The 51,608-nt window shown below is 42.0% G+C and overlaps 1 protein-coding gene across 1 annotated transcript; it reads left to right on the top strand.

Annotated features, from left to right (window-relative positions):
* Positions 1 to 3,827: 3,827 nt before the first annotated feature.
* LOC309546283 (transmembrane 4 L6 family member 1-like) lies at positions 3,828 to 41,907 on the top strand. The gene is made up of 6 exons (XM_082245874.1): positions 3,828 to 3,949; positions 17,139 to 17,321; positions 21,855 to 21,920; positions 29,586 to 29,731; positions 36,291 to 36,483; positions 41,834 to 41,907. Exons 2-6 carry the CDS (start codon positions 17,151 to 17,153, stop codon positions 41,846 to 41,848), a joined length of 591 nt encoding a protein of 196 aa, XP_082102000.1. The 5' UTR covers positions 3,828 to 3,949; positions 17,139 to 17,150; the 3' UTR covers positions 41,849 to 41,907.
* The last annotated feature ends 9,701 nt before the right edge of the window (positions 41,908 to 51,608 follow it).

Raw genomic sequence — 51,608 nt, forward strand, 5'->3', positions numbered from 1 at the left:
ACTCGAGGACCAAAATCTAGCAACAACAATATGACAGACAATGAATAGATATTAAAATATCTAGTTAAGTGTAGATATGAATATATTATGTAACTTACTCAAAAGACTTGTGAGAGTGACTATCAGACAAATCTGTCTACACAAACTGTTTGTAGAATAGATGGATCTATGCATATACAGTATATATATATATATATATATATATATATGTGTGTGTGTGTGTGTATTTGATCAAAATGCCTTTTAACCTTTAATCTAGCAACTAAAAGAATGCACTCTAACACCTGTAGGGGGCCCCCTTTAGCAGTGAATTACAAGAGTCTCTTTCCTAGCAAGGCCTTGCAATTCTTCACCGGCAGCTGGAGCTCTGGTCATTTAAATAAATGACATTTGTAATCCATATGGAAGGGGGTATTAGTAAATCCAGGTTCTGCTTGAAATATGATCAGTGTGTGTCACTTTAAATATACTTGCGGTTCTCCAGTTCACCATGCACTGCAGAGTTCCAGGAGTGTCCAATGACAACCGTCTCAGCTATTCAGGACTCTTTCCTTTTCTGTGATGCGTCACAGACTCTCCCTCTATCTTCCACTCAGAATAGTTAGGCCTCTCTCACCCAGCTCTCTGCCACTTCTGTGCAACAGGCCTCCGCACAGAACTAGTCACCTCATTGGAACCTCCAGGGCCTCTTCGATGCACTCTCTTAGCTCAGGCCTCAGTTTCCGATCACTCCGCTCACAGCAGCGGCTCTGCTCCCCTCTCTGACCCTCCGCTCTCTTCGAGGTCCCTGAAGCCAGAGAGCGTACATCTGACTCCGCCCCCTATTTATCTTCTCTCCCACAATCCTCCGCGGATCCCTCGGCTACCTGGGAGTGTCGTCCAGTAAAGTCCATCCTACACAGTCTTTATCCTTCCTCAAACTACATTTCCCATAATCCAACTCACCGTTCTTGCAGAAGAACCCACACTGATCACCAGTCTTATAGGAACAATACTTCAGCCTAAATTATACCGTATACCATTTCTTCACCTGGCTACATATGTCTTGTGAGTAGACACTGCTGTGTCACACATTTTGCAGAGCCTGCTTTCTGAACTGTAGAAGTGCTGAGAGGAGGAGTTTCAGAAGGCGGAGTCAGTACAGGAATCACTGCTTGCGGTCAGCAAGGTACCATGGGATACATAGTCCTTAGAAATGGAAAGTAAACAGCGGAAGAGAAGCTGCAAAGCATGCAGGGAATCCAGGGAGTTGTGGAAAGAGGGGACCAGCAGACAGACAGAACTCACAACATGAAAGGAGATTTCTCAAGTAAACTTATTTTGGAATTTTAAAATATAACTATTGCTTGTATTGTTATTATTACAATGCTGATGTTACAAAATGAAAGTGTATAGATGGAATGCATTCGCTCTTTATCTTGCTATTTAGATCCTGATGAGCGATTATACACTCTATAGACAGGATGGTTTTCTGTTTAGTCTGTTTTGTCATATTGCTTTTGAAATGGATTATGTTGAACTCTGTATACGTTCTTTCGGCATTCTTATCTGTATGTAAAATTCTTGTTAAAAAAAATGAAAGTGCACAGAACGTGATTTTCCGGCACCGCGTTCAGTTGTGAATGGGCCATTAAAGATGAAGAAATATTCTGACTAATTGGATGTAACAGGTCAAAAACCAGACTGGCATAACAAGTCGTACTGGCATCACTAGAAGACCCAGCGTGGTTTTCTGCTGTTGTAGCCCATACTGAGATTATTTTTCTGCTCACAGTTGTAAAGAGCAATTATCTTAATTCCCGTAGTCTTTCTATCAGCTTAAACCAGTCAGGCCATTCTCTTCTGACCTCTCTCATCAACAAGTTCTATCCACAGAATATAGATTGTTGTACAGTAACATGGATTATCTCATTGCAATGGCATCTGAAAGTCAGTAGGATATATGAGGCAGCAAATAAACATGTTGTCCCTAAAGTTGATGTGCTGAAAGCAGAAAAAATGGGTATCAGAGTTTGTTGTGTATGGGGCTGCAGAGCGGTCAGAGTACCCATGCTGACCCGTGTCCACAGCCAAAAGTGCCTACAATGGGCACGTGAGCATATGAACTGGACCACAGAGCAATGGAGGAAGGTGGCCTAGTCTGATGAATCATGCTTGCTTTTACATCATGTTGATTACTGGGTGCATATGCATTGTTTACCTGGGGAAGAGATGGCACCAGGATGCACTATGGGAAGTCCAATCCATGAAGGCCTCACCCCGCAACTTACAGAACATCACCGTGGCCACCAATGCTTGAGAAAGGAAGACACTGGTTGCAGAAAAAAGTGTTGGAGAAGACAGCAGGGATGGGAAGTACTAAGCTGTCTGCACTTGAGGAGGGCAGACTAATGCCTCGTACACACGTACCGATCGTCGGCCGACCGATCGGCCGTCTTTTGTCCAGGGATGTCCTGTCCGCTGAAAAGTGCAAAAGACTGCACACGAATTTTGTAGGCCAACAACAGCCGACTGCAGAAGTGATGTCATGTGATGGTTCACTTTCCTTGTCTTTTTTCTTTTCTGAGCATGCCCAGTCTTGCAAATCTGCTGTCTGTCGGCCGAAATCTGTACTGACTGGCGAACAATCGGCCGTTCTGGTGTTGGCCAACAAAAATTTTAATGCCTGCACGACAGATTCTGTTCGGCCGAAAATGCGCTGTCGGCTGTCGGAAGCATCATACTAACAAGCCTACAATCGGCCGATCGGTCGTGTGTACGGGGCTTAAGATAAAAGTGCTCACTTTTGTGACAGGAGCTGCAGCAATTCCCTGTGCTACAGTTCAAAGGGACCAAAAAGCATACCTAAAAACCAGTACAAAACCAAGTAGAGCTTTCTTAAGCAAGCCATATATTATGCAATATTCTTTACATCAACCATGGCTTGAAGGAAGGAAATCACTCGAACACTGACTGTGTTGATGGGGGATCCCTTCCCGCTAAGCTATTGTATTCTGACAGCAAGATACAATGATATTGCTGGCAGCCATAGCCACTGGCAGCGATCGCATGAAATTTAGATTCATCTATGGCCAGCCTTAGACTAGAAGGTGTCTGCAAATCTTAGGTCAGCCTATAATTGGATGAAATTCAGTTGGTTCAGCAGGAACCAGCCAAATTTTGATCCATCAATTGGCAGGCTGGTTTTATTGAAGTTGATCTATCGATCGACTTCAGTACAACCAGCCTGTCGGATTTTTCTCTTGCAATCACTGCCGATAGCCATAGCCACCAGCAGTGATCTTTGTATTCCGACGGCAGGGAAACCTCCCGCTGTCAGAATACAATAGCGTAGTGGGAAGGTTTTCCTCCATTAACACTGACTGTGTTGATGGGGAAATTGAGCGATTTCCTTTCAAGAAAATTGCATAATCTGTCTTGTTTTACTCCCATCACTCAACATTAATCCAAAAAATTAGGGAGTTTTCTCCTTATTTTTCCTTATTTTAGGTGAATCGATGGGACCATGCTGATTTTCTCTTTTTAGCTATATATTGGGAAAGTATTTTGTTACATACAGTAGATCTACAGTATGTTGTACATGTGGATGAGAGGACAATGGGCTCAGAAAAACATCTTTGCATTATGCCCATATTTGCCTTTAGTATTTCCTCTCATCCTTATTAATAAATTATGACATCAGCACAGTGGGTTAATCAATAAGAAAAGGGAACACTGACCCAGAGAACAGTGCTACATTCACCACTAGGAAAATCAATATCTGGCTATTTGTCAAACCAGCACCCTGCAGAGGGAGTTCAGGGTCCTTTCGAATTCTTTTCAGACAGATAAGTGTTTGCTGACAGTTGGTGACAAAGCTTCATTCTACATCGAACCAAGTACCAGTCTGACCAGTCACCCTCGTCAACTGGATCTTCTGTGCCCTAGTTCATCTCTCCTGATTTAACAGGTAGGTAATTACAAATTGAGTCTAATGCAGAATGTATAGCTTATGGAAATGTATAGCACCTTGAAATTAAACTTCTCACTATGTATGCATGCCATGTGAAGTATAAATTACATATCTGGATGCAGGTAGACTCCATCACCTGGGTTCTTCCATCACTTGTGGATGAAGTCCGAGAGCCAGTAACTGTGGGCTACCCTGGGATGGGTGAGATGGTTAGATTTGGCAGGCCTAACGACATATGTGATCACATGCACTACAGACATATGGAACCCTCAATTTGGCCACTTTTTGTAATTTTAGCTGATCATTAAACCGTGAACAGCAAACAACAACTTTTACATTACTCTATTTTTCGTTATACTTTATAGTTAACTAAGTGACTTTTTTTGATTCACACACATTCGAACAGACAGATGTCCATTTGGTTGGTCAATGAGGCTTATTAACTAAGTTGAGAATTTCCACTCGAAAAATTGGGTGAAGATTTTTGTAACTTATACAACTATTTGGGAAGCAAATTCCTGTTTAAAATTATTTATTTCATCCACACATGACTGGGTATTCAAAGAGAATACAGCTACAATTTATTGAGTGAAGATTCTAAGCTTCTTCTTTTAATCAACCTCATTATCTAGTGCAATTGATAGGATCACACTTTGTGAACATTTGATGTTCTTACAGATGTTGCAGCCATAGATGGTCCTGGTCTCAATTTTTGAATATACTTTCACTTTATGGAAATTTCAGCAGGTAGAGTGGCAAAGGATACAGATGGAGGATCTCACTGTTGAAGTCCCCCAAAACCATATAAAGCCATGCAAATGACTCAGTGTCCATCTGTAAATAATGTTGGTATCGTTAAATTATTTCACACAATGTTTTTAACCTGTGGTTACTGCAATAATGTATTTTACATAATGTACAGTAGCCAGGGTTCCCCAAGAGGTTGTTAGACGTAGAGGATTCATATTCTGCTTAAGGGTGCCCGCAGAGTTACGGGGGCCATTGCCTCTTGTAAAAGGGGCATTCTTTCCTACTGACGATTGATGTAAGAAAGCCACCACCCAATATAAAGGGACCCTTTTTACTAACTACTAATGTGTGGCGGTTAAAATGATTTGCCCTCTGTGTCAACTAATCTAGGTAAGTCAAATTCTTTGTTGTTTTCTTTATTATGTGTACAACTTACTGCTCACTTTAAATGTGAGTTGTAACTATACTGAGGGTTCTTCAAAAAGTTTCTGCTCTTTTTTTAACTATTTTAATTAAGAATTTCAAAATTAAATGACATCACTTGTACTAAACTGCAAGGTCAGCCGGCTTGCCGGACAGACTAGTCACATGACACGACGAATTACTACTCCTCCTGCCCCCACCCAGTTCCAACAAAAATATGAAAGTGCAGAAATGTTTCGAAGACCCCTTGTAACTATATTTAGCAGGGAATCCCTGAACCCTAAAGATAACCTCAATGCTACCTCCAGAGATCAAAAAGACCGATGTATATACAATTCTGTCCAATTTACCATATTCACTAATCACACTAATAACAAAATTGGAATATTGTACAGTAGTAAGGTGGAGGGGGATGAGTAAGTGCCGACTAATATATTCTGTATAATTTTGATTTCATTGGTTGAATGGAGGACTGGTCCAGATCCGAGGGTCTGCTTTAATACATTTAACATATAACTAAGAAGTGATGATAGATAGATAGATAGATAGATAGATAGATAGATAGATAGATAGATAGATAGATAGATAGATAGATAGATAGATAGATAGATAGATAGATAGATAGATAGATAGATAGATAGATAGATAGATAGATAGATAGATAGATAGATAGATAGATAGATAGATAGATAGATAGATAGATAGATGAAAAGACTTCCCTAGAGTTTATCTCTTGAATAAGCATTTATTTAATCTTGATCACAGTGTGGAAGTATAACAACCCCTGCCTGGTTCCTGTTGGTGTCAATGTCCCGCTTTTTCCACTCTGTTTGTCATAGTGACCATTGTCTCTTGTAGAGAAAATGATGGTAATCCAAAATTTGATGGATATCACAGAAGTAGAGGGGGAATCTTCCAACGGGGAAACTTGTACCAGTGACAACTGTCTGGGGGGACTTCCCCTTACATTGGAGAGATTTCATCTCACTTCCTGTTGTGTCTCAGGGACAATAAGTGAATGAAAATCTCCTTAATAGGTCTCTATGACATTGGCTCTAATCAGTCCTTGCTCTAGTCAAAGCTAGCAATCTTTAAGCCTAATTGCTAATTGCTTTATCTGTGTTGATGAATGTCTGTCTTTTTATATTTATGATGTCTAATAGAATTGATGACACATACAAATACAGAAAATATTAGTATAATGTTGGTGATATTAATACAGTATAACTCTCATAACGTAATTTAAAGAATTAGTACTCGTATTCTCTATTTTTAGCTTGTTTTAGCTACTAGCAGACTCTTTTTCTAAACTACATCTGCCAGCTTCCTTGTAACCTTTGCAACATTTCCCACAATTACGGGACTATGAGATATTTGGAGAATGTAAAGTGGCCAATTTTAATTTGTAAATATTGTACATATAGGGTTTCTAAGAAGTTGAACATTTCTGTGTACAATAAGACACATGAAAAAGGCTTGTTATGCCTCGTTTCCACTGAGCGGAACGGTTCGGATCGGTTCGGTACGGTACGCTATTTTGGGTGTTTGCATTATGAAAGTGGCCCATACAACCGAACCAAACCGCACCATTCCTGGTCCTGCTGCAGATGTAGGGCCATAGGAAATGGTACGGTACGGTTAGGGCGGAGCTACTGGCGTCACACAATAGATTCCACTGATTGGCGGACAGGAAAACTTCAATGCTCACGTCAAATGAAAGAGCAAAACAAACACCTCATTTGGTGTAAACCCCGCATGGTCCCTGGTGGCCCGACTTGCAGTGGAAACGCTCACCTGAATAGACCGGACCATTCTAACCCTCCCAAACTGTACCGACCCGAACCGTTCTGTTCAGTGGAAACGAGGCATAACTGGTCCTCCACCCAGAAAAGTCAGATATTACTGTACCACTTCAATCAAGCACATCACTTACAGAGCATGAGACTCTCCAGCAAATATAAATGAAGGCTATGCGTACATTACTTTTATTATTATATGTATTAATCGCTGTTTAGAAGAGGTTAGCAACGCAGATATTAAATGTCAGGTTTGGTCTTGGGGTAGTGTAGGGTCTTTAAGATGACTCAGAATGGGACATGGCCTTCTATTTTCTGGCCTCAACAGCTTGTACCACCTCCTTGCCCCCCAAGCTCTGAGTTTACACAAGCACAGTAAGCTCCATACTGGCAGCTCATAACCCCCCCCCCCCCCGCCTAACTTCTGCTGGTGGTTGAAATGTTTTCATCTGGATTTACAGCTGACAAATCCTTGAAGAAGCACCACTCATCACTGTAACTGTAACCCCTTTCATTACCTTGCCTAAAGCCTCACCACCACTACATCTTCACACCAACCCCCCCCCCCCCCCCATAATCTCACCACTGCACCTGACCCCCGTCCTTCCCCCTGCTCTCGCATGCCCCATTTCATTGGCCTTTGCACTCCCAAACCCAATGCACATCCCGCACCCGCACCCAATGCGTTTACCCCCACTGTACCAATACACACTTCCATACCCTCCATTCAACAAACAGACACGCGTTTGCTAGCATCCTAAAAAAAAGCAGTTTTACTTATTACAGGTACTTTTATAGCGTCGTCAATATATGCAGCGCTTTACACATACATTATACATTCACATCAGTCCCTGCCCTCAAGGAGCTTACAATCTAAGTTACTAAACTCACAATCATACATACACATAATAGGTCCAATTTAGACAGGAGCCAATTAACCTACCAGCATGTCTTTTGGGGTGTGGTAGGGAACCAGAGTACCTGGAGGAAACCCACACAGGCACAGGGAGAACATGCAATTTCCAGGCAAGTAGTGCTGCAGTTGGGATTAAAACCAATGACTCTAGTGCTACTAGGGTAAGTGCTAACCACTTAGCCACTGTGCTAAGTGGACAATCTAAAATTTCTAAAATCTGGGAGTTCCAAATAATAATTAATCCCAACAGGGGTATTTAACCTTACCCACGCTACCAAAAAATAAAAATAGTTTTAACTATACACTTTAAAGTTTAGGCAAGACTATATGATTGGGTTTAGAGCTACAAACTTTAACATAACCTAAAATAAATGAATGAATGTATGAATGCATTAATCATAGACATAAAACAAATGAATAAATGTATCAGTGCATAAACTATAGAAATATATCAACTTTATAGACTATAAACAGACTATAGTTTCTATAAACATAAAGCGCATAACACATTGTACACATTAATTATGATATACAGTGTTTGAGGAGTCCAGGTCTAAACTACTTTATCTTTTTGAAAGCATGACCGCTCCTTCATAAACTTTCTCCACTGATTAATTGTAAAGTTCAGAAATAAAAAATGGGAAACTTGCTTTATTTTATATGCCGTACATATCTAGACAGCAGAACCATTTTAAACACTTAAAACGATGTACTAACTATCGGTTGCAATAAACACAATTTTGTCTGTATTTTGTTTAGACAGCTAAAGTATTTATATAATTTATACCTTGAAAGTGAATCTTTTCCAGACTTTGCAGCTGCAGCGAGGCCCAGGAGGATGTGGCCCCACGAAGTTCTGCATAGAATTTACACATTTTAAACAGTGAATGTATTAATCTATTTTCACTCAAAATATAGTGACATAAACAGACAAGAACCAAAGTAAATGTAGAAAATGGGAAGTAGGAATGGAAATCAGAAACCAAGCTATTTTTTTTTTTTTTTTGTGAATTGGGCCTCTTATTTATAGGTTCTGATGGAAACTTCTAAGAAATATAAAACATTTCCTAATCATATGATAGTTAGCTACCTAGTTTTTCATTATTTTTGGATATACTGTTTGGAAGAAAAGCAGCACTACTACATAAAGTTTAAAACAGTGGTTCTCAACCCCCAGGGCTCCATCCTGTCAGGCTGGGGTTCGCTGCCCAATGACATTAATGATTTGGGGGGCTACTCTCTCTTGGTGGTCACTATACCACTGACAACAATCTTTAGGGGACTACTCTTTCCTAGCGGCCTCTGTTTCACTGTTATCATTGAATTAGGGAGCTATTTTCCCCAGGGGGTCACTATGCCACTGACACCCATTAATTGAAGTGCTATTTTCCCCTGGGGGCCACTATCTCACTAACACCAGTGAATCGAGGGACTATTCTTCCTTGGTGGCCAAGATCCCATTTATACCAAAGACCTGAGGTACTATTCTCCTCTTGGGGCCAAGATCCCACTGACACCAATGAATTAAGGGGCTTTTCTCCTTTGGGGGCCAAGATCCCACTGACGCCAATTAATTGAAGGGGCTATTCTCCCTTGAGTGCCAAGATGGCACTGACACCAATGAATTGAGGGGCTTTTCTCCCCTGGGGGCCAAGATCCCACAGAAATCAATAATTCAGGGTCTTTTCTCCCATGGGTGCCAAAATTTCACTGACACCACTGATTTGAGTGTTTTTTTCTCCTTTGGGGACCAAGGTCTCACTGTCACCAATAAATTGAGGGGCTGTTTTCCCCAGGGGAGCAAGATCCCACTGACATCAATGAATTGAGGGTCTGTTCTCCACTGGAGGCCATGATCCCACTAACACTAATGATATGTGGGCTATTCCCTTGCATTCATTACCTTTTATGTTTTTATTTTTTATTTTTACTGTTGAGGCATAGAAAGTTTTAGAAGAAATTCGGTAGCCCTGGTCTCACAAATTATTATGATACAGGATTTCCTATATATAGCGCCAACAGTTTGTGCAGCATTTTAAACTATGAGGGCAGACGGTATAGTTTCAATACAATTCAATACAGGAGGAATCAGAGAGCCCTGCTTGTTAGAGCTTACAATCTAAAAAGGAGGGTCAAGTGATACAAAAGGTAATATTTGTAGGGGATGAGCTGATGGAGAAAACAAAAGTACAGTTGTCAGCGGGAGGCATGATAGGCTTCTGTTAAGAGAAAAGATTTCAGGGATCTTTCAAATAGGAGATATTGGGACAGATTGGGGTAGGAAATTCCATAGGATGGTAGAGGTTTGGGAGAAGTCCTGGAGGTAAGCATGGGAAGAGGTGACAAGGGAACTAGAAAAAAAGAGGTCTTGGGAGATATGAAGAGAATGATTAGGTTGGTTTTTTGAGACTAGTTTAGTGATGTAGCTGGGGGCCGAGTTGTGGATGGCTTTGTAAGTTATTGTTAGTATTTTAAATCCAATTTGCGGGGTGAGTGGCAGCCAATGGAGGGATTGGCAGAGAGGGGTAGCAGACACTGAGGGATTGGTAAGGTGGATGAGCCTGGCAGCAACATTCATGATGGACTGAAGGGGGAGTAGCCTATGTAAAGGTAAGCCAATGAGGGGGGAGTCGCAGTAGTCGAGGTGAGAGATAAACAAGGAGTGGTTTAGGAGCTTTGTGGTTCACTAATGTTGAGAACCACTGGTTTAGGACATGTAAAAGGGAGGCTGATCTCACAGAATGCCCTTCATTTTTAGACAACAATAGCCCCAGGTAGCACCGCAGCTCACAAAGAAAGGGGAAAAAAGAAATTACATCAGAGAGATATGTACAGTTCACCAAAACAAGCGCAGATGATTTTCACTTCTGGGAACCTCTAGAGCTCCTTGAGCCTGAAATTCCTGGAGAAGGGTTTGGGGTCAGTCCTAGTGGACAATGATAGTAATGGTATATAGGGTGCCATAGTACAGTATGGGGATAATAGTGGCATAGTTTCATAGTGACAGGTCTGCAAGGGATTCAATTATAGTACTATGGTGATTTAAATACACAGCACTTACAGTATCTCACAAAAGTGAGTACACCCCTCACATTATTGTAAATATTTTATTATATCTTTCTATGTGACAACACCGAAGAAATTACACTTTGCTACAATGTAAAGTAGTGAGTGTACAGCTTGTATAACAGTGTAAGTTTGCTGTCCCCTCAAAATAACTCAACACACAACCATTAATGTCTAAACCGCTGGCAACAAAAGTGAGTGACAATATCCAAATTGGCCCAATTAGCCATTTTTCCCTCCCCGGTGTCATGTGTCTCGTTAGTGTTTCAAGGTCTCAGGTGTGAATGGGGAGCAGGTGTGTTAAATTTGGTGTTATCACTCTCACTCTCTCATACTGGTCATTGGAAGTTCAACATGGTATCTCATGGCAAAGAACTCTCTGAGGATCTGAAAAAAAGAACCGTTGCTTTACATAAAGATGGCCTAGGCTATAAGAAGATAGCCAAGACCCTGAAACTGAGCTGCAGCACAGTGGCAACACCATACAGCGGTTTAACAGGACAGGTTCCCCTCAGAACAGGCCTCGCCATGGTTGACCAAAAAGTTGAGTGCAAGTGCACAGCGTCATATCCAGAGGTTGTCTTTGGGAAATAGACGTATGAGTGCTGCCAGCAATGCTGCAAAGGTTGAAGGGGTGGGGGGTCAGCCTGTCAGTGCTCAGACCATATGCCGCACACTGCATCATATTGGTCTGCATGGCTGTGGTCCCAGAAGGAAGCCTCTTCTAAAGATGATGCACAAGAAAGCCTGAAAATAGTTTGCTGAAGACAAGCAGTCTAAGGACATGGATTACTGGAACCATGTTCTGTGGTCTGATGAGACCAAGATAAACTTATTTGGTTTAGATGGTGTCAACCGTGTGTGGCAGCAACCAGGTGAGGAGTACAAAGACAAGTGTGTCTTGCCTACTGTCAAGCATGGTGGTGGGAGTGTCATGAGTGCTGCCAGCACTTGGGAGCTACAGTTCATTGAGGGAACCAGGAATATCAACATGTACTGTGACATACTGAAGCAGTGCACGATCCCCTCCCTTCAGAGACTGGGCTACAGGGCAGTATTCCAACATGATAATGACCCCAAAAACATCTCCAAGACGACCACCGCCTTGCTAATGAAGCTGAGGGTAAGGGTGATGGACTGGCCAAGCATGTCTCCAGACCTAAACCCTATTGAGAATCTGTGGAGTATCCTCAAACGGAAGGTGGAGGAGTGCAAGGTCTCTAACATTCACCAGCTCCGTGATATCATCATGGAGAAGTGGAAGAGGACTTCAGTGGCAACCTGTAAAGCTCTGGTGAACTCCATGCCCAATAGGATTAAGGCAGTGCTGGAAAATAATGGTGACCCCGCAACATTTTGACACTTTGGGCCCAATTTGGACATTGTCACTTAGGGGTGTACTCACTTTTGTTGCCAGCGGGTTAGATATTATTGGCTGTGTGTTGAGTAATTTTGAGGGGACAGCAAATTTACACTGTTATACAAGCTGTACACTCACTATTTTACATAGTAGCAAACAAACATTTCTTCAGTGTTGTCACATGAAAAGATATAATAAAATATTTACAAAAATGGGAGGGATGTACTTACTTTTGCGAGATACTGTACTTGACAATACATAGCCAAAAAAGATGACAATAGGCAATTGTTACAATGTGTTCAAAACAGCTAATTATCACAATACATGTGCAACAAAGAAGCAATCATCACAATATATAAGCATCGACACCACCCCTTAAATCCAAAAGCATTTAGCACTATCCTAATCCCTCTCTCTGCCACATGTGTCCTCAGTGGTCAGAGGAGTTGGCGGAGATGACAACGCAGCTTGCTTCATCTTCTGGGTCTTTTATTCTTCCCAGTGCCTGCACACCTCTCTGAACTCAGCAGTGCGAAACATGTCGTCACAGCAACCCTGATGCTTTCCAAGCCGGGTCCCGACACTTGCTGACGCCGCTTACGAGTAGCGGCCTCCGCTGTGGATACCTCTGGTTGGTGGCTCCGCGGCACGTCTACGCTGCTTCGGTGCGAGCAACCACACTATCGGGTGGGAGGAAGCCACGCCACCCTACCGGCTGGTCCGGTCTGCTTTTGGCACATAAGATCCTTCTCCCTTATGCCTGGTTCCCTGTTGTGATCCTCTACACAGTTCCGGCTCACCCAGCGGCTCGGTCATCCTGTGACCCTCAGCAATGCCACAGATCTGGTTTGGAACACATTCTATTATGTTTTAATCATCACTATATATATTTTTTATGAATAAACTTTTCAAGGTTTTCCATCAAGCCTGCTGCCCCCCCTCTCTGACCACTGGCTGGAAGGAGTAAGGACACAGATGCCACTACTGCTGTCCTACGATCAATGGCTAAAATATTAAAAACACCCAATTTTCTGAAGACTTCCTGCTTTGTCCTTGGAAAAAGTTTCCAGTATTGATGATCAAAAAGTAGCTCTTTTTTAGGACTTTCATCTCAATGTATTATTCAGCATGATAACATGTATCCTACATTTTTGAGATTGAAAACATATCATATTTCCTTAAGGAAAAACTTCACATAAAACTTTTTTGGGTTTTTGGGGAGGGGGTCTGCTTGTCTAAGCCATTGTGGGGAGGATTTCCCTTACTTACTCTCCCAGTGATAAGTTCACCATCAAGGAAGTAAAAAAACATTTTTCCCTCAACAGGCAGCAATAAAAACAGCTGTTTTTTTTAAATAAAGTGAGGAAGCATTATTGTTAGCATATCTGTAGTCATCAGGACAGGAAATGAGGAGAAATCTCTCCAAAAGACACAGGAGACAGATAGGTGGGGCTGCCTCAGGGTCTTATCGTAAATGGGGCTGCCCTAAGATCCTATCTTAGGTCGATCTGCCCAAGGGTCTTAGGCAAGATGGATCTGTCCCAGGGTCTTATCCTAGGTGAGTCTGATCCAGGATCTTATACAAGGTGTGCCGGCCCAAGGATCTTATGTCGGATGGACCTGCCCTGGTCTCTTATCCTAGGTGGGTCTGACCCAGAGTCCTATCCTAGATGGGTTTAACCAAGGGTCTTAGTCTGGATGGGTCAACCCCAACATCTTATGCTAAGTGGGTCTGCCCTGGAGTTTTATCCTAGGTGGGTCTGACCCAGAGTCCTATCCTAGATGGGTTTAACCAAGGGTCTGCGTCTAGATGGGTCTATCCCAACATCTTATGCTAAGTGGGTCTGCCCTGGAGTTTTATCCTAGGTGGGTCTGACCCAGAGTCCTATCCTAGATGGGTTTAACCAAGGGTCTGCGTCTAGATGGGTCTATCCCAACATCTTATGCTAAGTGGGTCTGCCCTGGAGTTTTATCCTATGTGGGTCTGACCCAGAGTCCTATCCTAGATGGGTTTAACCAAGGGTCTGCGTCTAGATGGGTCTATCCCAACATCTTATGCTAAGTGGGTCTGTCCTGGAGTTTTATCCTAGGTGGGTCTGACCCAGAGTCCTATCCTAGATGGGTTTAACCAAGGGTCTTAGTCTAGATGGGTCTACCCCAACATCTTATGCTAAGTGGGTCTGTCCTGGAGTTTTATCCTAGGTGGGTCTGACCCAGAGTCCTATCCTAGATGGGTTTAACCAAGGGTCTTAGTCTAGATGGGTCTACCCCAACATCTTATGCTAAGTGGGTCTGCCCTGGAGTTTTATCCTAGGTGGGTCTGATTCCAAGACTTATCCTTGATGGGTTTTACCCAGGGCCTTTTTAGATGCATCTGCCCCATGATCTTATGCTAAGTAGGTCTGTCCTGGAGTCTTTTTCTTTGTGGCTTTGATCCACGGTCTTGCACTAGGTGGGTGTGCCCTAGGACCTTTTGCTGTAAGGGTTTGCTTTGGGGTTTTATACTAAGTGGGGCTGCCCTAGGATCTTTTGCTAGATAGCTTTGCCTTGGGGTCTTATTCTAGGTAAATCTGACTCAGAGTCTTATGTTTAATTGCTGAATGGTTGAGATGGATTATTGGTTCTTGATTATCATCTCTGCATGTTGCCAAGTAAATGAATCCCTCTTTGCTTTGAGATGGGTAGTTATCTGCTTAACACGACTACACATACAATAAGGATTTCATATTATATTATGGTTTGTTTGACAAGTGAAGAGATCAATATAAAATAATTATTGCTCAAGACTCACAAAGAAAGGCTGTACTGAAAAGCAAACATTAGGCAGAATTTCCACTCACTATGCCGTTATGTGTTAAATAATTATTTCCTGAACCTGTCACTTTTTAACAATCTTTTTATTAAGTTTTAGATAAAATACATGAAAGCTGAAAATGACTCATGCAGAATCAAAAACATCAATTTCACTAACTGCTTACAGTTAATTAATTTAAAAAAAAAGGAAATTGGCTGTTTCTCACTTAAGTGCACTGTGTATTATGTAAACAATAATGTTAAAAATTAATAGCTATGCAAACATTCAGATTCAGAGCAAAAAAAAAAAAAAAAAAAGAGCAATTAAATGCAGCTCTGCATTCATTAGTACACCATTTAATGAAAGAAGTGTAAACTGGATTTAACTTGGTATCTGCCTCTTGCAGTCCCCTGTACAAAAGAGCTCAGGGAAGGGGTGAGAAACACAATACAAGGAGCCAATCAGGTGTGCTGTAGTACAAGGAGCATACGGATTGGAAGACCAAGCATAGTGACCAAGAGACGATCTCATCAGTTTACTGTTGCTCATTTCTCTGTCCAGTCACAAGGTGCAGGTAGGGAGGAGACCTGTAGGTGAAAGTGAAACTGCAGAAAACATCAGTTATTCTACCTTGCCAGACAGGACCTTGGTGAGTGGCAGAGCTGTACAAATCTCAGGACTGCAAGGCCAGGTTTACAAATCCTGGGGTTGTTTGCTCTTGAGCCGTACTTCTACTTTTTAAAGTTAAAAATGGATAACAGGTTCACAAGCAGAAGTCCACCCCTAAAATGTAATTTATGTTTGGGTTGAAACTAGCCAAATTTCCAACTGAGCTATCATTTTAAATCAGCAAAACACATTCCAATTGCATCAAGGCGTGCAGCAGGGACCAGTCGAATTTAGTTCCAGGTGTGGGCTGCGCCCGCTTAACAGAAGATGATCTACCGATCAACTTCTGTTGAATGGGAGGCTTACAGTGCAGCCCGGCCCCGCCCCCCACTCCCTAATCACTGGATTTGATTGACAGCAGTGGGAGCCTTTGGGAGGGGGGAGAGTGAGAACAGCACCGCTGCTCTTGTGCTCAGTGCTGGATCCAAATACTTTTAACCACTTTAAATTTAAAGTGGAACTAAATGCTGAAAAAAAAAAATTGTGAACAATTCGGTACACTGACTGTGTGACGGCCAGGTTGACCGCGCTTCCGCACATGCATGGGAGTGATGGCATCCCACACCAGCCAATCCAGATGGCCGAAGACCAGCACATGGAGGAAGCCAGGGAGAGGATGCCAATGCCGGAAAATAGGTGAGTTTCCCTGACTTCGCTATAGAGTTAATTTGGGCTTTAACCACTTCATGACAGGGTAATGCATATATCGAGCACCAAAGAGGGTGTGCTTTAAAGCCCAGCCACCGCACATATTCTTTCACAATGGTCAGGGATTACATAATGAGAGTACCCTCAATGCGCACACCCATCACCCTGACTGAGCAGTCGCCAACAGCACTCGGTCACGGCTCCTGTTTGGAAATCTGCAGGACTCCCGATTATGTGATCACTGTGAGAGCCAATAACAGCAGTTACATGATATGGGAGCCGTGCCACATCTAAGGCATTAAAACCCATTTAAAGGGACAACAAGAGATCAATGGCCATTGAAGAACTCCTGCCTGGCACAATGATTCTCCAGCTTCAATCCCTTCTGAGTCACTGACCATTGCTTCTCTTAGACTGCAACAGTGCTTGCATGCACCTCATTTATTTATCCGACCAGTTTAAAATTAAGATGATTCTTCTAATAACTCATTCCACTTGTATTTTTTTACTAAGTAATTGAATGTTGCAAGGGGTGGAGCTTGCACAAAAAGGACTCATCTTTTAAATGTGCCCAGGGCAGTGGGATATGTAAATACGGTCCTATATGTTCATATATCAGTGTCTCCAGCTTGCTAGCTCCCACAAGTGAACTATGCGAATGTTGAGGATTATTTGGAGCAAGCCTTGAGGATAAATGAGATGGTATGACCACTATGATTTCAGAATAATGAACTAATGGATTCTCATCAAAATTATTGTTTCAGGCTTGCCAGAAAATGTGCACGGGGAAATGTGCAAAGTTTATTGGGAAACTCCTCTTCCCATTGGGAATTCTTGCCATTGCCGCTAACCTTCTCCAGTTCTTCCCAAATGGAAAGATCATAGAGGTAGAGCAGATAACAGACTTTGTATGGTATTTCCATGGAATCGTTGGAGCTGGATTACTGGTAAGAACAAAATCATATTTTACTGGGAAGGAAAATATTGTATATGATAACCTATATGATAACCTTCCCTTTGATTACATTATAGCCTCATGCACACTGGGTGATTGCCCAGCTCTTCTAAACGCCTTTTCTACTGGCAGGAGAAAAGCAGCATAAAAAAATGCCCTGAAAGCCACGTTTTGCAAAGCGTTTAGCAAATATCAAGCGCATGGACGTCCGCAGAACTTTTTTCGGGGGGGGGGGGGCATCATTTTAAGGTCACCCATGCTCCGCCCCTTTTCAACAATGTCATGGAGGGGAGGGCTTAGTCATTATACTTATTTTGAGTATTTCTTTTTAAAGAGCAAACAGCAGCATTTATTTTTAAAGCATTTGTTAACCTAAAAAAAAAAAATTGATCCGGTTCCCTTAACCACTTATGGACCGGAAGATTTTCCCCTTAATGACCAGGCCATATTTTGCGATTCGGCACTGAGTTATTTTAACGGACAATTGCGCGGTCATGCGATGCTGTACCCAAATAAAAATGATGTCCTTTTTTTCCCCACAAATAGAGCTTTCTTTTGGTGTTATTTGATCACCTGTGCGATTTTTTTTTTTTGTGCTATAAACAAAAAATCGTGATAATTCTAAAAAAAAAAAAAAAATTTTCACATTCTGCTATATAACATTCCCAAAAAAATTTTTTAAAAAATCAACATTTTTTAACACTTTAGGCCAATTTATTTATTGCTACATATTTTTGGTTAAAAAAAAAATTAGCAATAAGCATATTTTTATTGGTTTGTTCAAAAGTTATCACTTCTACTAACTACGGGAAAGATTTGTGTCATTTTTATTGTTTTTTTTTTTTTACTAGTAATGGCGGCGATCTGCTTTTTTTTTAGCGGGACTGCAAAATTGCGGCGTACAGATCGGACCTCTAACTGACATTTTTGACACTTTTGGGCAGACCAGTGACATTACTACAGTAATCAGTGCTAAAAATATGCATTGTTACTGTAATAATGACAATGGCAGGGAAGGGGTTAACACTGTGGGTGATCAAGGGGTAAATGTGAGCCTAGGGGAGTGATTCTAACTGCATGGGGGAGGGGCTTGTGAAATGATCACAGAGACCTGTGATCCTACATAGAAGGATCACAGGAGCTCTGTGATCATTCCAGAGAGAAGAATGGTCAGCTGTGTTTACAACAGCTGACCGTCCTTCTCTCTCAGTGGGGGAACGATCGTGGGTGTCAGGTGGCAATCGGAGCCACCTGCCCCGTGCATCGGAGTCCCCGCTGCCGAGTGGCTGCCCCCTAGCTGCAGGCGTGCATCCAACGTAGCCCTATGTCGGTTCACGCAGGAGGGCCAGCCTGCCACAGTATATATGCGGTGGGCGGTCCGGAACCGTTTAAAGCATGTTATACAGCACAGTGCTTTGCTGTGTAATTTGGCCCCTTCTATCACCTAAAGTACCTGGCTGATCCTGCCTGGCTATACCCTCCCTTCTGTAAACTGTCCACGGTATACCTTGGCTGCTGAGCCCTGAAACTGTGGTCAGTTTACTTACCTCCGTCATCTGCAGCCCTCCTGTCCTCCTCTGTCTTCTCTCCCCCCTCTCTCCCTGCCTGTCTGCTCCTGTGTCAGTGCCCCCCCCCCCCCCCTCCTGCTGCTGTAGTTTCATTTAAAGTTTCATATCCTGTCTACAGTCTGTTTAATAATCCTGTGTGCCCCTGTGTCTGTGTTTTATAAAATAAGCCATTCTTTACAAGTTTTCAGAGCGCCACTCGCCGCTCACGTGACCCGCCACCTCTCTGCTCCTCTCCCCTTCCCCTCCTCCTCCCCTCCTGACTAACTATCAGTGAGGAATCCTCGGCCCCGCCCGCTGCAGGCAGCTGTCAGACGGGGAGAGGAGAGAGCAGACGGGTCAGACGGGTCACATGAGCGGCGCTCAACCCTTCTGAAAACTGGTAAAGAATGGCTTTTTTTTTAAAACACATACACAGACACACAGGCACAAAGGATTATTAAACAGACCAGACAGGATGGTATTAAGTGGCTTAACAACCACTTGAAAGGGGAAAATTATATTTCGGGGAGGGGCATTTGCCCCCCCCCCCCCTTGCCCCTACCTGCGAACGCCTATGATCAAGCGTTTGGGCGTTAATTCATTCCATTGGCCAGAATATTCATTTATTCCAGCCTTTGAAATGCCCAATGTTTAGACGTGTTTAGAAGATTTAAGATGCATTTTGATGCTTTGGACATTTTTTTCTGCCAAAATGCTCCTCTTCTGAATGCACAAGTGATTTTGTTTTCTGCCTCTAAACGCCTGTAAAAGCCTATGTGTGCATGGGCATATAGGCTAACATAGAGGTGTGTATAGAGGCAGAAAAAAAAAGGTCAAACACTATTAAAAGCAGCATTTTTTACATCCAGTGTGCATGAGGCCTATTAATAAAAGACTAAAATGTGTTGGGTAGACAGTACTTATTACTGTTTTCTTGCCTATCTGCTTCCGAGTTCAGTCATGTTTTGGCCTTATTCACAGAAACCTCCACTTATGGACGTTAAGCTGACCATATATGTTAATAAATCCTGTATAATATAATAATAATCATTTCATTCAGAAAGAATTCCCCCAGATTGGCTGCAGCCACTCAATAAAGTTTTCCAGCATGTCCCTTCAACAGAAGTCCATCATCGAGCAGGGATGGCCACACACTTTTAGAAGTCCCTTTTGAACCAGATTAAGGCTGAGTTCACACTGGCATTAAAAGTGGACGTTTGAGGGGGCGTTAATAACGTCCCAAAAATGCCTATGCAAATGATACAATGGACAGCACACAGTACTGTTTACATTATAAAAACATGAAGCATTAGCATTGCATCGCTTCGCTTCAAAATTGATGCCTCATGTCGAGTCAGGAGGCGTTTTGAACACCTCCCATTCAAGTCTATGGTAACGCGTATGCCAGTGCGATTGCGACACATTTACAGCGCGGTTACAATGAGAATTTTTGCTGGTTATTAGGAATGGGCCAGGAAGCCGGCCGCCGCATCATTAACAACAGATGAGTCATCAGCTGTCAGCAGAGATGTATAGTAACGAAGTAGAACTACTTAAGTACTGTACTTAAGTACCGAAATGCGGTATCTGTACTTTCCTAGAGTAGAATTTTTTTCTCCTACTTCTACTTTTACTTCACTACATTTTTTCGATGATTTCGATACTTCTACTCAAGTATTTTTTTTTTTGTGCTGCATAGTTACTCGTTACTTTTAAAAAAATTACCACTGCCAGAACAGTAGATGGCAGGTTGCATAAAGCTCAAAAAAATGTGTATAATGTCATTTGTAAATCAGCGCATACGAAAATAAAGGCTGTGTATAATAAAAGCTGCTATACCAAATCTTTCCAATAAAAAGAAAATATGAAACAAACAAATAAATGGTGCTACAGCGCTTGAAGTGCATCAAGAAACTACTAACAAACACAGGTTAATCATTTGAAATAATAAAAAACAATATGATGTTCAAACGTTTGACTTATTTCTTTAATAACTACATAACACAGTACTTGTACTTCTACTTTCAGTACTTGAGTAGAATTTTTTTTTCAAAACTACTGGTACTTTTTACTTTTAGTACTTAAGTAGCAAATTTTTTGAAAAAACTACTTGCAATACTTAAGTAAAAAAAATGTTGAATACTTTAGTACTTCTACTTAAGTAACTTTTTCTGCGAGCACTTCCACTTCTACTCAAGTCACTTTTTGATCGAGCACTTGTACTTTTACTCAAGTAGAAATTTCGAGTACTTTATACAAGTCTGGCTGTCAGCGGGATTCCCTGTTGACCGCTAAATGTAAAAACAAGCATTGCCAGCAATAAAAAAAAAATCGGCAAAAAAACATTGTGGGGTCCCCTCAATCTATACCATGCCTTTCGGGTCTGGTATGGATTTTGAGGTGAACCCTACACCATCATTTTTTTTTTTTTTAAATGGCATGGGATCCAATAAATATATGACAAAAATTGAGTATATTGGATATTTTTTAACTGTCAAAGTAGAAAATGTCAATTTTTTCGCAAAATTTTCACTCTTTTTTTATTAATATCGCAAAAAATGAAAAGCACAGAGGTGATCAAATACCACCAAAAGGAAGCTCTGTTTGTGGGAAAAAAAGGACGTGAATTTCGTTTGGGTACAGGGTTGCATGACAGCGCAATTGTCAGTTAAAGTCGCACAGTGCCAAGTTGCAAAAAGTGGCCTGGACGTAAAGCAGGAAAATCCTTCGGTGGTAAAGTAGTTAAGGGGGTGATGCAGGGGGTGTGTCCTATGCCTACATACTTTTGCTAATAGGTGTCCCTCGTTCCCATATCAAAAAAACTTGAGAGGTATGCCTAACAGGTTTATTTTAAAATCAATTAACTTAATTTTTGAACAATCTAATAATCTTTGGGCAGTCCATCTGCAGCTACTGAAGTTGACCAAACAACTGTTTTCTGCAAAATATTGTCTAATTGGTACTGCTCTGTTGTGAAGGTCTTCCTACCTGCTTTTATGATGTTGGGTGCTGGAGGAGAAGGGTGTTGTGCCAACAGATGTGGGGTAAGAAACTCTAATTATCAAGTTTAAAAGAAGTTTGCAAAATATCTTGTATGTTTATTGTATAAAGTGTGACATGTCTGACCTTTACAGTTTATCTCCTCAAATCTGTCTTCTCAAGAGTAATCCTTGTCCAAACTAATTGAAGAGATTTCCTTGAGTTTTTGTGTAAATATCCACACATATACTCTTGTTGATATCTGAGGATAATTTCAGACCTTTAACTTTAGAACATTTGGCCTCACCAGCTATATTGAATTCTGCCATGGTTGCCATCGTCATCATTTGAAGGCAAAATGAGTAGGGGACAGTAGAAGTTAAGGTCAATAAGATAGCCTTGTAAAGGCCAGAAATTGCCATTTCTAAATATTCCCTATAACATAGCAAATCTGTATGTTTTGCCTTTAAGTCCACTTTATTTAGCTGCACTCTTTAGTTCAAAACTAGATATTCATATTCTGTAAAATGAGGGATCATGCTACTAGACAATAGGAATACAAGTAGGGTGGCTATATAGTGTTATGATGGTTTGTGGCTACAAGTTGGGTACAATCCTCCAAAAACAGAACTATGCTAGTCTCTAAATTAAAGCACCTGACCAACATCTAGTTATGTAAGACTTTGGTTACATGCATTTTTTCCAAACCAATAGTTTCCAATCTCAGTCCTTAAGTTCTCCCAGTTTTGGGAATTTCCCTAAACATAAAATAGCTGTCATAATTTCCAAACCATTGACACTTATTTTAAAGCACCTGTGCAAGGTGAAGGAAACCTTGAAAACATGATATGTTGGGGGTACCTGAGGACTGAGATTGGGAACCACTGTTCTAAGCCATTTTCTATTAATCATCCTTATCTTAGAAGTGTACAGAGCTTAATTTACTTTTATAGAGTGGGGCACAGCCTAAAAACCCTAGACCATAAATACTGCTTATGCCTGAACCTTGGCATATCTCCAAAGGGAGGCATAAGTCAGAACATTGTGAAATCTCCAATTTAAATCAAAATTAACCAGAGTCTTGACGACACTATATTTAATTCTTAACCACTTAAGCCCCGGAAGATTTTACCCCCTTCCTGACCAGGGGGTATTTTGCGATTCGGCACTGCGTGACTTTAACAGACAATTGCGCGGTCGTGCGACGCTGTACCTAAACGAATTTGACGTCCTTTTTTTCCCACAAACAGAGCTTTCTTTTGGTGGTATTTGATCACCTGTGCGATTTTTTGATCACGCGCTATAAACAAAAAAAGAGCGTCAATTTTGCAAAAATAGCAATATTTTTCACATTTTTTTATATGAAATTCCCCCAAAAAAAAAAGTAAAAATCAAAATTTTTTAAAATTTTCGGCCAATTTGTTTTATGCTACATCTGTTTGGTAAAAAAAATTGCAAAAGGCGTATTTTGATTGGTTTGCGCAAAAGTTATCGCGTTTACTAACAAAGGGAAAGATTTTTGTCATTTTTGTTGTTTTTTTTTTTTACGCGTAATGGCGGCGATCTGCGATTTTTTTTGCGGTACTGCGACATTGGGGCGGACAGATCGGACCCTTGACTGACATTTGTGACACTTTTGGGGTTACCAGTGACATTTCTACAGTAATCAGTGCTATACATATGCACTGTTACTGTAAAAATACACTGGTTGTGAAGGGGTTAACTTTATTTGGGAGGGAGGGGCTGTGTGTATCCCTAGGGGCGTGCTTTCTACTGTGATTGGCTGTGGCTTGAGCTGTAAGGACACTGATCAACGGATCTACATACTAGATCCGTTTGATCAGTGTCTTTACAGCGAGGAGAATGACAGGTGGCTTGTTTACACAAGCTGCCTGACATTCTCCCTCTCCCCCGCCGATCGCCGAGTGACCGGCGGACATCGGGTCCGCTGGTCACACGCGCGGGGGGGTCCGTGACCACGCGGGAGTGGGAGCGTGCCTCCGGGGGCGCGCGTTCGCTCCCTAGACCCTCACAAGCTAGTGACGTAGCCCTACGTCACTTTGCCTGTGAGGGGCTGACTGCCGACGTAGATCGGCGTTAGGCAGTCGGCAAGTGGTTAATGAAAATCAAAGCCTTTCTCAGATATTTCATGACACAGGGTCACCAACATTGCTGTCTTTCCTCTTATTTTTGGAGGTATTCATGTGTATAGCAGTTCAGCATATTTTACGCATCTGCTATACAAGATGTGTTCTCACTGAAGTAAAACAACACTGTAAGAAGTTACTTTAGGCTTCTTTCACGCGGTCCGCTTCCGTAGGTGGATCCATGCTGCTCAGCGGGGGATCGATACATAAATCCCCGCTGAGCAGGGAGGTGACAGCTCCCTCTCCACTCTGTGTGTGGAGAGGGAAGTGTCAGAGCCCCATGCATCTCTATGGGGGAATCGGATGATTCCTCCTGTCCGTCTGTCCACCCATCCGGATTTCATGGACAGGATTGGATGGGGATGGACAGGATTGGATGCGGATGACATGTCTCCACTGACATCCGCTGCCCCATAGAGCTGCATGGGGGATCCGATCAGATCCGCCTAAAAAACTGACAGGCGGATCTGATCGGATCGCTCGTGTGAAAGGACCATTACAGTTCAATATACCAAGACATCTGCATAGACTAAATTCTCTTTCGGTTTGTGAGGCTCTGGTTTATTCCCACAATCCAAAAATATTGTAGTTGACTGTTTGTCCTCTGGCTAAATATTAAAGCTAATGCTTAGGTATGGCAATAATTTACATAGTTACACTGGCCCAGCTTGGAACAATGAAGGTATGTCTGTGCCATACCTGTAGGATCTCCATGGAAGCTGGAAATTACTGTAATAGGCATAGCTACTCCAGTGATTTCCACTAGCTTCTGGATCCCCTGCTGAGCAGCTGCCCTGATGCTTACTGACACCATGAAGTCCCTCACTTGGCATAGGTGACATTCAGAGAACACTTTGAATTTTTTTAATGAATGCAAATTGATGTCTGATTGGACGAGGTGGAGATTGTGACTTCCTGTCCAACTCATCCGGTCAGAGAAGGCTTTGTATTCATTAAAAAAATGTAAAGTGCTTCCTGAATGGCGCCTGCACTGAGTGAGCGGTTCACAAAGCAGCAAGGCAGTTGCTCAATATGAGACCTAGAGGCTAATTGAGATCATGATAGTATCAGTTCTAACCACAGTGATTTCCAGCTTACAGACAGATCCTACATGTATGGTACATACACAAATGTCAAAGGAAAAGATCCATAAGCCGCACATCATGAAGCAGACGCATGTGAATGAAGTGGGATAAATGGCAGCCTCAGCCTGGACTCCAGCCAGGCCACGCCCCTAACGCATTTCACTCAGCCCCTTGGAGCTTAATGATGGGGATGCCAAGTAATGTAAATTGAGTTGCACAGCCTATAAAAGTGTCATGAAAATATCTCTTTTGTGCTGAATAACTAAAGTAGTCTAACTTACAGTATGTAAACATAAGCTGGATGTATAATGAGTGACAAATCAGTAAACTTAAATTGTGAAATATAGAAATATTTCACTTCTTTCATATGAGTGAATCCACAGGTAATAAATGCCTTCCCCTGAAAAAGTCATGTGACGTAACGCGTAGGGCATCACTGGATGTAATGTTAAAGATTGACAGATGCTGAGTATTCTGTTATAATGTGCTTTTTTACTGGCTTAATGTAAGAGTTTTTTTAATTGAATAAATTTGTGTTATTTTAATACTACACTATGCAGGGATTTATGCTTTGTCCTAACATGCCGATGAGCGCATTCATCAGCGCCTTAACCGGTTGCCGACCGCCGCACGACTATATACTGCGGCGGTCAGCCCCGGCCAGGCAGAGTGACGTATCGGTACGTCACTCGCCTGTCACTGACTTGCGAGCCTATCGCGGGCGGGCGCGCGCCCGCCGAGGCGCGCGCCCGCCGCGGCTCGTTCACAGGCAAGTCAGTGCGTGTGACCGGCGGACTCGATGTCCGCCGGCCACACTACGATCGCTCCTGTGAAGGGAGAAAGACAGAGCAGCTTGTGTAAACAAGCTGCCTGTCAGTTCTCCCTGTGTAAAAGTGAAGATCTGACCGTTCTACTATGTAGAACGGTTGATCTTTGCTTTTACACCAATAGCCATGTCCCTACACAGTAGAAAGCACGCCCCTAGGACACACTTAACCCCTCCCTGTCCAATAAAGTTAACCCCTTCCCTGCCAGTGTCATTTTTGCAGTAACAGTGCATATGTATAGCACTGATTACTGCAGTAATGTCACTGGTAACCCCAAAAGTGTCAAAAATGTCAGTCAAGGGTCCGATCTGTCCGCCGCAATGTCGCAGTACCGAAAAAAAAATCGCAGATCGCCGCCATTATGCGTTAAAAAAAAAAACACCAAAAATGACAAAAATCTTTCTCTTTGTTAGTAAACGCGATAACTTTTGCGCAAACCAATCAAAATACGCTTTTTGCGATTTTTTTTACCAAACATAGGTAGCATAAAACAAATTGGCCGAAAAATGTTAAAAAATTTTGATTTTTACTTTTTTTTTTGGGGAATTTCATATAAAAAAATGTGAAAAATATTGTTATTTTTGCAAAATTTACGCTCTTTTTTTGTTTATAGCGCGTGATCAAAAAATCGCACAGGTGATCAAATACCACCAAAAGAAAGCTCTGTTTGTGGGAAAAAAAGGACGTCAAATTCGTTTAGGTACAGCGTCGCACGACCGCGCAATTGTCCGTTAAAGTCACGCAGTAAAAAATCGCAAAAAAACCCCTGGTCCTTTAGCAGCCAAATCCTCCGGGGCTTAAGTGGTTAAAGGGACCAGCACCCCAGGTTTGAACAAGTTCATTTAGGTGGATTAGGAGAACGCTTTGATTCCAGGATCACCGCACTATCTATTGAATTTTAATTATAAGACATGTATGAATTAAGGTGAGAGTTCTGTGAGCATGGAGGTGTTTAGCAGAGGTGGAAGCACACCATATGGTTGCACATTATCACATGTGGATTCACTCATATGAAGGAAGTGGACTATTTCTGTATATCATGATTCACTCGTCACTCATACATCCAGCTTATATGTTTTTTGACCGTGGACTTTTTCACTTTATTTGATTTTTGTACAAATATGTTTACATAAGTTTCACTACTTTAGTTAATCAGCACAAATAAGATATTTTTTATGACACTTTTATAGGCTGCACAACTCCATTTACATTAATTGGTATCTTCAGTTTGGGAACACATTAGGTGTTGCAGCAATCACTTCAATATTACCTACACTTGGTATGCACAATATTTCACACGCAGGTAGTGCAGAGGTATATTTTTGTCTATTTAATTATGGGGTCTGAGCATAAGGGTGGGTTTATAAGAGCAGGACCGTCTTTTCCACTGGGCATACCCAGCGGTTGCCCGGGGGCCCCACTTGCCCAGGGGCCCCACATGGATTGGTGGCATGTCTTCCCACTCCCTGGTGGTCTAGGGCCCCCCGTTCCGTTGTCCGCCCGCCCGGGCCCCCCCCTTATTGCTTCCTCCCCTCCCTCCAGAGTCCGGCGGCGGCCGTGGGTGGCTCGAGTCTGCACTGCACACACTGGTTGCTAAGGCCAGCCCGATTGGCATCTAGCAACCAGTGACGTGAGCAGCAGAGCAGACCCAGGATGCACAGCGCCGCCGCCGCAGCGGAGGACTCGGAGGAGGATCCTCCTCCTCGTCGGCTCTCCTCCTCACTCCTCTCCTCCGGCTCCGTCCGTCTCGAGTCGACCCTAGAAGAAGACTGGCTCCGCCTCCGCCTCCACCCACCTCCTCCCATGTGCAGCCGTGTAAGGTAAGGCTGCCACAGCCTGCCAGGCTGATTAAATTATATTTATATTCATTCTCATGGCATGATGTGATGATGATGGCAATGTATGATGGGATCTAATCGATGTGACAGTGACAGAGTCAGGCAACTACTACCTGTCCTGGCTGGAGGATATACTACCTACTATACATTGGTCCCTGGCCTATATGTATATAGTAAGGTATATATTATCCTCCAGGTAAGTAGTTGTACTCTCTTGTAGTATATAGTGTTCCCTGTAATGTGTATATAGTCTATATACATATTACAGGGAACACTATATTACAAGAGAGTACAACTACTACCTGGAGAGGATATATACCTTACTATATACATATTACAGGGACCAATATATACTACAAGACAAGAGACAACTACCTGGAGTATATACCTTCTAACTATATACATATTACATGGAACACTATATACTACAAGAGACTCTTGTAGTACATAGGATTCCCTGTAATATGTATATAGTAAGGTATATACTCCAGGTAGTTGTACTCTCTTGTAGTATATATTGGCCATTGTAATATGTATATAGTAAGGTATATCCTCCAGGTAGTTGTACTCTCTTGTAGTATATAGTGTTCCCTGTAATATGTATATAATATACATATTACAGGGAACACTATATACTACAAGAGAGTACAACTACTACCTGGAGTATATACCTTACTATATACATATTACAGGGACCAATATATACTACAAGACAAGAGACAACTACCTGGAGTATATACCTTACTATATACATATTACAGGGAATCCTATATACTACAATAGATTCTTGTAGTATATAGTGTTCCCTGTAATATGTATATTGTAAGGTATATACTCCAGGTAGTTGTACTCTCTTGTAGTATATATTGGTCCCTGTAATATGTATATAGTAAGATATATACTCCAGGTAGTTGTACTCTCTTGTAGTATATATTGGTCCCTGTAATATGTATATAGTAAGGTATATACTCCAGGTAGTAGTTGTACTCTCTTGTAGTATATAGTGTTCCCTGTAATGTGTATATAGTCTATATACATATTACAGGGAACACTATATACTACAAGAGAGTAAAACTACTACCTGGAGTATATACATATTACAGGGACCAATATATACTACAAGAGACAACTACCTGGAGGATATACCTTACTATATACATATTACAGGGACCAATATATACTACAAGAGACAACTACCTGGAGGATATACCTTACTATATACATATTACAGGGAATCCTATATACTACAAGAGACTCTTATCGATAACTTGCATTTTTTTTCTCGTGCGTGATTGTGTAGCCAGGGGGCCCCAGTGCACTGCATTGCCCAGGGGCCTATAAGGCTCTTAAGATGGCACTGTATAAGAGCCTCATTGGCTGTCATGTGATAGAAATGGATGTCACACAGGTGCTCTAGTTGGGCTTTACCTCTCTATCTGAACGGCACCAAAATTTTGTCTTTTTGGGTCACAATGTCACATACATACTTACATTGGTTCAATCTGCCCCTATATAACCATGTACAAATTGCCATATCTAAACTTCAGCTTTTAGCTAGATCTCTGCATGACCATGGTAGAGTTAAGCATCATAATAATTTCATATTATCTTACAAACAAAGAAGTGACTGAAAAAATGACAATAGTATAAGGTTCTTATGAAGGTAGACTGATGGTAATAAATCTGTACAGACCTGCACGTGTTGTTGGCTCCATATAGAAGAAAAAAATAAGTATAGACAAAGAGAATGATAACAGAATATTACTGTGGTAGACATAGGTCTAAAATATTACTGGTGGTAGACATAGGTCTCATTTTTATTTGGTTTGTCAGATGCTGCTGTCCGTCATTCTGTCTGCACTGGGCACAGCGGGATCAGTGTACTGCGTGATAATCTCAGTGATGGCTTTGGTTGATGGTCCTAGGTGTGACACAGGAGATGGAGAATACATATACCCCTTCAGGAATGACACCGAGGAGTAAGTAGTACAGTTAACATGGTAATTTCCTTGGAAAGTTTGTAATAACTTTTAAAGGGTTAGCCCACCTAAAACTGATTTTCTAGTTATAGGAGGGTCCTGGTGGGTCAACCCTGGCTTCTTATATCTCTGGTCTATCTGCCGCAATTTCAGGCTCTGTTTCAAAACCGCAAAAGAAACAACAGTCGATCAGATTAATTAATAACTTGAAAAGGAGGGGCACATGGGTAGGGCAACACATTAAACCAGGAGTTTCCAAACTTTATAAATAAAGGGCCAATTAAGCCTCTTGCACACAGTACTGATGTTTGAGCATCTGCTTTTTTGGACTTCATTTCAGGCGTTTAAAATTGTTGAATATCCGCGCTCTCAAAGACTAGCAGCCAGCATTAACCACAATGTGATAAAAAACTATAGACAAAAAATGCAGCGCTCATAAAGTAACATATGGTGTAAATGAATATATGAAAGTCCACTTCAAGCTGTCGAAATGAGTTGTATAGTCCACCGACAACACCCTTAACGTGTGACAATCCGTCAATGAAATAACAGGGACAGTGAAGACCTCCACCACACACAAAGTAGCCTGCTGGCCTCTTACCAGATGGGTATGACCACCGCTCTCACAATGGTCACACAACGCTTGTTGTTAAAAAGCTTGATAATCGACCCTGAAAGCCTTCCAATAGGTGCACCCAATTCAAATGTCGGATCCCAAAGTAGAAGTAGCCAGGCACAATCACTCCCAAAAGTTAAAAAACAGGGGGAAGACCATGGTGAAGTACGTTTTCACAGGTGTATGTTTATTGAAAGTAAAATGCACTCACCAGATACATCATCATAAAACAGCCTTGAATCAATAAAACCACTGTAGCAGTAAAGCACTTCCAGCTTGTGACGTCGAACCGTGCTGAAGCTCCGCCAGAAAATATTAAAAATATTTGTGTGTATTTCTGCTTGTAAATGCATGTTCACGCATTCGCACGCACATTAAATTCCTTGGGAAAATTCACTAATATTTATGGTCAAATGCAAGTATTTGTGCGTAATTGAACATATTTGTTTGCACCAGTGCAAAATACCGACCAGGAACGCATATTTTTCTATTTTGTTTTTACTCAAGAATACGCAGCGCTTGTTTATGTACTTTGGGCTTGTTTAGGCACTTTGTAAACATTGGGCTGCATTTTAGATCAGTAAAAAAACGCTGTACTGAGCCTTTTCAAGCTGCAATGTGCAAGAGGCCTTAAAGGTCCTTCAGATTTAAGGGGGCTGCACTGTGGCCGGTAGGAGTGGAATTTTTCCCAACATCGCTAGTTGTAGACAATATCTCAAGATTGGCAGTAGGTGAGAGTAAAAAAATTACATCACCTATGATCAGTAGGAAGAGGAATAGTGCCCCATCATTAGTATCAGTGGGATGAATAGTGTCCCATCATTAGTATCAGTGGGATGAACAGTGCCCCATCATTAGTATCAGTGGGATGAACAGTGCCCCATCATTGATTTCAGTGGAAGGAATTATGCACCATCGTTAAAGGCAGTGGAAGGAATTATTTACCATCCTTGGTGCCAGTGGGAGAAAGAGTTACCCACGGTTGGCGTTAGCGGGAGAAAGAGTTACCCACGGTTGATGTCAGTGGCAGACATAGTAAACCACTGTTGATGTCATTGGGGGAAATTGTGTCCCTCTGTTGGTGTCAGTGGAAGGAATATTTTCCCACTGTTGGTGTCAGAGGGAGGAATACTCCCCCACTGTTGGTGTCAGTGGAAGGAATATTCCCCCACTGTTGGTGTCAGTGGAAGGAATATTCCCCCACTGTTGGTGTCAGAGGGAGGAATACTCCCCCACTGTTGGTGTCAGTGGAAGGAATATTCCCCCACTGTTGGTGTCAGTGGAAGGAATATTCCCCCACTGTTGATGTCAGAGGGAGGAATACTCCCCCACTGTTGGTGTCAGTGAAAGGAATAGGAGCCCACTGTTGGTATATTATCCTTGGTGTCACAGGGAGGAATTGTGCCTCATATCAGTGGAAGGGAACAATGCTTCAAGGGTCAGATAAATGCAAGCAAAGGCCCACAGTTTGTAGACTACTTCATTAGCCACTTCAACTTCGGGAAATTTACCCCCCCTCCTGACCACGCCTTTATTCGCGATACGGCACTGCATTCCTTTAACTGACAATTGTGCAGTTGTGCGATGCTGTACCCAAATAAAATATATGTCCTTTTTTTTTACTATAAATAGAGATTTCTTTCTGCGTTTTTCATTTTTTGTGCTATGAACAAAAAAAAAAGACAAAGTTATTTATATTGTTAATAAACATGTATTCTGCTACTTATTTTTGGTTAAAAAAAAAAAATCCCAATAGGCATATATTGATTTGTTTGAGCAAAGGTTATAGCGTCTACAAACTATGGGATATTTTAGTTTTTATTTATATTTTTACTAGTAATGGCGGCGATTCGAAACATATAGCGGGACTGCAACATTGCTGTGGACCAGGCCATTTTTTGTGATTCGGCACTGCGTTACTTTAGCGGACAATTATGCGCGGTTGTGCGACACTATACCCAAATAAAATTGATTTCCTTTTTTTCCACAATTAGAGCTTTCTTTTGGTGGTATTTAATCATCTCTGCGATTTTTATTTATTGCGCTATAAGCAAAAAAAGAGTGAGACTTCTAGAAGAAAAACAATATTTTTCACTTTCTGCTATATAACATTCACCAAAAAAAAAAAAAATTAAAAATCAAATTTTTTCATAATTTTTGGCCAATTTGTATTCTGCTACATAGTTTTAGTAAAAAAAATCTCAATAAGCATATTTTGATTGGTTTGTGCAAAAGTTATCGTGTCTACAAACTACGGGAAAGATTTATGTCATTTTTATTTATTTTTTTACTAGTAATGGTGGCAATCTGCGATTTTTAGCAGGACTGCGACATTGCAGTAGACAGATCGGACCCCTAACTGACATTTTTGACACTTTTTGGGGGACCAGTGACATTACTACAGTAATCAGTGCTAAAAATATGCACTGTTACTGTAATAATGACAGTGGCAGGGAAGGGGTTAACCCAGGGGCGCTCAAAGGGTTAAGTGTATGCCTAGGGGGCATTTTCTAACTGTGAGGGGGATGGGCTTGTGGAATCAACACAGGGACCTGTGTAACTAAATAGGATCACAGCTGCTGTGTTTACAACCCCAGACCTTCATTCTACGGGGAGCGATCGCGGGAGCCCGGCAGCAATCGCAGCCACCAGCCCCGAGGATTGGCTTCATCGCTGCCTAATGGGGGTGCAAATGCGCCTCCGGAGGCGCACGCCCCCAGGAGCGCTCCCGCGAACCGCCGTACAGGTATGGCGGTTCACGCAGCCGAGCCAGCCTGCCGCAGTATACAGTGTATTGTGAAAGTATTCGGCCCCCTTGAACTTTTCGACCTTTTGCCACATTTCAGGCTTCAAACATAAAGATATAAAACTGTAATTTTTTGTGAAGAATCAACAAGTGGGACACAATCATGAAGTGGAACAAATAAAAAACTGAAAAATTGGGCGTGCAAAATTATTCAGCCCCTTTACTTTCAGTGCAGCAAACTCTCTCCAGAAGTTCAGTGAGGATCTCTGAATGATCCAATGTTGACCTAAATGACTAATGAAATAGATAAATAGAATCTACCTGTGTGTAATCAAGCCTCCGTATAAATGCACCTGCACTGTGATAGTCTCAGAGGTCAGTTTAAAGCGCAGAGAGCATCATGAAGAACAAGGAACACACCAGGCAGGTCTGAGATACTGTTGTGGAGAAGTTTATAGCCGGATTTGGATACAAAAAGATTTCCCAAGCTTTAAACATCCCAAGGAGCACTGTGCAAGCGATAATATTGAAATGGAAGGAGTATCAGACCACTGCAAATCTACGAAGACCTGGCCGTCTCTCTCTAAACTTTCAGCTCATACAAGGAGAAGACTGATCAGAGATGCAGCCAAGAGGCCTATGATCACTCTGGATGAACTGCAGAGATCTACAGCTGAGGTGGGAGACTCTGTCCATAGGACAACAATCAGTCGTATACTGCACAAATCTGGCCTTTATGGAAGAGTGGCAAGAAGAAAGCCATTTCTTAAAGATATCCATAAAAAGTGTAGTTTAAAGTTTGCCACAAGCCACCTGGGAGACACACCAAACATGTGGAAGAAGGTGCTCTGGTCAGATGAAACCAAAATTAAACTTTTTGGCAACAGTGTAAAACGTTATGTTTGGCGTAAAAGCAACACAGCTCATCACCCTGAACACACCATCCCCACTGTCAAACATGGTGGTGGCAGCATCATGGTTTGGGCCTGCTTTTCTTCAGCAGGGACAGGGAAGATGGTTAAAATTGATGGGAAGATAGATGGAGCCAAATTCAGGACCATTCTGGAAGAAAACCTGTTGGAGTCTGCAAAAAACCTTATACTGGGACAGAGATTTGTCTTCCAACAAGACAATGATCCAAAACATAAAGCAAAATCTACAATGGAGTGGTTCACAAATAAACATATCCAGGTGTTAAAATGGCCAAGTCAAAGTCCAGACCTGAATCCAATCGAGAATCTGTGGAAAGAACTGAAAACTGCTGTTCACAAACGCTCTCCATCCAGCCTCACTGAGCTCGAGCTGTTTTGCAAGGAGGAATGGGCAAAAATGTCAGTCTCTCAATGTGCAAAACTGATAGAGACATATCCCAAGCGACTTACAGCTGTAATTGCAGAAAAAGGTGGCGCTACAAAGTATTAACTTAAGGGGGCTGAATAATTTTGCACGCCCAATTTTTCAGTTTTTTATTTGTTAAAAAAGTTTTGAAATATCCAATAAATTTCGTTCCACTTCATGATTGTGTCCCACTTGTTGTTGATTCTTCACAAAAAAATTAGTTTTATATCTTTATGTTTGAGGCCTGAAATGTGGCAAAAGGTCGCAAAGTTCAAGGGGGCTGACTACTTTTGCAATGCACTGTATCTGCAGCAGGCGGTCGGCAAGTGGTTAATGTCCTGGCAGAGTGATTGACAGTGGAAAATTGTATAAAATACTTACCGTAATTTTCCTGTCCTGGTGCCAATTAATAACAGGATACATGTGGGTTGGTGCTGGGAAAACAGAAAATTGTATCAAATACTTACCAAAATATTCCTTTCCTGGTGCAAATCCACATGTACTGTAAGGTAAATTGTAGAAGGTTTCTACGTATATTCACCACATTTGCAATGTTCCTTATGCTGGGATTAATCATATGCATTTTTTCCCCAGGTTCGGCTTCCATCAAAATAAATGTAAGCGCAATAAAATTTGTGCTAATCTGTGCTGATGGACTTTCAACGTGCATAATGCACATCATAGTGTGTTTATATGCACTATGATTGGTCAATGATTTAAAAAAAGATATAAGAAGTCCAGCCTTATTAGGATTGACTAGGATTAGGAAAGATTAGGAAAGACTGATGTCTTTTTTCAACCTCACTAACTATGTAAGCTGTTTACTGCTTGATTTGTTGCTTAGACATAACTATATTGTCAAAAGTATTGGGACACCTGCCTTTACATGAACATTATTAGCACCGAGTCAAGTTCCTCCTCCCCAGACTTGCTTATCCATGTCTTTATGGACCTTGCTTTGTGCATTGGTGCACAGTCATGTTTGAACAGAAAGGGGCCAACCCCAAACTGAACAAAAGCAGGAAATATAGTTACATAGTAGTTGAGGTTGAATAAAGACAACAGTCCATCCAGTTCAACCTGTACGGTGTGTGTGGGCGTATTCATTTCCCATAACCCTGAATGTTGTGATCTTTGAGATGCACGTCCAAGAGTCTTTTAAGAGTAGCCATACTCCCCGCAGCTACCACCAATTGTGGAAGAGAATTCCACAACCTTAATTGTAAATCGCTATTATGTCCCCTCTCAGACTTCTCTTCTTCAGGGAGAACAAATAAAGCGCTTACAAATGCTCCTCATAATTAAGGCCCTCCAATCCCCTAAATAGTCCAAAACGTCTTTGTATGCTGGCACCTTAAGAGTTCCCTGCACTGGAACTAAGGGGCCAAGCCCAACCCCTGAAAAATACCCTGACACCATAATCCCCCCTCCACCAAATGATTTGGACCAGTCCTTAAAGCAAGGTCCATTAAGACATGGATGAGCAAGTTTGGGGGAGACAAACTTGACCTGGCCTGCACAGAGTCCTGACCTCAACCCGATAGAACACCTTTGAAATGAATTAGAGCGGAGACTGCGAGCCAAACCTTCTTGTGCATCTTGTTCATCAGTGCCTGACCTCTCAAATACGCTGCTGGAAGAATGGTCAAACATTCCCATAGATACACTCCTAAACCTTGTGGACAGCCTTCCCAGAAGAGTTGAAGCTGTTATAGCTGCAAAGGGTGGGCCAACTCAATATTGAACCCTATGGACTAAGACTTGGATTCCATTAAAGTTCATGTGCGTGTAAAGGCAGGCGTCCCAATACTTTTGACAATATAGTGTATTCATTGAACAAACTTGTCTCTAATCCACAGAGAGAATTACCTGTTTGATCAGGACAGGTGGAGCATCTGCAAGGAACCAGAGAATGTCGTTCTTTGGAATGTTGTCTTGTTCTCCGTTACGCTGGGTATCTCTGCCATTGAGGCCGTCCTGTGTCTCATACAAGTCATCAACGGACTAATCGGGGTGATCTGCGGCACCTGCTTGAGAAAAAGGAAGGTCAACGTAAGTCACTTTTAGCAATAGTCATTTCTGCAGGATAAGAGGCTGTTCACACTTATCTGTTTTACTAATTGAAAATACACCAATAAGCACATTATGACCACCCACTATAACATGACCACCCACCTAAAATTGAGTAGGTCCCTCTTTTGCAGCCAAAACAGCCTTGACCCATCGAAGACATGGACTCCACTGGACCTCTGAGGGTATGCTGTAGTATCTAGCACCAAGCCATCAGTAGCAGATCCTTTAAGTCCATGGATCAGACTTGTTTTTCCAGCACATCCCACAGATGCTCAATTAGATTGAAATTTGGGGGCCAAGTCAACTCCTCAAAGACATTTTCATGGTCCAGTTCCCATGTGCCCCTTCTAGGTGATTTTGGCTGTAGACATGGGTCAGCATGGGCACACTGACCAGTTTGCTCCAACGCAGCCCCATATGCAACAAACTGCAATGCACTCTGGTTTCTAACACCTTTCTATCGGACCCAGAATTAACCTTTTCAGTCATTTAAGCTATAGTAACTCTTATCTTGCCTCAGACTATATGGGACAGCCTTCAATGAGCCCTGGCTGCCAGTGACCCTGTCACTGGTTCACTTGATTTCCTAGCTTCGAGCATTTTTTGCAGGTCCTGACTACCTGACTACTGAAGACCAGGAACATCCCACAAGAGCTGCAGTTTTCGAGTTGCACTAAACCCAGTTGTCTAACCAGTGCTAGGTCCTTGTCAAAGTCGCTCAAATCCCTACGCCCACCCATTTTATTCAGCTTTCAACACATCAACTTGAGAACAACATGTTCACTTGCTGCTTAATGCATCCCACCCACTTTTAGATGTCATTGTGATAAGATAATCAATGTTACCTGTTACTTTACCTGTCAGTGGTTATAATGTTATTGCTGATTGGTATACGTTTCAAGCAGAAATCCTTATTATTACAATATGGCAAGCTCAAATGCATGCACTGCAGATTTGCGCATTAAAAAAAAAAAAAAAGTAGGAGATTTGGCATGAGATGTGGTACAGTGAGGGAAAAAAGTATTTGATCCGATGCTGATTTTGTATGTTTGCCCACTGACAAAGAAATGATCAGTCTATAGTTTTAATGGTAGGTTTATTTTAACAGTGAGAGACAGAATAACAACAACAAAATCCAGAAAAAAACGGATTTCAAGAAAGTTATAAAATGATTTGCATTTTAATGAGTAAAATAAGTATTTGATCCCTTCACAAAATATGACTTAGTACTTGGTGACAAAACCCTTGCTGACAATCACAGAGGTCAGACGTTTCTTGTAGTTGACCACCAGGTTTGCACACATCTCAGGAGGGATTTTGTCCCACTCCTCTTTGCAGATCCTCCCCAAGTCATTAAGGTTTCGAGGCTGACATTTGTAACTCAAATCTTCAGCTCCCCCCACATATTTTTTATGGGATTAAGGTCTGGAGATTGGCTAGGCCACTCCAGGACCTTATTGTGCTTTTTCTTGAGCCACTCCTTTGTTGCCTTGACCGTATGTTTTGGGTCATTGTCATGCTGGAATACCCATCCACAACCCATTTTCAATGCCCTGGCTGAGGGAAGGAGATTCTCACCCAAGATGATGGTAAATGGCCCCACCCATCGTCCCTTTGATGCGGTGAAGTTGTCCTGTCCCCTTAACAGAAAAACACCCCGAAAGCATAATGTTTCCACTTCCATATTTGACGGTGGGGATGGTGTTCTTAGGGTTTATAGGCAGCATTACTTCCTCCTCTAAACACAGCGAGTTGAGTTGATGCCAAAGAGCTCGATTTTGTTCTCATCTGACCACAACACTTTCACCCAGTTTCCTCTGAATCATTCAGATGTTCAGTAGCAAACTTCAGACGGGCCTGTACATGTGCTTTCTTGAGCAAGAAGACCTTTCCGGCACTGCAGGATTTCAGTCCTTCACAGCATATTGTGTTACCAATTGTTTTCTTGGTGACTATGGTCCCAGCTGCCTTGAAATCATTGATTCTCCCATGTAGTTCTGGGCTGATTCCTCACCATTTTCACGATAATTGAAACTCCACGAGGTGTTATCTTGCAGGGAGCCCCGATCGAGGGAGACTGACAGTTATTTTGTGTTTCTTCCATTCGCTAAAAATCGCACCAACTGTTGTCACCTTCTCACCAAGCTGCTTGGCGATGGTCTTGTTACCCATTCCAGCCTTGTGTAGGTCTACAATCTTGTTCCTGACATCCTTGGACAGCTCTTTGGTCTTGGCCATGGTGGAGAGATTGGAATCTGATTGATTGATTGCTTCTGTGGACAGGTGTCTTTTATAGAGGATGCAAGCTGAGATTAGGAGCACTCCCTTTAAGAGAGTGCCCCTAATCTCAGCCCATTACCTGTGTAGAGGACAGCTAGGAGCCAGAAATCTTGCTGATTAATAGGGGATCATATACTTATCTCACTCATTAAAATGCAAATCAATTTATAACTTTTTTGAAATGCGTTTTTTCTGGATATTTCTGTTATTCTGTCCCTCACTGTTAAAATAAACCTACCATTAAAATTATAGATTGATCATTTCTTTGACAGTGGGCAAAGGTACAAAATCAGCAGGGGACCAAATACTTTTTTTTCCCTCACTGTATGTTGGCTCAAAAAAAGGAATCGAAAGTGCAGAAAAAAATACATGTATCTGCACTATTGAAATTCTCTATTCTTGAAGTTTTACCCACACTTTCCCAGACACAACATCTTAAGTATGTGCACAATCCCAAAGCACAAAGAGTGACATACAGTATGTCAGAAGCAGAAATTGTGCTTCTATCATAGCGTTAAAGTCAGAGGTCTTCATTCCCAAGTTAGTGCTGATCCCACTCTTCAGTCTCTGGAATGTCATTTGTTCTTCAGGGTGGTCAGGGTTGAGGAGAATGATTAGGAGGGTGGAAGTAATAAGTAATGAGTTCTCTTGTGATTTATGTCTTACCTAACACTAAAGTAAAGTGAATATTTAATGGTGCCTTTTGGATAATTGAAAGTATATAAAAATCATTACAGTGAATGTTTCTTTGGTCGATTTAATATACAATTGAAAGCATTTTTAAATCAGTTCAATAAGTGCAAAAAATGCCTGTCAAAGAGAAGGGTTCTACCCTTGATAGGATTTACCAGAGGTGGGGGACTTGAGTCTCATGACTTGACTTAAGTCAGGCTTAAGTCACCAGTTTGAGGACTTGAGACTTGCTTGACTAAAATTAATAAAAGACTCGACTTGACTTTGACTTGGTATTCATGACTTGAGACTTGACTTTGACTTGGTATTCATTACTTGAGACTTGACTTTGACTTGAGACATATGACTCGAAATGACTTTACTTTTTTAAGTTATTAAATATTTGCATTTTCTAAAGAAGTGTTAAAGCAAAATGAATGTGCCTGTTATGTTTCTCTCACCACAGTCACTTAAATCACCTCAGTGTGTTCTGATTTTTAGGACACTGGCTGTTTAACAATGGAAATAGTTAACATGTTTTTAGTGACTGTGGTGTTGAAACATGACCGGACGAAGGATTTTGAGCTGTTTGGGCATTCAAAGTGTTTCTTTAATATGCCAAGAAAAAAGCACTAAGCAGTTTTGTTAATGTTGAAAATAAAACAAAACCTTTCCTGAACACTGACTTTTAACTGATTTAAAGGTGAAAATTGGGGTAGATCAGTATTTTGACTTGATTTGTGACTTGATCAAAATAAATGACTTGACTTGCTTGACTTCTAGCAGGGACTCAACTTGACTTGCTTGCTTTTCCCCACAGTAACTTGGGACTTGCTTGAGACCTGAAGGTTAAGACTTGAGACTTGCTTGTGACTTGCACATGTGTGACTTACTCCCATGTCTGGGATTTACTCTCCAATTGATGTGGAGCTAGGAGAGAGACCCATATGTGTTGTGGCAAGATCTGGAGACTGAAGGGATTTTGGGTTTAGAAAGAGTGAGGAGACCGAGGTATAAGGGTAGTGTAGACCTCTACAGAGGGGCACATGTGGCAAGGTCTATGGCCTGAGATAGGAAAATCCATGATTTAGAAACATTAAGGCACCTCAGCAGCTCAATGATCTCATCCTCTCTAATAAGTTATGGACTTTATCCAATTTTTTGGAGCTGATATGAAATGTTACACTGAGTCATGGACCACCTTAATATTTGTTACAAGGAATATTGTTCAGTAAATGAGTCAAGGAAATCCATCTTGCCTCCATGTAATCTTGAGCGTATTGAGCCACTTTTAAGTGGGTGCAAGCGTTTAAAGGCTCTGGGCAATCTGGTACAGCAGTAAAGCCCTACCACATCCCAAGTAAAGGAGACAGAACTTACATGAACTCATGTCAAGTGTATACATGGGAAATCCCATTAGTAGCCGGTTTTGGTGGGGGTTTCTCCAGTGCATCAGCCAAAACTCGTGGGCACACATGTCATAATGGCCAAAGCTGTGGATGTCACAGTATTTGCCACTGAAACATCGTAGTATATGGGTGCTCTGCTAAAAAAAAAAAAAAAAATGTTCCTATCCAGGCCTGAGACCAGCAACGAGAACCTTCAAGAAAATGTATTGGGAACCGACGGACAAAGTGGTGCTTGGATGCACTGTCCCTGCAAAGCTGCTGAACGAAAGGCCTCTTGTAGCTCTGGGACTGGCTTAACAACCCAGATTCTGGGGGGGGGGCTCCTACATGCCAGACTCCTACATACATTGCATGTAATCGCTCATGCAGCGATTACCTGTGGATGAGCAATGAATAGCTGCAAGAGCTGTTAGCCCACCATTGCTTTCAATAGGGCTTCCCATCCACAGATAATTGCAGGAAACCTCACTGGGTCTTCTGCAGCTAATCGCAATCTGTCCCATTAACAAGTGTAAATGGGGCCGACATTTTGGATAGAGTGGAGAAGGATTAGAACACCTGTTAGGTTTTATTGCTCTGTGCCTCTATTAGGGAGATTCATTCTCTCTAATTTTCCTGTTTAGCGTTATTGCCGAGATTGAAAGTAAAGGAAAATCACAAATTTCACTTGTCACCAGAACAGGAATAGAGGGGAAATCTTCCAGTGGGGACACTTGCTCTGGTGACAACCAGGAATTCCCTCATTTTGGAGGATTTTCCTTTCACTTCCTGTTTTGGCTTTGGAACAAGAATTGAGAGGACACGGAGGGGAAAAAATTGACAGGGGTTATAACCCTCGCTTACTCTATCCAAAATGTTAAAAAAAAAAAAATGGTTTGCCTTTAGTTCAAATTTACGGTACTGTATAAGATAAAACCTGGGTATTCTAAAAAGCTATTATATTCATTGTTTTTTTTTTTTTTTTTCAGACTACTGTTGCCTGAAACACCGGGATAAGGAGTCTTCTTAATAGATTCTTCTCTGGATTAAAAGTTAACAATAATATATTTTGGAGGCAATATCTATATTTTTAAACTTTTTTTAGAAGTATGAATGTGATCTTTTTCATGTGAAAGATCTTATCAACATATTTTTAATATTTTAGAAATCTTATTCTGCTTAGAGTTGTAATTATGGAAGTCAGACAAATGTACTTATTATATATTTATACTGCACCTGAATGTATTCCATTGTAGGCTTTAAATCCTTGAATCATAACTAAACCCAAGAACAAAATGTTAATACAGTGCAGCATTCAGCCCTTAGGCCCCTTTCACATGAATTGTCCGATCAGGCCTGCCTGTCCGGTTTTCGGTGCCGGTTCACACAATATCGATGTCAGACATCGCATATGATTCGCACCGCACTGCTCTGCAAATCACATGCGATGTCTGTGTGATGCGAATTCAGCCATACAGATTGTATGACTGAATTTGCATCACATTCGGACCAAAGTCGTGCAGGACCCTTTTTTGGTCCGCACCAGAATCGGAACGTATGGATGTTAATACTTATGGGATCCGATTCCTGTCCAAATTGACAGTTTGCGCTGCGATATGCAAACTAATCTGGGGGTGTCGTTAACTTTGTATTGACACTCCCAGCAGTTCTCATATAGCAGTGTGAACTAGGGATAGACCGATTATCGGCAAGGCCGATATAGTGAGGGCCGATATGCACTTTCCCCGAAATATCGGTATTGACCCTGAAACTTGGCAATATTGCTGATATTTTTGTGACGTCATTCTGCCTTCTGAGGCCGACTCTCTCGCCTTGGACAGCCTCGTCTGGAGTCGGGACTAGTCTCGCAGGAGTGTATCACAGCCATACACCCACCCACAGCAGCCCGGTGCCAGGCAGCCACCCACATCCACAGGCCCTGTACCAGTCAGCCAGCCACAGGCACTGTAACAGCGAGCCAGCTAGCCACCCACAGGCCCTGTACCAGCCAGCCACCCACAGGCCCTGTACCAGCCAGCCACACGCACTGTTCCAGCCAGCTGCCCACAGGCCCTGTACCAGCCAGCCACCCACAGCCCCTGTGCCATGCCACCCACCTACCACAGGGTGCCAGCCAGCCACCCACCCACCACAGGATTCCAGCCAGCCACCCACCACAGGGTGCCAGCCAGCCAGCCATCCACCACAGGGGGCTAGCCATTAAACATTAAACGAAAATTACCACGTTCAGTACCAGATTTGTGCCAAAAATTGTCTTTATTTTTCAAAACTTTAAATGTACAAAATATTGGCTCATATCTGCCAATACCAATACGTTGTGACCAAAATTTCGGTATCGGCCCTGAAAAAACCATATTGGTCTATCCGATATGCCTAGTGTGAACTGCCTGCGAGTCGGGTGTGATGTGGGAACCCGCAGGGGATTTGCAGTATTCCCGCATCGCGCCAATGTGAACCGGCACTCAGGCAGACCCGTTCAGAACCTCCATTCTCCTTTATGGAGTGGCAGATGTAAACTAACTTGTGTCCGTTTACACCTGCCTACCTCCAATCTGATTCCACCCAGCAAAGACAAATGGAAGAGGATCCGTACCCCTCTTTCAGGCCCGATCAGATGCAGTTGGGCATAAACGGACAGCTGGTTCATTTACATCTGACCATCCATAGAGCAGAGCAGGCTGTGTCCGTGTCCTCTCTGCATAAGCGGAGCGGACACGGACCTGTCATCAGCCCAATTCTCTCATCAACAGGCAGATCCCCTGCTAAGAAAACTGACCCGGCCCGTGTGAAAGGGGCTGGCCATAGATGTGGTGGCTGTGTTTATTTTCAATTTTTAGGCTAAGAATTTTTTGAGCAAGTACAGAAAATACCTGTTGGTCTTTTCAGAAATGTTGTGTCCTTGTCACTTCCTGTGAGACAAACAGAAAGCAAAAACAATGTGATCTTTTTTTGTTTAAACTGCTTATCCCCATACCCCCCCCCCCCACCCATGTGATAGATGTACAAAGGTCGATATGGTTGAAGTCCAGCCTTGGTGGCAACCATGGCTCCTTCCATAGATACAGTGGATCAGTGAGCGTAGTCACCTAGGGACAGGAAATGTATTATTCTCAGGACGATTACCAAGTGAAAACAAAGAAAATAAAGCCTGAGAAAACTAAACTACTGCACCCACCTTATCTAAGGGCTGGTAGTCTGCAAAATATTACATTTTTGTTTCTGGCTTAGATACTCTTTACCACTTCAGCCCCAGAAGGTTTTTCCCCCTTAATGACCAGGCCATTTTCTGCGATTCGGCACTGTGTTACTTTAACTGACAATTGTGCGGTCAGGCGATGTTGTACCCAAATACAATTGATGTCCTTTTTTCCCCACAAATAGAGCTTTCTTTTGCTGGTATTTGATCACCTCTGCGATTTTTAGATTTTGCGCTATAAACAAAAAAAGAGCGTCAATTTTGAAAAAAAAAAAACAATATTTTTAACTTTCTGCTAGATAACATTCTTCCCAATAAAAAAAAAAAAAAATAAAAATCACATTTTTTTATCAGTTTAGGCCAATTTGCATTCTGCTACATATTTTTGATTTTAAAAAAATCCCAAAAAGCGTATATTAATTGGTTTGCGCAAATAGTGCTTACAAATTACGGGATAGATTTTTGGACTTTTGTTTTTGTTGTTTTTATTAATAATGGAGGCGATCAGCGATTTTTAGTGGAACTGCGACAAAGTGGCAGACAAATCTGACACAGGACAACGAATCTACATAAAACAAAAAGTTACCAACTTTCCCTTTTTTCCAGGTATTGCACACATAAAAATGATATAAGTACAATGATAAAATGTAGAAATGGGAATTCTTCACATTGAGCTTTTTTCACAAGACAAGTGCTAAGATTTTATAACTAACCTTTTATTCAAAATGGAAATGTATTGGACTATTACGGTATTCCAACCACTCAGACATTTGCTATAAGTGCATTTGTTTTGCGACTAAAAGCTAAAAGCTTAATTGGCCCAGCTGAAGTTAGAAGCTGATTGGCTACCATGCACAGCTGCACCAGATCTTGCACTGTCCAGTTTTAGTAAATTAACCTCTAAGTGACACTTTTTGGGGACCAGTGACACCAATACAGTGATCAGTGCTAAATAATATGCACTGTCACTGTATAAATGACACTGGCAGGGAAGGGGTTAATAATGGGGGAGGTTAAGTGTGCTCCTAAATTGTGCTTACTAACTGTGGGGGGGAGGCTCTTTGACAGGCACACAGAGATCGGTGTTTAAGCTTAGATGAGACACACAATCTCATTGTGCCTGTCTGACAGGAGAGCCGCCTGCCTTGTTTATATAGGCGGGCGGCTTTCCTGTCAGTTTCTCTGAAGATTGCAGGAGGCTGGTGGTAATCACACCCGCTCGTCCTGCGGTCTGGCTCCCACTGTGCTAATCACAGTGGGAGTGCGGCTCCTGTAGCGCACGCGCACCGCCGAGTCCACGTGGATACAATTATGTAGATCTACGTGATATTGTGCAGCCAAGCCGCCCTGCCGCAGTAAATCTGCGTGGGGCGGTCGGCAAGTGGTTAATTAGCTAAAAAAAGTTGTTGTTTTTCCATCTGATTTAGCTAAGTTACGGAGGGATGACTTGCTGAGCAAAGCCCTGTGCGCTGCCATTTCACAATCCAATGAGACTTATTGGACTGTGGAACGCCAGTTGGCAGGTCTTGGCTATGAAGTCGTAAAAAGTCAGATCCCAGTAACAAAGAGATACTGCAGAGTTTGATAGGAGGTACTGTGTGTCAAACTCGCCCATTGAGATCAGTGGGGCTGCACCAAAATCACAAGCCAAATATTTGTCAATTTAAAGATAAAAAAAGGCATCAGGAGATGGCAGTAGCACCTCCTGAACACCTCCTAGCTGCTGCTATACCTCCCTAATGTGTGACATCCGGTGTGAACAAGTTTTTATGTTAATCTTGTATTATGTGCCAATTATACGGGCAATTCTAAGCCTCGGTTCACACTAGGGCGACCTGTGAGGCGACCTGGTCGCCTCACAGGTCGCCTCCCATAGGGAAGCTACGGACCCGTTCTAATAGGAGCGACACAAGTCGCTCCGACCTAGAAAAAGGGTCCGGAGCTTCTTTGGGGCGACCAGGAGGCGACCGCCATAGACTTCAATGTTATGATCGCACCGCGATCTCGGAGGTCGCCCCTGAAAGTAGCGTTGCGCTAGTGTGAACCGGCGCTAAAACTCTTCTCATTGTCAACAACATAAAAAAAATGTCTGTTTGGTTGTACACAAATAAATCAGTGTACATACAAATATAAGGTTCCAGTAGAACGTTGAGGGTGTACAAAATCCACAAAAGTTTAAAACATATACCAACTTTATTACAAAATATGAATAAAAAAAAGGGTTGGTACAATACCTGGGGATATTCTCGGAAAAACTGAAAAACTAAGGTGATTCCGCGCGAATGGCTGTTGGTTATTTATTTTTGTAAAAGCTGCTGCCCCTACTAATACAACTACCTAAGTAGGGTCACAGATAAAAAATGTTTAAGGGTAGTAGGTATGGCGCTGCTCTATTATTTGTAAATATGTGGTGCCCATTAAAAAAATGTGTTGGAAAGGATTGGAAATTGGACCAACCAAAAATGGCCGCTAATTACATGATACAAGGTTGCCAGGTTACCGCATACTATTTATATCAAGGAAGTGTAGCAAGATAGCTCCGCTTCTAATGATGCAGTGCTGACGAAACACGTAGGGCGGAGCTTCCTGTTGAGGTCCGTGGAGCATATAGCATCCCGGACTTCATGATTTTTAATGCTTTCTGAATGCAGTTAAATTGTGAATACATTTCCAGCTGTCTGAATGAGATAAGCAGAGTATAAATGATATTGTGCTATGGGATGTAATTTCTCTCTGCATGTGGATGAGACGGAGGGGCTGAACTTCTAAAGGAGAAAGGAGAGGAGAGATACATAAAGGCATGGATCTGAGTCTGCTACACAGTGGCATAAACTGTGAATGCGATATGCCCCCTAGTGGGGAGAGCTTTCCGGTGAGTGCAGTATTATAGGGGAAGTCAACACAAGCATGAATTTGCAGGATTGAAGAGCACCTGTCACATGATTCACTGATTGCTTAAAGAGGTAGTAAACACACAAAAAAAAATAGAGAAAAAAAAAACCCTGTAAAGACAAAGGCACAATGAGCTAGTATGCATCGCATACTAGCTCATTATGAAATACTTACCTTAAAACGAAGCCCCCACAGTATCGCCCGCTCAGCGACAGGGTGGCCGACATGTCCGGCCGTCCTGCTTCCTTGTTTGCGTCCTCCGGCCATCTGATTTGGAGCCGCATAGGGCTCTGAAGGAACGGCACGGGTGGCCGTTCCTTCAGAGCGCATGCGCCAATGACGTCATCGGCTGCATGCCCTGTAAATATCTCCTAAACTGTGCATGTTTAGGAGATATTTATAGCACCTATAGGTAAGCCTTAATATAGGCTTACCGATAGGCAAAAGTCTTTAAAGTGGGTTTACAACCTCTTTAATCAAAGACTATTTTTACATATATCACAGATTGACTGTTTGTTAAGTCGTTTAATTTTAAAGAGCACCGGTCACTTTTAAATTGCAAGCATTGTTCACATAAGGATTATTTTGTACATGAAATGGTAATCAATTTTTGTCATTTTTTATTTATTTCTGAGCAATAAGAGCGCCTGTCACTTTACAGTTGAACCAATAGAATATGTTTTCTGAATGCCTTTTGGTAACACTGAGGTGTAGATGCCAAATTGGAATTTAATAGAGCACCAGGGACCTATATTTCTTTTACCCTTAATTTATTTAAAGGCCAATACATTTTTTAAAGAGCACCACATATTCATAAATAATAGAGTAGCACCATACCTATTACTCTTAAACGTTTTTAATGTTCTCGACAAACATCATACTTCGGATATGCTTTGATAAGCCCTCCAACTATGGACTGTGATATTGGTGTTATGTATAATTGTATTTTATCAGCGAATATGTTTTTATGACTGATAGCCAACTGTGTTTTTTTTTTTTTTTTCATATTTTGTAATAAAGTTGTCATGCATTTTATACTTGTGGATTATTGTACACATTGCCTTCAAAGTCCTATGGGAATCTTATATTTGTATGGAAATTGGATTTAGGTATGGTGGTAATGTAGAATTCGGGATGGTGGTAATGTAGAAACCAAACTCTCCTTCTTTTTTTTTTTTTTTTCTTACAAATAAAACATTAGACAATCCAATATAAGCATTCACATGATGCTCAAGGCAACATTCAATTATCTAGTAATCCCAATAAAGGGTTCTGTGGGGTACAGTTATTAGTCTCACAAATTAAATTTGTCTCCAGGTTGTTTCATCTTTTCTCATAGGCAGTTACCATTGTTGAAAGAGCTTAACCATCATTGACTAAACACTACCACCTAGTGAAACTAATTCAGAATGATTTGATGTTAGGATGGTAGCAGATTGTCATAAAATGGGTGTATTAAATTAAATGTTTTAATTATTTGTAATTTATAGTCAACCTCAAGCCAAAACTGTCATAGTGACCCCTTATTTCTCATTCTGGTATCATGGAGATAGAAAAGTAGAAGAAATTTCCCCACTGGAGTCCAAGACAGATAAGAGAGATTTTAAAGGATAAGTTCAGCTTCAGAAACATGTTGTTAGGGTGGAACATGTAACATGTTCTTGCTCCTGCAGTGGCTCAGCAATCCCCATAACAGCTGGCCCACCCGGCCGCATCATTCATTCACAGAGTTATGTGAATGAATGGACTACAAGTACCAACACCCTTTGCGGCTGTCAGCTTGTAGTTCTCAATGGTAGTTTATTGATTCTTCCTGTCAGTGTGAAACTGCCTGCTCATACGATGTACAATGTATGATGTACAATGTATGGGCAGACAGCTTACACTGACAGTCTGCAGGAGACCTGCATTGCACCATTGATCTACTGATCCCTGGTGCAATGCTTTCCAGGCTCCTAAAAAATGAATAGTAAATGCACAGTTTTTACCTGCAAAAAAATGTTATTTATTTAATTATTTTTAATTAATTTTAAATGGTGAACTTATTCTTTAACCTTTACCCTGGGATAATGAAATAAATTAGATTTTTATAGAAGACATATATTTTGGTTTGTTCCTTGCAATTGTCTTCTGAATGTCATGGTGTGTTCTCATTGACTAACAGACAGGAGGGCCATGTGAAAGTGTCCTAGTTGACAAAACAAAAGAAATATGGTCTGCCACCTTTTCTGTCCAGTTGCCTCCATCCCTAAATGCATATGCAAAAAAACCAAGGTAAACCCAAGGATAAAAAATGGGACTTTGAGTGAGGACAGCTAGGCTGTATGATAAAATAATTTATCATACAGCCCAGCTGTCCTCACTCAAAGTCCCATTTTTTTATCCTTGGTTTTTCCTTGGTTTTTTTGCATATGTCCTAGTTGACAATGGTATTTACATAAGGGTGTCCAAAATTATGGGGTTTATAAAGGATTCCAGGTGACTGCTAAAGCCACCAACACCTATGTGTGTACATTATTTTGATAGTTACAGTTCTAGTATTCTGTATAAATCAGCCTTTCTCAAACTTTTTTTAACCACAGAGATGCCCCTAAATAAATTTCAGATCTCTGGAAACCCTTGCTAAATCCAGTTTATCAGGGGTCTACATTGCATTATTCCTACTGACCACAATCTCCCTATAATGTGGTCAGTAGGAATAATGCAACCCTTACAGACATCTTAAACAGTTGTTTAATTGGTGTCATGCTGCTAGCTGTGCCAAGTGGTGTTGGCTCAGGTCTATACAAGCACCATCAGATGGGAGGTCAATCAGCCACAACTCGAGGAACACCTATCATTCTCTGGAGGAAAGCTAGGGTTCCATGGACATCTGAATGAGATTGGCTGGTGTAGTGCTAACCCCTGGAGGGGATGCTGGAAAAAAAAGCAGGTTTCCCTCATCTGTTCTTGGGTTACCAGCCCTGGTGTTAGCTCGAGACGCACATCCACAAAATTCAGCCTCAGTCTAGGTGTCTCTTTTGATGTTTCATTGCAGATCTTGAACAAAGGCATGACATAGGGATGAGGATACAGGATACTAAATAATACACGCAGGAGAGATTCTTAAACAAAGTCCTGTTTCACTAATGTTGGATCCTTCAATATCAGCCTCAAATGAATGCTGGAAATAGTGGGGACAGCCAGTTAACCTGACATTCTATACGAGCAATCACAGTCCTTGCTGCAACGTCTGGCATCTAAATCTCAAAGTACTTGCACACTTACAGCTTTAGGTGAAAGGTCCTACTCACAATATCTAGAGGCTGCTCCCAACCAGCACCCCTGCAACACTCTTCAGTTAAAGGTTTCCCTGTCCACATGCAGTGACCTCCAGCCAGTTTCCCTAAACGCAGCTCCACCCAAAAGGGGAAGTTCCACTTTAAGGCCTCCGACCCCATGCTGGTTAAGAAATGGCACTTTTTGGGGCGGGTACCTGATTTTGACAAGTACCTACTCCCACTTCCGTTCTGATCACCTAGGCAGAAGTTTTCCTCCCCCTCCCTCCCTGCACATGACAGGTCCTGGAAGTCTATGGGACCATTCACATTGTGCAGTGCAGCTCGCTGCATGCACAATGGGTTCCCGACTGTGAAGCCGCAAGTTGTCACAGCCAGGATCCCACAGTTAACATGGCAGCACCGGGAACCCATGGTATGTATGTGAGCCGCTCAGGCTGCTAGGAAATGTAGTCCTGTGCCTGCTGCTGTGAGTGCTGGCTGGGAAGGAGCCTGTCCATGCTCCAAACAATGACAGATAAGAGCAGAAGGTCCCCAAAGCTGCACATCAGAACAAGACCTGCTTTTTGTAGACAAGTGACAGTCTCAGCCTGGACCCCTGTCAGGCTATGCCCTCAACGCGTTTCACTCTGCCCACAGGGGATGAGCCATAGGTGCAGCTCCCGGGACAGACAACAGGATATGAAAACGGCTGGGTTGAACACACTGCTAAATCATGGGACAGGTAAGTGGCTGTTTATTAAAGGTTAGCAGCTACAGTTTTTGTAGCTGCTGACTTTGAATTTTTACACAGGAGACTGTTTACACAGGAGACTCTTTAAGTTCAGTTCCCTTCAGGTCCTTAGCACATGCTGAGGCATAGCAGCGGTAGCTCTTCTATTTCACACACATGCCCCCTTCTGTGGGGTGCGGGGAGACCCTAGGTGAATAGAGAGAATGATCAGACTCTCCCAGATATTTATCTTCTACCCAGCCAAACCTTTTAGGCCAGCCTCCCCAGGGATTGGCTGAGGTTAATAAATATTCATAATCCATTGACTGACCCTCCTACACTATTTCTGGAACATTCTTCCAGAGGCAGGCAGAAGCAATCAGCCACCCTGTTAAGGGATTAACCTAATCATACCTAACAAATAAATTGCAGTTCAGCAGGCTACAGCAGAGCTATACACGAAATTTTGCCATCTTAGGGAGGGGGCACTACTTTAGCATAGATAGATTTTTATTCCCACCTAGTCCTTTTAACAGAATAACTTGTCAATATAAATGATGAGAAATCATGAGGTTCTTTATCTCCGTGTGTTTTATGGCTCGTTTCCACTGAGCTTTCTGGTACGGTTTGGTTCGGTACGGTACGCTATTTATGCCGTTTCCATT

The sequence above is a fragment of the Pelophylax lessonae genome, assembly GCF_965119305.1.
Source record: "Pelophylax lessonae genome assembly, chromosome: 2".
Lineage (NCBI taxonomy): Eukaryota > Metazoa > Chordata > Amphibia > Anura > Ranidae > Pelophylax > Pelophylax lessonae.

Bases quoted from the DNA above. Each gene is read 5' to 3' on its own strand.
- LOC309546283 (XM_082245874.1), top strand. From the start codon at position 17,151: ATGTGCACGGGGAAATGTGCAAAGTTTATTGGGAAACTCCTCTTCCCA. The intron at 21,921-29,585 runs GTAAGAAACTCT...TTGGTTTGTCAG, and splicing joins GTTGTGCCAACAGATGTGGG to ATGCTGCTGTCCGTCATTCT. The intron at 29,732-36,290 runs GTAAGTAGTACA...TCTAATCCACAG, and splicing joins TTCAGGAATGACACCGAGGA to AGAGAATTACCTGTTTGATC.